The sequence below is a fragment of the Bidens hawaiensis genome, unplaced genomic scaffold (assembly GCF_021521415.1).
Source record: "Bidens hawaiensis isolate Kalapana, Puna unplaced genomic scaffold, B.hawaiensis_p1.1 tig00021689_1, whole genome shotgun sequence".
Lineage (NCBI taxonomy): Eukaryota > Viridiplantae > Streptophyta > Magnoliopsida > Asterales > Asteraceae > Bidens > Bidens hawaiensis.
Window position 1 is genome coordinate 213,606 of NW_027493373.1, and position 64,473 is coordinate 278,078.

Consider the following 64,473-nt stretch of genomic DNA (forward strand, 5'->3'; position numbering starts at 1 on the left):
TTCCAACTCTCTTTTCCATATCTCCACGAAGCCATCACTTACCTGAAAAACATATTAAAATAAACGTTAACACGAATGTTGGTGAGTTCTCTTTATTGATAATAATATATATACTTATATATATATATATATATATATATTGTAAGGCCCCGTTACCGGTAGCCCTACTTGGGTGTTGGATTTACTCATAAACACAGTTCAACAAATCAGGGTTAATTAAAACTTTACGCGGAATATAAAACGTCAACCATAAAATCTTACATAACCTTCAAATCTTGTCTTATAAAACTTTCATAGTCATTTAAAACAAAATATAATCTTTAAAACATCACAACATTTCTTCGAGATGCCAGTATCTTCGATTCCATGCCATGTGTTTTCAATCACGCGAGCTGCCTCAACCTATTTGCCTTCGTGCATACTAAAATTCAGCTACGCTGAGTGAGTTCTAGTTAATCACATAACTTACTTTACATACACATATACGTGCCCAAAGGTACGGATTACATACTTAACATGTCCATCGTTCTTACATATTCATTCATAACTAACCTTACGTTATAAAGAGCATCCGCCCTACATACCTCGGATATTATTTGGGTCCGCTACCCTCCATCCTCGGATATTATTAGGGTCCGGTACCCTCCATCCTAGGATATTATTAGGGTCCGGTCATCCTTCATCCTCTGATATTATTAGGGTCCGGTCACCCTTCCTTCCATACCTCCTTAACATACTTCCTATATACATAGTCGTAAGTTTCGCACATACATACCTCATTGATTTGTCATCTTACAACATACATATAACATCAACCGTCATGCAATATCCGAAGATCGTTCATGTACCGACAAGAAAGCATTCATACATTTCACATAATACATATATGGCATACACTTATCACTTAGGATAAGTGTATTAACTAATCACATCGAGTATGCACACTGCCCCGAAAACATAACAAGGAATGGGGCTAGAAACTCACCTGAATGCGGTTACGTTCACCGTTTATGGTTATTCCTTTCTTGAGTTGTGCACGACTAACTGTATAACAATTACACGTTTTAATTAACTATCACTACTTATATCGCGTTTCTAGTCTAATTATAACCCTCAACGGATGGGGGTCCGGGGGGCAGCGCCCCTGGCAGCGGTGTCTAGGGGCGGCAACCCCTAGCAGGGTCCAAGGGGCAGAGCCCCTAGCTAGGGTCGAGCTGCCAGGTTAGCTTGGAAAAAATTTATTTCTATTAACTGTTGTAACACATTTTCCATTAGGATTTTAAACTATTATTTAATTGGCTAACTCAAAAGTTCAAGGGCTTATTTGCAATTAATTCATTCTTTTATAAATCCAGGGACTTTTCTGTCATTTATCAAACTTCTAGTTCGTTACTTGGTTCTTAACGAATTGGATTATCTTAGCGAACTGGTCCTTGTAGCGAATTGAACCCTTTAACGAACTGGTTATTAAACGAACTGGACCTTATAACTAACTGGTCCTTTGACGAATCAGTTCATGTAGCGAATCAGTCCATGTAACGAATTGGACCTTCCAGTTCGTTATCTCCTTTTGACGAATGATTGTAACGAATCAAGGGTGATTCGTTATCTTTTCCCTTAACGAATTGAACGCGAACTGAAGCTAGTTCGTTATGCTCCCATAGACGAATTAGCTAGCGAATCACCTTTTAATTCGTTAAGTTCCCATTAGCGAACTAGGGTTAGGTCAGAGAATGTCAGAAACATTATCTGACATTCCTTTCCTCGTGCACGCCGCCTTTCCGGCGCCACCGCCGGAAAACCGCGAACACGCCGGAAAAACAAGTTTTAACTCGTTTTTCGTCCCGTTCGATCCAGATTTGAGCTAGGGTGACCCCTAAGCTCATCATAGGTTAGGTTTATACCCGATTCCACTCGAATCTCGTGACTTAAATGGTTTAACGGTGTCGGCTCGTCGTTTCGTGACTATATCTAATGGGTTAAGCTCATACAATATTAAACTATCATTACCTTGGGTCGGTAATCGGTTTCCTTCTTGGTCTCAGCTTAGGAAAGCAGAGAACTAGAGAGATATCTTAAGTGTGTTTTGGTGGTGTATGGAATATGTGAGAAATGAATGATTAAATGGGTAATCAAGGCTTATATAATTATGGATCATGGGCTTAAGCCCATGGTCTTTCCTTCTTTCCCGTATAACCCAAGTCCATAACCCATATCCATTTAACCCAACACTAGCCCGACTCATAATAACTCGTATTTTCATTTATTAACTGAAACTAGAAAACGGTACATATATATATATATATATATATATATATATATATATATATATACGTATTATAATGAAATTATGGCAACGAAACTTCAATACAATTCATCATAAAAATCATATTAAACAATATTATATCAATTTATCAAGAACTATAGTAAACAAGTACTTATAATTCTCACCATACAATGGTTCAACAACTATTCTTTTCATAATCTATTACTATAAGCAACAGTGGTAATATTTTCATATCGTTCTTTTAACATGGTAATTATATCTTTAAACTTTATAATAATCGAGTTTACCATAAAAACGAAGCATTTAATCTTTTAAACAAATCGTACTGTTGTCAACGAGCAAATAATACAACAAGTGTATTACTATCAGAATTAATAACTCGATACCTACCATACTCAAAATATTCCCACTTTTAACCCAACGTGATTGGAAATGGGGGGCGTCACCCTGATAGATCTACCAACATTTTTGTGCCCTTATTAATTCGGTAAACATTTATTTAACCAATTGTTGACTCATCCCATTTTTTACACGGTTTGTAAAATAAAATGTTTTATAAAAACTTCAATAAAATCGATGAAAGAATATGTTTTCCCCCAAAACACAATTAAAACATTTTGAAAACGAGGGGGTCAATAAAGAAGCTCGTTGTCGAAGCTTTTCGTCCCAAAAATTGCGTGTCCTATATTATTACACGTTTTGTTAATAAAACTTGGTTTGAGTTTTAGTTTGTAAAAGTCTTTTATTTGTTAACCTTAGTCTAATGATCACATAAGCACACTAGCAAATGATTTCCTATCTAACAAGTTAACAAGTAAGTATATTCCGGGCTTTGTTAACTATTGTCTTAATAGCTAAATTAATTAATAACTAAAGTAAATATATAAATATGATAAAATATTAAAGTTTCAGTTGCTGGAAAGTTTTAAAAAAATATTAATTTATTATTTTTAATGGATTTTTTCGGTTTCGCGTTTAAAAACGAACCAGTCAAATTTTCGTATATAAAATATAACTTTTAAATCTTGGAAAAAACTTGTTACATATTAGTTAAGTTTTAGGAGTGATTTTACAAAAATATGTTATTTTTTCATTTTAGTTAATATTTTCTTAAAATAGCAACTTTTATCGTTTTCGTGACACGAACAGGATCAAGTTTTGTTATCTTGTCCTCTTCTCATATATTAACTTATGTTATACATGAATATTTTACAACTTTAGGGCTGTTTCAAAAACAGTCCCTAACCATCGTGTCGGTTTCCGTTTCAAAGTCGATTTTTCGACCGTTAAAGTTATCGACATGTAAAATAAGTCAAATAAGTCAATACCAATTATCTTATGAACTAAATATACAAATTATAACCTATAATTTACTATTATTTCCATATTTGATCACATAATTTCATATAGCACTTTTCAATCAATTTAAGCTACTAATTCATAACTTATGTTTACTAATAATGACAATAATCAAACTTAGCAATTCATATATGAACAAGTATCATCATAACACTTAAAATTCTAGATTCAAATCATCATCATGGTCCTCATAACAAGCCAAATTTACACTTTTTCAACTATATTCTTTATGCCTATTTAGAATGTTCTAACATGCATGCTTAATCATGTATGTTCTTTTTAAATCAATTCAACAATCATATGATCATTCCTATCATCATCAAATCATCTCATCATCTATGCATAAATTCAAGGATTTCATTATTAACTAATCAACTTATGAATTTCCTAAGTTTTCAATCAACAAAGTTTCCTATTATAGTAACTTTTGTTTTTTAATAATTCTATCTATTCCAATCTTTTAATTATGATCAAGTATGAATCTTGTTTATCTCATTCAAATAGTTTGACATGGTTTCATGCAACCTAATGTTCTATTCAAATTTTGATCCTTCTATTATTCAAGTTACAAAGTTTCTATTTCTAGCAAGTAGGTGACAATTGATCCATATAATAATCTACTATTCTAACAGCACTTTCAATCAATCTTAACAATCCAAATATGGTTTTCAAGATGAATGTATGCATGTATGGGTGGGTTCAATACTTTCCCTTACACATACACACAACTCATACACACACAAGCATCCATAATTTCCAATCTCTAAGATCAATCTCAACCCAAGAACACATAATCTAACCTATTCAATCATAGAAATCAACTCATAATTATAACTTACTTGGGTTTTTAAAGATCTTAAGATGAATATTTGAATGAGATGAATGTGTGTGGTGTTCCTTGCTCTTTATCCTTCCTTCCTAAAGGCTAATCACCGTCTTTTTCTTGATCTAAGCTTAAATGTATGAGTGTGTGATGATTTGAATTTTGAATTTGTGGATGATTGTGATGTGTGTGTGTGTGTGCCGTAGATATAGAGAGAAAGAGGGAGGGATAGCTTTGGTGAATATGATAGTAGATGATTAAGTGGATGATCTAACTTGTTTACAACATATTAAGCCTAGCATTAGAGATAATTATTGGATGAGATGGTGGAAGGCTATTGGGAGAAAGAGAGGTGGAGAGGGTAAGGTGGCAAGGGGGTCGGCCGGGGGGGGGGGGGGTTAGGAGGTGAAGGGTTGGGTTAATATAATTAGTTTGGTAAATCGGTTTAACGTATTGCAAGTTTTGGATAATCAATCAGATCCCGTTTTTAGTAATTTTTGTCAGACTTTGAACGAAATCAAATTCCTGACAATATAGACTATAGAAAGTATTTTTCTGAAAATAGTTTGTTTCGGGTCCTTTCGGTGTCACGTACTGGCTTTCGTTTACTTATTTCTCAGTTTTTGCGATTCGAGCCTTCTAAAATTATGTTTATACATTATCTCCAATGTTTTAACATATATTCTAAATTTTTGGGGCCATTTAATCATATTTATGATGCATTTATTTTCTGGCCCGCTGCCCGAGGTTATTTCACAAAATGCTCGTTTTGTGGCGGAATTTGGACTTTTTGTTGACTTTGCAAGATTTGAATCTTAATAAAAAAAATTTTTATTCATAAGAGGATATTATATTGCTAATCATGATTACATTAGCTATAAATTTTTGCCAGGTGTTACACATATCATTTTAAAACGTCTAAAACTTTTTCATATGATATTTAAAAAAAAATTCACCATAATAACAAGCGTTTTATATTTTTAATATGTGTATAGTTTTGTAATATAAATATTAAAACAAAAATTACGTCATTGTGTCTTTTTGGTTACCATTTTGTTTTTTTTCGTCATTGTGTCTCTCTGTTTGTCATTGTGTTTTTCAACTCAACATTGTGTTTTTTAAGTACTAATAACACCGTTGTGTAAAAATAATACGTAAATATAATGAAAAATACCAGAAAATTATCTAATATATTACATAATGATGAATACATATTACACAATAACCGGAAACGTAAAACATAATGATAAATACATATAACACAATGACCAGAAACGTAAGACACAATGGCGAATACATATATCACGATGACCTGAAACGTAAAACACAATGGAAACTACATATTACACAATGACTTGAGCACAAAACACAATGAACATAATACTATTTTTCTCAAATTTAATTGAATGTCACATGGTAAATTCCGGACAAAAAACAATGAACGTATTACAGAATGACTAAAACAAAATGATAAGTAGATAGACAAATGTTGAGCACAAAGGCACAATGGCGAACAAAAAGACACAATGATGTAATCTTTATTTTACTTTTTATCTTTAATATGAGTATCAATTAAAAACACAATTACCAAAATTTATAACACAATGCATTGAAAAACCTAATTAAAAAACACAATAAACAACCAAATAACACAATATAAAAAACTCACATTTTTTTAATTTTATATAACAATATAATATTCATATTTAAGATAAAAAAACGCTTGTTAATATGGTGATTTTTTTTATTTAAAAAAATGTCGTATGAAAAGTTATGTACATTTTAAAATGTTGGGGAAATTGACATGTATCTTGCATGTAGAGAGAGATAGTCATTATAGGTGAGTTAATACATTAATGTTATTCTCATCAATTTTTATTCTTAAATTAATCTCCACAATCCAAATCTAAGATTAACGAATTAGATTTCTTATCACCCTTCTTATTTTTGTTGTACTTTGTATTTAACTTTACCTATAATTAATTTTTCATGAATTTACATGACTATTACCAACATGAAACTAGTGTAGTCGAAACTGGACTTGTGGAATATCAACTGAACACATTTTCCTATCTTGTTATGTCGCATCGGTAATTTGACAATATATTAGTAGTTAGTGTGAAATTTCCTATGGTGAAACGATCGGTACCTCCGAACAAGATCTTCCTAATCTGATGTCTGAGGTAAGTCAATCTCAACATACTGAACCACTTCAAACTAATCAAAATGGTGATCATTCGAGAGAACCAGACACTTCTGAATGTAATGGTCATGAAGTGCACTAGGATAGACAGGAGGTACAAGAAAATGAACTATGTGGGCATGAGGCACCTGAAAGATATACATTACCAGCAAGGACAACTAGAGGAGTTCCTCCAAAGCGGTACTCCCTGAAAAAAAATAAAGGCTAAAGGTATCATGTGGCAAACATAGCCAATGGAAACTTATCCAAAGAAGCTAAAGCTTTCACTACCTCCCTTCATAGAGGGAACTCCAAATACCGTGAAACAAGCCTTAGGGTTAAAGAAATGGAAAGAAGCCATGGAGAATGAAATGGAATCTCTGATTAAAAGTGACACGTGGGAAAAATGTTCTCTTCTGATAGGAAAGAAACCAGTGGGATGTCGTTGGGTGTTTACTATCAAACATAAACCAGATGGGACTATTGACATATATAATGCTCGCTTGGTTGCTAAGGGGCATACTCAAACGTATGGGGTTGATTACTCATAAACTTTTTCGCCAGTTGCCAAAATGAACACAATAAGGGTTCTCTTCTCAATTGCTGCTAACAAAGGATGACCCCTTCACCAATATGATGCAAAAATTCCTTCCTACATGGCGAATTAAAGGAGGAAGTCTATATGGAAGCTCTACCAGGATTCAAAGGAAACTTTAAAACCGGAGACATTTGTCGATTTAAAAGTCTATTAGTGGACTCAAACAATCTCCTCGAGCGTGGTTTGTCGGATTTACCATGGCTATGACATAATACGGTTTTAAACAGAGTAACTCAGATCACACTTTGTTCCTTAAACGAAGAGGTAATCATGTTACTTGTTTGATTATGCATGTTGAAGATATGATTATTAAAGGAAATGATGAGGAAGAAATGCATAAATAGAAAATAAACTGTTCACAAAAAAATCAAAATGAAAGACTTGGGAAGACTTAAGTACTTCCTTGGAATAGAATTTCTTAGATCCAACCACGACATCTTCATATGTCAGAAAAAAGATATTCTCGATCTATTGACAGAAACTGGAATGGAGGATTGCAAACCGGTCGATACTCCAATGATCGTTAACCATGCCTTCATATGATGGAGGGAGCAGAGCTAGCAGATAATGAAAGCTATCAAATAATGGTAGGGAAGCTAATATAGTTATCTCATACTCGTCCTAACATAGCCTATGAAGTAGGGGTAGTTAGCTAGTTCATGCATAAGCCTCAAGTTACTCATATGGAAGCTGCTATAAGGATTATCAGATATCTTAAAGGTACAATTCATGGTGTCCTCTTCAAACCAAATTTTCATCTTGAAGTTCAGGAATATACGGATGCTGATTGGGTAAGAGATAGAGGTGATGGGAGGTCAACATCATGATACTTTACTATGGTTGGCGGAAATTTAGTTACATGGAGAAACAAAAAACAAAAGGTAGTCGCTTTATCAAGCGCATAAGCAGAATTTTGAGGGATATCACGAGGCTTGACAGAAGTATTAAGGATACGAAAACTTCTTACAGAAATTGGTTTCCCTCCAACCAAAGCTAGCAGAATTACGTGTGATATCAAAGCAGTAATTCAAATATTAGAATATCCAGTACATCATGATAGAACAAAACACGTTGAAGTTTATAGAAACATCATCAAATAAAAACTAGAAGCATGTATAATTGAACTTCCGCACGTACAATCAAAAGACCAACTAGCAGGCATCCTAACAAAAGCAGTCAACGGGAGAATATTCAACGAGTGTCTAGCCAAGTTGAGTATTGGAGATCCCAGGACTCAACTTGAGGAGGGGTGTTAGAAAGGAAGGTCAAATGAAATGGAGCCAATCATAGGATCAGCTTTTTATCATCATATCCTAGCTCGTGCTTGACATATTTACCATGTTTACAGCTTGTTACAGCCCGGAAATTTAGCAACATATTATTTGTTTCCTTATTTTGTTTGTAATTGTAAAACACCTATAAATTATGGTGTCTTGTTCTTATGTAAAACATACAAATGTACAAAGCAATCTTTTCTTCTCAAATTATAATTATCAGTTTTAAGAAGACATGCTTAAGTGAGTAACAATAATTTAGAATGTTTGTGTTCAGAAAATAAAAAATAAATATATAAACTCCGAATCAATATTTTCAGACTCAGCTCGGATGTCGACACGGACGTCTTACCTGATTAAAGGTCAGACCAACCGGGAGGGCGGACCAGTGTTTGACCCGGATGACATACACGACTCGTATCCCCGTCGATTTCAAATAACACGCGGTGACAATACTGTAATTTTCATCAAATCTGATTCGCTGCTCCCATCGATTCTGTCCATCTTCATCCAACGATTCCGTCCACTATCCAACGATTCCGTCCATCGTACACCATCTTCCTCCATCACGACTTGTTCACAGGTCAGTTGATAAAATTAACCAATTGAAACTGAAATTGTTGAACTAATTGATCAATTAAACTTTGAAATTGGTCTAATTAATCATCAATTTGAAGTTTCAATTGATCAATTTTGAGTTTTGTGTGATAGGTTTTAACTAAACGTTTAAAGTTTTAAATGCCATCTGTAGAAACCTAGTTGCAGATGTTCCATATTTTGTTCTTATGATCGAATCGATGATCAAATTGATGGTCGATTGATAATTGTTTGATGATTAAGAGATTATATGAAGTGATTTCAGTGTTCAATTTCGTGTTACAGGTGTTTAATTTTTTTTTGTTAGTTTAGAAGTTCTGTTTAGAAATTCTGAACTTCTAAACCTTTTTGAACACCCAGAACTTCTTAGAACGTATTAGAACGTTTAAAGATGTTCTTTTTTTTTTGAACACCCAGAACTTCATTGAACGTATTAGAACGTTTAAAGATGTTCATTTTTTTTAACACCCAGAACTTCATTGACATATTAGAACGTTTAAAGATGTTCTTTTTTGGTCAGAACGTTTAAAGGTCTTCAGTTTTGTTTCAGAACGTTTAAACATAATATTTTGAACTCTAATCAGAGCTCTATTGAGTGCATTATTTATGCAATTCCATAATTGATTGATGAATTTAAATTCTTCTACACATCAATTCGATTAATTAAATGATCATTTTTTGATCAATTTTGAAGATTTATTGATATTCAACGTCGTTTGATTTTGATTTGGTTTTTGACTTTAGAGATTTCACACTTTAAGCTGTGATTAGAGTTTAGAAATTGGATTAGATTGAGCGACGATTTCCAAATTTGGATCAGAGTCGATTTGTAATCGATGAATTTTGATCGCGAACTACTGTTGGATTATTTACGAAATTGCCACCGCGTGCTTTTTAATCTAACGCTCTGGAAGGTCGCGTACGTAATGTATGATAAGCTATTATTGTACGTTAGCTCACCCTTATATATATATATTATTAATAAATAATATATTAAACCGTATATACACAAAACTAATACAATTAATAGGATCCGAAACAAAACAGTTACAGATAATAATAAATTAAAATAGGATGTTAGATAGAAACTTGTCCATACTCCATAGATATTTGAAACTGCAATTTTTTTAAATTATAGATAAATAAAAGATCGAAACAAACCTATAGGGGTAAAGGCTAAACTAACTACGCAAGTTGATTTTAACCTAAATCTGAACCAGCCGGTCTATTAGAAAACATGCTAATACCAAGAACTGGACCGGTGTTCGTAGCGGGTTCCGGTCCAGGTTTCAAAACACTGATCCTAATGGCAAATCAACCAATAATTAACTTATTAACGATTCCTAATTTAACCAATCCCATGTCCAAAACATTTAACTCTACACTTTTACTAGATCACATAAAGAAATAATAGTAATAAAAAAAGGGGGCATATATTGGCAAGGGAAAATTTTTTCAAAATAGAATAAAATAAATAGGTGAAATGGTTTCTAGAAGAGAGAAAACATGTATTAAGACAGAACATGAGATCTGTCAGTCTTGTTTCTGTTGATATGGACAACAACCAGGAGATCCACGAATATTGTTTAATATTTAAATTTTGTATTTTGTTAAATATTGATATTTAGAAATTACAAAATAATAAAAAGAAAAAGCGTTTTTTTTAAACCTTAATAATACACACTTTATTAAAAAAACGTTAATATATTAAAACAAAAAAGTAAATTAATAATATAAAGAAAAAGAGGGTGTGGTCAAATCAGTCAGATGTCACTATTCATATCCGTCATTTTAAATAACGGATGTCCAGCAAAATTTACTTTTACATATAAGGGTATCCTACGTTGGAAATTATGACCTGGCAGATCACCAAAGTTGACATCCGCCATTTCAAATGGCAGAACATGAATAAAATATTCGTGATCCGTCATTTGAAATAGCGGATCTCCTGGTTGTTGTCTACGTCATCAGACAAGATCTGACAGATCTCATGTTTTGTCTGAGATTCGTCATTTCAAATGACGGATCTCCTACTTTCCTAATACATGATTTCTCTCTCCTAAAAACCATTTCACCTCTTTGTTTTATCCACTTCAAATAATGGGGCTCCTACTTTCCTAATACATGATAGTTTAAAAGTATCGGTGTGTGACAACACAACACAAACCTCGGTATGAAGGAAAGAAGGTGGCTGCTGTATTGTACATATAACATAACATAAGAATAATAAGATAGGCCACTTGTCTGGCCCACGTGTCTCTGCTGCATCCGTTAGGCTGAGGGGTGTGGGGCTTCAGCGGGGGCGCGAGAGCCCCTCCGCTCGCGCCCCCAGGCGCGAGCACCACACCACCGAGGCGCGAGAGGGGCGCGAGAGGGGCGCGAGCACGGCTTTCAAAGCAGGCGCAAGCCTGTTCGCGTGAAGGAAGAGGCGTAAAGGGACATGGGAATGCGTGAAAGAGCCGTTGGGATGAGAAATGAGCCGTTGGGCTCTTTAATTTTATTAAAAAAAAATCTGTTTTTCCTATATATAAACCTAAACCAATTACCACACCCAAAATCACATACCACACCCAAAATCACATAAAACAATTACCACAACTTCAAAAAAAACCCAAAATCAACCCATCTTCCAAACCTTTTTTTAAAAACATGGCTGGAAATTGGTACCCAAACCTAGATTCAGGTTATAGTTACGACGATTTATGGTCGTCACCAGACCAATCGATGTTTTTTTCGGGGTCGCAAGAAACATCCGGCTTTCAACCATCCAACATACAACCGTCTCCTAACTTTGTTGTTCCGGAGACACAAGAATCACACGGTGATGCTACGGGAGCAAGGAGACGCGTCCACCGGAAAAAACAACTTGCAACGGACGGGTCGGGACCGGCTTCGACTCCGAGGATGAAACGGAAAACCACTCTGTGGTCATCGGATGAGAAGGAAGCCTTGTGTCGGGCTTGGATAGTCATTTCTGAGGATCGGCGTTGCGGTAATTGTTTTAACGTTTTTAAAAATGATTTTTAATAAAAAAGTTAAATAAAAAAGTTAACTGGAAATCTAATTTAATTATTCATTTTGCAGCCGACTACCAAAAAAGCAAGGTTTTTTGGACAAAGGTTAGGGAGACGTTCTATACGTTCGTTGGGAGTACAGAGCGAAACGCCGATATGATTTCGGGTCGGTGGTCCGAAATCAGAAAATTTGTCGGCTTGTTTACTAATCTTTTCAACAGGAACGCCGGTCGTATGAGACCAAGTGGCAGTGATGATTTGGCGGTTTACAATTTCACTGTCGAAGAGTGGAAGCAGGAGTGTTTGCGGAGGTATGGGACGGTGAAGACGTGGGACGATGTAAAGTTGTGGGAGAGGTTGAAAAGGTGTTCCAAGTGGGTTGAGCTGGTGGCGCCGGACCATGATGCGGAAGTAGGGCCGAAACGGACTAAAACTAGTTCGTCTGGAGCGTATAGCACTTCTGCCGCGTCGGATTGCCGCGTTGGATTCGACCTAAATATTGCGGGGGAGGAAACGTCTTCACCGCCGAGGAGGCGGCCATTGGGACGGGACGCCAAGGGGAAAAAACCGGCTGAGGGGGGAGCCGTAAACATCGTCGATCTTGTTGAATCCCTCAATAAATTCAACAAAACCATGGAGGTGGTCTCTAATGACAAAAAGGAAAAAAGTCGAATGAGAGATTTGGACTTCCTTACAAGAGACTTCAGTAACCTAAATCCGGTCGATCAAATGCTGATGGAAAGGCAAAAGGAACGTATCCGAAAGAGGTTGATCGAAGAAGACCAAGCCGAAGAATAAGAATAATGATTTTTTAGTACTTTAAATTTTTTTTTATTTTTAGATATTAATGTGTTTTTTTTTAATGTGTGTTTTTTTTAATAATTTATGAGTTTTTTTAATAATACGTTTTTTGAATATATTTATAAAAAAATAAAAAAAAATCCGCTGGAGCCCCTGCTGGAGCCCCTCCACACCAGGGCCAGGGGCTCCAGCGAGGGCTCCATCACCCATCTTATCCAGTTTCTCTCTCTGCCACACGTCACAATATTATTGGCTGGAGCCCCCACTCGCGCCCCCGTTAGAGCCCCCCACACCCCTCAGCCTTACCCAGTCGCCTACCACCTATACTAACGTGGCCTGTATTACACCGATACGTGTCACCACCTCATACCTTCCCCGTCGTCATGGCAGGACATGTGCCATCTTATAATGCCTACTTGCACCTCCTTCAATTACTTTATCATCTTTCTCTACCATCATATAATCTTCCCTCAACCCCATTATTATTATTATGGATGACCGCATGGTGAAGATTGAGTTGGAAGCCGCGGAGGCTTTGGCTGGATTAGCCAGTGTTCCGGCTGTTTCTCGTGGCAGTCAGTCGGTTGCTGAACGACTTAAGGACGACTCCAACGATCGGAACTCCTCTTCCGGCAATTCTTACAAGGTACTTTGTTAATTGTTAACAATAATATCTGTGAATTTATTGTTGATGTTTCTATTTGCAATTTGGATGTTATAAGTAGTTGAAAAGTAGGAAGATATAATTTGTGATTTAACGGTTATAGACATATTTGAGGTTCGTTAAATAAAGGTAGAATAATTTATAATGCTAGTAGTATTTTTAATACTTTGTTAGGTCACTATCAGCATATATAGATCCAGTTTTGGTGTTACTTTTGTTGTGTATGCATAGAATATGTTTGGTTAACTTGAAAGTACATCGGTAACTTTTACATCCCACCCGACCTGTTTACAACCCATTTGATTCATGGTTACACATGTCGTGTTCTGTTCTGGTTACAAGATTTTATTTGTAGGGCAATTTGAGTTCATTAATTCAAATGTAACGTGTTTTGGTTACATGATTTTAAGCGTTTAGGATTTAGATTTCAAATTTGTGTCCTTAAGGGTCACTTCAGAATAATAAACGAGTGAATCATTAATCAACTTGTGGATTTTTCTTGTTAACGAGCAGGTGGCGACTAATTTGACGGTGAACAAGTCAGAGAAACCGGTTGTCTTGACTGCAAAGTCGTTCAAAGATGAACACAACACTGACCTTAGATTGAATCCTGTTTGTCCCACGAATTGTGTGACAAGTGGGAGAAAATCTAGACATAACTTAACAGAGGTATTGAAATATGTTGTTATAAGTTGTCATTCTGCATCTGATTCGTAAGTTTATGCTAATGTTCAAACTTAACAGGCTGAAATGGAAGCCCGTAAAATACGCAGGGTGCTAGCAAACCGAGAGTCGGCTAGACAAACAATCCGTAGGAGACAGGTATGATTCATTTCGACTTTTGTTTGTCAAATGTTGAGATAACGCGGTTACTAAGGTTTTCTGATAAATTTGCCAGGCGGTTTTTGAGGAGCTATCAAGGAAGGCGGTCGATCTATCTTGGGAGAATGAGAATTTGAAAAGGGTTTGGATTGATTTATCTTTTCCGTAAATAATATTTTGCTTGCACTTATATACAACATACCAGTTAAACCGAATATGGTTTGTTTCTATGAATAGGAAAAGGAAACGGTTTCAAAACATTTTAATTCTTTGAAGGCGAAGAACGAATGTTTGAAAACACAGGTGAGAATGTAATGGTTTTCCATGATCGTTTAATTGTTTATAATAACAACTCGTTTAATCTTATATTCTCTATAGATGAAGATCGTGACTAGCGAAGCCAAGGAAACCCGAGAAGAGTCCATCACCACGAACGAACCGAGCATATCCGCATCTTCTACAAACTCCCCTTTTTACAATTGTATCCAACCGTCTTTTGTGCCAGTCGTATGGCCAAATTCTGTCCAATTACAGTGTGGCCCGCCAGCCCGAATAGTCTTACCATCTCATATCCCAATCTCACCATCCCATGCCAATAAGCCCGATTCATCATCTTGTGAAGCGAGTTCCATGACAGTCAACGGGCCAGGGTCAGGGACTCCACTGTACTTACTCCCGTACCCTTGGCTTTTTACTCTACCGCAAAATAACAATGAGAACCATCATCGCGTTAATTCTTTTAATCTAAATGATAAACCAAAGGAGTCTTGTGAATGCCAACAGTTTTTCCCTGTTAGCGATGGCTTCCCTCCAGATGGCGGTGGTCGGCCTACAACTAACCTTGTGAGTTGTGAAGAACTACTTATTGAACATGATGATACTAATAAAGTTGGTGATAGCAAACAGGTTGTAGGAGATATTCACAAAATTCACAAAGTTCCAGTTGTGTGCTCAGGTAAGAGATTAGGCGACATGGTGGCTGCAGCCGAGGCCCGGAGGAGGAGAAAACAGGTCACGAGGCTAAAGAACCATGCTCATTGTCGCCAACTAAGGATGCATTAAAGAAACTTGAATAAAGAAAACACACAGGAGAGCATATGCAGGCTTTTTTAACCACCATTTTACGAGTTGTTGCGTGAGTGGTGGTTTTGTTGCTTGTCATGTTATAATGTACATATATAGTATTGGAGAAAGTGGACTAATGGTATAGAGTAAGTGCTAGTTACATCACTCTTTGGTTTAATCAGCAGGTTGGTAGGTTGCGGTTCAGTGCTCAATGTTCATTCCTTACCATGAACATCTGGTGTCTTGTAAGCGTGGTCGATGTCCGTGAAAGTTGACAAAATTTCAAAAGGTTTTTGTTATATAAGGTACATGTCCGTGAACTTTCACGTTATTGACAAAATTTCAAAAGTTTCTTGTTATACAAATTACATCTCACAAAGGAAACAACTATAACTATCGTTTACATCCTCACTCATCCGATTAGGTAATTAGACTTCACGTACTTTGTCGTCAACACTTTTGGTTGTGACGGGTAATATGAGAGCTAACTTCAGTAAACGATATACTAATGCCAATAAAGTTGTCGAGCAACCAATGTGTATAAAAAGTTAGAAACAATTTCTTTTAAGATTAAAGCTCTTAATTCGTTGAACTCACTAGACATATAACTTGCGTTATATTGTGATATAAATTAACTGGGTGTTAAGTGTAAGACTTAAAAATTGGGTATAAATTAATTGGGTGTTAAGCGTAGACTTGTATTAAAATTGTTTGTGTAAATTTATTTTTTATACTGTGGTTTGTCTAAGTTTCATGAGGTTCTTGAAATTCACAAGAGTCGTTCCGTCGTTCTAGAAATTTTACAGGGTTAGTGAGAAAATTCATATTTTCCGTCATGATTTTAAGACTCAATACTACTAATTTTTTTTTTCTGAGAGGTCAGCTGACCCCCTTCCCCATATACAATAGGCCTGCAAGTGTACTATCAACATCACCTGTCTATTTTTACACTATTTTAACAAAGATTATCATATATATATATATATATATGGAAGGGTTATTTTGAGAACCATGGTGAGTTTTAAAAACTTTAAGAACTTAATTTTGAACCACACATTTAATTAAATGATATGAAATATGTGGCTGAGATTAAATTTAATTAAAAAATGAAGCAGAAGAGAGAATAAGTATTTTTGATAATTACACAAGTTTAAACGTTACTTACACATGTGTAAAAAGTTGATTCGGTGTGTAAAAAAATACCATAATTTTTTGTACATCACTTACACTTACGTATTATACATGTGTAAAAAAAATTCGAAAAAAAAAATTGTTACATTGAGTTCTTTCGAATTCTTAGAACTCAAAGTGGTTCTCAAAAGAAATCAATCATATATATATATATATATATATGAGAGAGATATTTTGAGAATCTTGATGAGTTGTAAGAACTTTAAGAACTCAATATGGACCACACATTTAATTAAATGAGTATGGAATATGTGGCTTAGAATAAATCTAATTAAAAAATTAATCAAGAGAGAGAGAGAATAAGTACCTTTGATGATTACATAAGTTTAAATGTTAGTTACACATGTGTAATAAGTCGATTCGGTGTGTAAAAAAATATTGTAACTTTTTGTACATTACTTACACTTACGTATTACACATGTGTAAAAAAAATTCCAAAAAAAATTGTTACGTTGAGTTCTTTCGAGTTCTTAAAACTCAAAGCGGTTCTCAAAAGAAATCAATCATATATATATATATATATATAGAAAGAGAGAGAGAGCAAGATTATAATAAGAAGTAGATTTTTCCTAAAAAATATAAGAAGTGTGTTTTCATCATTAGATTTAATAAAATACACCGCTCAATAAAACATCACAACTAAAATAAAACACACCGCACAATAAACATATTTTCTCAAAGCAATGTTTATACACTTTATCGAAGTGATAATTAAGAATGATACAACCAAACAGTATTAGAGTAGTCATGATGGTGCTTTAGTGGTAAAGAGGTTAGATCTTAAACCCTGCCAACATCCGATTTATTCTGTGACATGTGATTTATCTTCTCATGATTGTCGTGGGACCGGTCGACAGGGGACACCAATGGCATTAATATTATAGATAATAATGAAATCATCAAATTAGTCCGTTGACTAGTAAAAAAAGGAACATTGGGTTTAAAGAATCTCAATTATTGACTATTGGAAAATAACCGTCCCAACTTGCAAAATGTTTGTTGGCGGTCTCAGCTTTAACATATTTTCCACCAATATACCTTGACTAACAGAATCCCGAGCTGGAAACTTAACCTTTTCATCCAAAAGGTTTTTGTAACATTAGATTGGACCTTTAGAAAAATTTTTCTAGTAAAAGCCCTAGTTATTGAGGTGGTGCTCAAGTGGCGGTAGATGGTGGTGAGTCTAGTGTTCAGGTGGTGGGTGTCAATGATGGGGTGATAGTGGTCAACGAAGGTGTGCAAGTGGCGGTAAGTTTGTGGTAACGGTGTTTAGGTTGAGTTTTCCGGCCAAAACGTTTTTTCGGTGACCAGCGATTAATGACATTAGGATTCTATTAGATAGGATCTGCTGATGGAAAATATGTTAAAAGGTAGGACCACCAGCTAATATTGACAAATTGGATTTAAATAATTCCAAATACATGCTGTTGGTTGATAATAATCTCAACTTATTTTATTTCCACCAGCGGTCCCAAATTTTAAAAAGTTGGCTCCCTTGTAAAAATACTTAACGGCGTAAAGTTTTTTTTTCCGAATTTTAAACTGATTTTGTAGGTTTTTTGTTCGGAAGGAGAATACAAGTCGATTGATGTAAAACTTAGCTCGAAACGATGCTCCAAACGGCTTGAGTTGTGCTTCAAGTTGGGTGTTTGAACTTCAAATTAAGCTATTTGGAGTATCGTTTCAAGCTAAGTTTTACACAAATCGACTTGCTTCCGACCAAAAACCCTATAAATCAGTTTTAAATTCGGAAAAAACTTAAAGCCGATAGGTTTTTTTAATAGAGAACCATTGAGAGCCAATTTTTTTAAAATTTTGGACCACTTGTCGGAATAACCTAAGTTGAGATTATTGTTGTCCAATAAAAGATATCTGAGATGATTAAAATCCAATTTGCCGCTAATATTTCGTAAATTGGGACTGTTATTTGTCAATAATAGTTGGGATGTTATGAATATAGATATTATTATGTTTTTTATTATGATTATCAACCACCAAATATAGATTGGCTTGTTCCTTAAGTTTTCCTCCTCTTATAAATACCAATTGGTATTTCATTGTATGACACACCAATTAATAATATAAACTTTTTCTCTCCCTAATTCTCTTCTCATCTTCTTGCTAGTAGGATTGTTATAAAACACGTTATCAGCACGAATTGCTTTTGGAGTTGAATCATCATAAGGTATGCCACATTAATTAACTTGTATTTATTCCTGCTCCTATCTTCTAACATAATCTATATTGTAATTCATATAATATTGGGTGTGTTAGAGATTGGCTTAATTCTTCTTTTATACATCACAAAATAATTCATATGTTCATGTTGTCTGTTTACAAAAAAAATTATTGTTCAGTTTTTAAAATAAATATGGAATTTATAAATATGAAAGTTATTTCGGTAGAAAATATAATATACTTTCTATGTTGATTTCTTTAATATTGATTTCTAAATTATGAATACATATAAATTTTATAATATTAACAAAGATATATAAATCGTGTCTCAAATTTCATTCCATTAAAAACTAAATTATATTCACAGTTTATGAAATCTAATTTATGACAAGATTGAATTCATTAAAATACATCACCTAAAAACTAGTATCTATTATACAAGTATTTGTGTTGTCGTCTTATTTTCATAGTATTTAACTCAATTGTATTGCTATTATATAGTTCGCTATGACAAATCTTGTAAAGCTTGAGTTTTTAGCTCTTGACATTACCGGAAAAAATTATTTGTCATGGATATTGGATGCTGAAATCCACTTGGATGCTAATAATCTTGGTGATACAATTAAACAAGGAAATAAATCAACTATCCAAGATAAGGCAAAAGCCATGATTTTCTTACGCCATCATATCCATGAGGCTTTGAAAACTGAATACCTAACTATTAAGGATCCACTTGTCCTTTGGACAAATTTGAAAGAAAGGTATGACCACCATAAAACGGTAATATTACCGAGAGCTCTTTACGAGTGGATTCACTTAAGATTGCAAGACTTTAAGTCTATATCCGAGTATAACTCGACAATGTTTAGAATCACATCACAACTGATTCTGTGTGGTGAAAACATTACTGATAAGGAGATGTTGGAAAAAACATTCTCCACCTTTCATGCTTCAAATATGTTGTTGCAGCAACAATATCGTGAAAGGGGTTTCACCAAGTATTCAGAGCGTATATCTTGTTTGCTTGTGGCCAAGCAAAACAGTGAGCTTCTCATGAAAAATCATGAGACCCGTCCAGTTGGTACAGCCCCATTCCCAGAAGCGAATGTGGCAACATATAATGGCCAAAGTGGAAATCGTGGACGCGGTCATGGTCGCGATTACCAACGTGGTCGTGGTCATGGTCGTAACCAAGGGAATCATCATGGTGTTCAGTTTAGAAACCCAAAAGCCCACTAAAAGTGGCATGGTAATGAAAAGAAATCTAATGATGAAAATGGTAAAAAGAAATGCGAAACTACACCAAATGCATGCCATAGGTGTGGAAGTAATAACCATTGGGCTCGTGCATGTCGAACGCCCAAACACTTGGTGGAGCTTTACCAACAATCCATCAAAGGCAAAGGAAAAGAAATTGAGACACATTTCACATATGATGATGGAAGTGTTTATACTCCGGTGGTCAAAAAGACCTTAATGAAGATACTCACATGGATGATGATGACTTTACTAATGATGCAACTAAATTGGGTTATGATGATTTCCTTGCTGATCCAATTAATTTGGATTCTGGTGATATTTTAGCTGATACAACCCAGTTGGATGCTTCCAATTTTTTTACATATGAATGATTTGGTTTAAGTTATGTTATTTGCTTGATGTTTCTTTTAGACTTTATGTTTGAGATTATGTTTTGTTTTGAAGCACACTAGACATTATGTTTTGGGATTTTTTTATGCTTGTAGTATCTTAAATGTTTTATTTATGCAACTTTTATTTTATTTGAAGCATATGGAGTGGTTAACTAAACACCCTATTAATGGCGAAGATATATGTTTAATAGACAGTGCAACTACACATACAATTCTCAAGAAAACGAACTATTTTTCTAATTTAGTTATAAAATAGGCAAGCATTAGTACTATATCCGGTAGTACAAAATTAATTGAGGGTTTTGAAAAAGCTTGTATTGTGTTACCTGGTGGAACACAATTTAAATTTAACAATGCTTTATTTTCACCATTGTCTCAAAGAAATCTAATAAGCTTTAAAGATATTCGTCTAAATGGATATCATGTTGAGACAATAAGTGATGAGCATAATGAGTACCTTCAAATCACAAGTATGAAATCGGGTAAAAAGCATGTATTAGAAAAGCTACCCGCACTTGCCACCGGTTTGTATTGCACTAAAATTATTGCAATTGAATCTAATATGGTCATAAACAAGAAATTTATGGACAAAGAAAATTTTATGGTTTGGCATGACCGGTTAGGCCATCCTGGTTCAATAATGATGCGAAAAATTATAGAAGATTCATGTGGGCACTCTTTGAAGAACCAAAGGGTTCTTCAGACTAAGGACATTACATGTGTTGCATGCTCAAAAGGGAAGTTGATTACTCTCCCATCACCAATTAATGTGGGGACCGAATCCCTTACTTTCTTGGAAAGAATACACGGGGATGTATGTGAAGCCATACACCCTCCTAGTGGACCATTTAGATATTTTATGGTGCTAATTGATGCATCAACTAGATGGTCACATGTGTGTTTACTATCAAGTCGTAATATGACATTTGCACGACTACTTGCTCAGTTGATAAGACTAAGAGCACATTTTCCAGATCACCCCATTAAGAAAATTCGACTGGATAATGCTGGTGAATTTACATCCCAATCATTTAATGATTATTGCATGTCTATTGGGATAAGTGTAGAGCATCCTGTACCTCATGTACATACACAAAATGGGCTTGCCGAATCGCTTATCAAGCGACTTCAAATGGTTGCAAGACCGATGATTATGAAATCAAAACTACCAGTTACTTCTTGGGGGCATGCGATTTTACATGCAGCAACACTAATTCGCATCAGACCAACGAGTTATCATACTTCATCCCCATTAAAATTGGTTTTTGGTCAGGAACCAAATATTTCCCATCTAAGGATTTTTGGTTGTGCCGTATATGTTCCAATCGCTCCACCACAACGCACAAAGATGGGACCTCAAAGGAGGCTAGGAATATATATTGGGTATGAATTGTAAGGCCCCGAACCCGGTGACCCTACTTTAGCGTCGGATTTACTCATAAACACAGTTCTTCAAATCAGAGTTTATTAAAACTTTTCGCGGAATATAAAACATCAATCATTTGTTACAAAACATTAAATCTTTTCTTTGATACCATAACACAAAACTTTATATTTAAAACATCTTTACTTCTTTCTTCAGATGCCAGCCGTTCAATCCATGCCGTGTGTCATCCTCATGCTAACTCTATAATCAGCTCACCTGCGTGCATACTAAAAGTCAGCTACGCTGAGTGAGTTCTAGTTAATCGAACGCCATACAATACATACACATACATACATATCTGTAGATACATATCCATACTTCACTAGTTACCCTTCTGTTCTACATACATACTTGCTACCATACATACATACATATCTACAATCACTAACCTCAGTCTACCGAGAGTACGTTCATAGTTCACCGTCTATACCTGTACTCAAGGTCGTGAACACGTACAAGGTTCGCAGTCCTTACCTATGTTCACCATTTATGGTACGTACAAGGATCGCGGTCCTTCCCTATACCATAGTATATCCACAACACGTACAAGGTTCACAGTCCTTCCCTATGTTGCAACCTAATTCATAGCACGTACGAGGTTCGCAGTCCTCCCTATGCTACAAAATCAGCACGTATAAGGTTCACAGTCCTTTCCTATGCTGAAATACATCCACAACACGTACAAGGTTCGCAGTCCTTCCCTGTGTTGCAACCTAATTCATAGCACGTACGAGGTTCGCAGTCCTCCCCTATGCTACAAATACAGCACGTATAAGGTTCACAGTCCTTTCCTTTGCTGACGCCTATCTACATTACGTATAAGGTTCGCAGTCCTTATCTACGTTTACATATATCATCTACTTCACATATAAGGCTCGCAGTCCTTAACTACGCCATCACCAGCCGAGTCTATGTCCGACAGAAGCTAGAGGGATTTGCCATCCTAACTTACTATGTCGAACGTAGAACTCACATGCCATTCGTGTACCTATATACACATACTTACATTATAACATAAGAACACTCTAGGCATTCCTTACCTCATTCATTTAACAACCATACCCCTTGTCGTTACGTGCAATATCCGAAGATCGTTCACGCCCCGACAAGTATTCATTTGAAATATTCATACATCTTCGATATATAATATTCGTACCTTTATTTTTAACCTGACAGTACGCGCAATATCCGAAGATCGTTCGCGTACCGACAAACAATCATTCATATCTATCACACATATCACATATGACATACACTTATCACTTAGGATAAATGTATTAACAACACATCGAGTATGCACACAGCCCCGAAAACATAACAAGGAATGGGGCTAGAAACTCACCTGGACACGGTTACGTTCACCGTTAATCGTAATCCCTTTCTTCAGCTGTGCACGGCTGACTGTATAACAAGTACACGTATCAAACAACTATCACTACTCATGTCATCTTTCCAGTCTTAACTACTACCCACAACGAACGGGGGTCCGGGGGCAGCGCCCCTGGCAGCGGGGTCTAGGGGCGGCAGCCCCTAGCAGGGTCCAAGGGGCAGAGCCCCTGGCTGGGGTCTTAACACATTTTTCATTAGGTTTTTAATTTATTTTCTAATCGAACTTGACTTTAGGCGAAGTTAACCTTAAGCGAACTTAGCTTTAGGCGAAGTTACCAGCTAGGCGAACTTAGCTTTACAGCGAAGTTGCCATCAGGCGAACTTGGCTTCAGGCGAAGTTGTCATCAGGCGAACTTGGCCTCAGGCGAAGTTGTCATCAGGCGAACTTAACTTTACAGCGAAGTTGCCATCAGGCGAACTTAGCTTGCAGGCGAAGTTCATCAGGCGAACTTAGCTTGCAGGCGAAGTTCGTCACTTTGAAGGCGAAGTTGCCCAGATGAAGGCGAAGTTGCCCAGGCAGCCGCTGTTTTAGTTTCTGATCGGCATTTCGAGCGATTTTAACACCCTTGCTATGGTTCAATATCACCCACTACGCTACCCGACCATTTTTTGGTCGTTTATACACTAAAAGCTTGGATCTTTAAACTTCAAAGATCAAAAATCATACCTTTTTGGGCTTGTTTGGATCTCCTTTAACTTGTTAACGCAACTAGTCGCCCTCTCTCACTCTCGGATCAGTCCGATTCTTCCCTTGGCTCGGCCCGGTTCCGGCGAAGTTAGTGTATGTGTGTGTGGAGTGTGCTTGGATAAAGATAGAGTGAAGATATTTTGGGGTGTTAGGGTATTTATATCCCTGAGATCCCATGGACCTAAGGCCCATTCTCATTTAACCCATCCTAATTAATCCAAGTCCACAACCCACATCCATTACCCAACACTAGCCCGACCCATACCAACTCCTATTCTATTATTTATTTCCTGATAACCCGGGTAAACTTTCTCTCTATAATTAAGTAACATAATTAATATTACTTGGAAATTTCGGGATGTTACATGAATAAGCATCTATCATTAAGTATTTAGAGCCATCATCGGGATATTTATTTACGGCTCGATTTGGTGAGTGTCATTTTGATGAATCAAACTTCCCAACATTAGGGGGAGATGAAAAACAGCTGGAAAACAATATAATTTGGAATGAACTATCATTATCTCATCTTGATCCTCGAACTAAACAATGTGAAACAGAAGTTCAAAGGATAATTCATTTACAAGAATTAGCAAATCAATTACCAGACGCATTTACTGACCTGAAGAGAGTGACTAAGTCACACATACCAGCTGTTAATGCTCCAATAAAAATTGGTGTCCCTGATGGACAACCACGTATTGGTAATGAGTCTAATGCACGCCTAAAGCGTGGTAGACCAATCGGTTCTAAAGATAAAAATCCTTGAAAGAAAAAAGGAGCAAGTAATGTAGATGGTCTTGTCGAGGTAACTGCAATGCCTAAAAAGGAGTCTGTTGAAGAGACACTAGACATAATGGTTCCAGAAGAACCTCAGGTACCTGAAAACGAAGAGATCTCAATAAATTATATTATGTCTAGAAAGGTATGGAACCGAAATAAAGTCGACGTCGATGACAATTTTTCGTACAATGTAGCGCTAGAAGTAATGGAAAACAATGAGAATCAAGAACCAAATTCATTCAATGAATGTAAAAATAGAAATGATTGGCCAAAATGGAAAGACGCAATTGAGACAGAATTAAATTCCCTTGCGAAACGAGAAGTTTTTGGACCTGTAGTCCATATACCTAAAGGTGTAAAGCCCGTTGGATATAAATGGGTCTTTGTGCGAAAACGTAATGAGAAAAATGAGATTACGCGATATAAGGCACGACCGCATGATTGGTAGCACAAGGATTTTCTCAAAGACCTGGAATTGATTATGAGGAGACATATTCTCCAGTGATGGATGCGACGACGTTTCGTTATCTTATTAGTCCGGTAATACAAGAAGGGATTGATGTGCGTCTAATGGATGTTGTGACAGCCTACCTTTATGGCTCACTTGAAACTGATATTTACATGAAACTTCAGGAAGGATTCAAATTGCCAACATCATGTAAATCTAGTTCTCGAGAACATCTATCAATTAAGTTAAACAAATCTTTATATGGGCTAAAACAATCTGGACGTATGTGGTATAATCGCCTTAGTGAATATTTGTTGAAAGAAGGATATAAAAATGATTTTGTATGTCCATGTATTTTTATGAAGAGGTCAGAATCTGAATATGTCATAATTGCTGTATATGTCGATGACTTGAATATAATTGGACTCCGGGGGAGCTCCAAAAGGCGTTTGAATACTTGAAAAAAGAGTTTGAAATAAAAGATCTTGGAAAGATAAAGTTTTGTCTTGGATTACAAATTGAACATCTTAAAGATGGAATCCTTGTGCACCAAGAAAATTACACAGAAAAATTACTCAAAAGATTTTATATGGAGAATCGCATCCATTAAGTACTCCGATGGTTGTAAGGGCACTGGATGTTGAGAAAGACCCATTCCGACCTCCGGGATATGGAGAAGAAATTCTTGGTCCAGAAGTACCATATCTAAGTGCAATTGGTGCACTAATGTTTCTTGCTAGCCATACACGACCGGATATATCATTTTCTTTAAACTTATTGGCAAGATATAGTTCATGCCCGACAAGGAGACATTGGAATGGGGTCAAACAAATATTTCGATATCTCCAAGGTACTAAAGATACGGGTTTGTATTTCACTAACCAATCGAAAACAAGTTTGGTTGGTTTTGCAGATGCAGATTATTTTTCTGATCCTCATACAGGTCGATCTCAAACTGGATATTTGTTCACATATAGAGGTACTGCAATTTCATGGCGTTCATTAAAGCAGACAATCACCGCTACTTCATCTAATCGCGCGGAAATAATAGCAATATATGAAGCTAGTCGAGAATGTTTTTGGTTAAGGAAGGTAATACAATATATTCGTGGATCTTGTGGTATTTCTTCCGAAGACGAGGGGCCAACCGTTTTACACGAAGATAATGCAACATGCATTGCTCAACTTAAGGAGGGCTATATCAAAGGTGACAAAACCAAGCATATTTCGCCAAAGTTCTTTTTCACACATGATTTGCAAAAGAGTGGAGATGTTATCGTCCAACAAGTTCGTTCCAGTGACAATTTAGCAGATTTGTTTACCAAATCACTCCCGACCTCAACATTTAAGAAACTGGTTCATGGGATCGGGATGCGTAGACTCAAGGAGCTTAACTGATTCTCATCAGGCTGCACCCTTTTTCCCTTAGCTAAGGTTTTGTCCCACTGGGTTTTCCTGACAAGGTTTTTAATGAGGCAACATAAAACGTATGAAGTTGATAATCAAGGGGGAGTGTTATGAATATAGATATTATTATGTTTCTTATTATGATTATCAACCACCAAATATAGATTGACTTGTTCCTTAAGTTTTCCTCCTCTTATAAATACCAATTGGTATTTCATTGTATGACACACCAATTAATAATATAAACTTATTCTCTTCCTAATTCTCTTCTCATCTTCTTGCTAGTAGGCTTGTTATAAAACATGGGATTATTTAAATCCAAATTTTTGTTTTTTACTAGTCAACGGACTATGTTGATCATGATTCTAAAATTATTTGCAAATGACATGCACAAAATCAACCGACGGCCTCATATTACTTTTTTTTAAAAGTTGGACGTTAGTTTTTTCTTGAATAACAAGCACATTGACTATATTATAAAAGTGACAGAATTTGGTGACTTAAAATACAGTCAACTAAAACTAAAATGGTTTTTAGCATGTTTAGTTTTGGATATGTACCACTCGTATGGACATTCTCTGACATGTTTCCCAGAAAAACATTGCCGCTATGTTCACGTGGGAATAATTTTGTATCATAATGTTTTTCAGTTTTGGGTAACTAAAGTGAGAAGACCCATCTTATTAGACCGGTCGCTATGGGGCGATATAGGCAAGGATGGTGGGCGTCGTTGGGCGTCGACACCACCAAGGGACGCCCTTGGCGGTTGGGCGCGGACATGCCCAACGTTTCAACGGCCGACGTTGTTGTTCAAAATCTGGTCCCCCCCTAACGGCTAGTTCAACGGCTATTAAAACAAAAAAAAACTAATTATTTTCTATATAATACAAACAATTTTATCAATTTTTACTCAAACAAATATCAAATTTCACTCTTAAAAATCTCTCAACTCTCTACCACGGATCATTTCTCAAATTTCACAAGCTCGAGCTCAAACCTGAACCCAAATCCAAACCAGAACACGAGCTCGAGCTCAAACCCGAACCCAAACCCAAACTCGTGGGATCCTTCTCAAAGGTGGTGGGCTAATATGCTCGCAAACAACAACGACCCTACCAACCCATTCTATACCAACTAACATCTATCCGTAATGCCTCTAACCATACAACCGTTTCCCAACGATATGCTGTATCGAATGCCAATGCCGTTTATGCCTCCGCCAACCCAAACCCAAACACCCCGAACCCCAATACCCGAAACCCAAGTTACCGAAACCCAAGTAGACGAACTGCAAGTTCGTCGCAAACGAAGCCATAAAAAGAAGGTTGATGTCGATCAAATAACTACCGAAAAGGTGGAAAGGAAAAAGTGGGAAGACTATGAGGAAGCGGCGTTGGCGCAAGCGTTGATCGACTCATCCGAAGACTCAATCATAGGTGACGGTAAACGCAGCGCAGCATTTTGGGCAGAATTACTAGTAAGTTCTTTGAAATAATGGGTTGAGGTCGCTATCGCGGAGATGATTCCGTCTCCAACAAATGAAAGGAAATAATTTTAAAAATGAATAGCGTTGGTGTAATATTTAGAGGGTTTAGGAGGGTGTTATATGTTGTGTTATTGGGTCAATTAGCATCTTTTTCATTGGCCCTTATGAGCTTCTGTGCATCTCTATGTGCTAAACTAGGTTGCATAAATGCATAATATATAGATTCCCTTCAATGTTTATGATTCTAATTAATTAACTTGTTCTTAATTATTGAGTTTATCTGATTTGTTTTGGTAGGTGTTAATGAATAATCAACTCGCTATCGCGGAGATGATTCCGTCTCCAACAAATGAAAGGAAATAATTTTAAAAATGAATAGTGTTGGTGTAATATTTAGAGGGTTTAGGAGGGTGTTATATGTTGTGTTATTGGGTCAATTAGCATCTTTTTCATTGGCCCTTATGAGCTTCTGTGCATCTCTATGTGCTAAACTAGGTTGCATACATGCATAATATATAGATTCCCTTCAATGTTTATGATTCTAATTAATTAACTTGTTCTTAATTACTGAGTTTATCTGATTTTTTTTGGTAGGTGTTAATGAATAATCAACTCGCTATCGCGGAGATGATTCCGTCTCCAACAAATGAAAGGAAATAATTTTAAAAATGAATAGCGTTGGTGTAATATTTAGAGGGTTTAGGAGGGTGTTATATGTTGTGTTATTGGGTCAATTAGCATCTTTTTCATTGGCCCTTATGAGCTTCTGTGCGTGCATAAATGCATAATATATAGATTCCCTTCAATGTTTATGATTCTAATTAATTAACTTGTTCTTAATTATTGAGTTTATCTGATTTGTTTTGGTAGGTGTTAATGAATAATAAATGCATAATCAACTCGCTATCGCGGAGATGATTCCGTCACCAACAAATGAAAGGAAATAATTTTAAAAATGAATAGCGTTGGTGTAATATTTAGAGGGTTTAGGAGGGTGTTATATGTCGTGTTATTGGGTCAATTAGCATCTTTTTCATTTGCTCTTGCATTTTCAGCTGCTTTGGCTCTAACCTTGGTCTATGGAACCATCTTCTTGTATGCCCGTCAAAAGCTACATGTAATGGACTAATGGGTGTGCATGGTTCGGTTAAATAGTCTAAACCAAATTAACCAATCGATTTTTGGTTCAACTCAGTTAATTGAGGGTACAAAAATACATGAATTGAAAGTATAAATACATTTATGAGAATAAACACATGTAATAGAGGTATAAATACATATGTAAAAGCTAGAAATATATGAAAATATGAATGGTTCGGGTCGGTTAACTAAAGGTACGAAAAAGATTACCGATAACCGATTTTCGGTTAGTTCGTTTATCCGTTAATTTTGGTTCGGTTTCGTTGCTTTTCGGTTCGGTTATTGTTCACATATCTTTAACTTTGATGAGTGTTGGCATGTCTTCAAAATCTAATATTTTTTAATATTTTTGCAAATTTGCTGGTATTGGTACGTCCTCTTGGCATTTGTAGCTGTGCATGGAACTTATCTTGGTTGGTATTATTGCTAAAACCACAGTGATGAATAGTGTCTATTCTTGAATATGTTGGTTGATTAAATGGATATGTGAATGATATTGTTTTTGGCTGGCTACAGTTAATAAAGCATTCCAGTTTTCATCAATTACAAGCGCCGCAATACTCGAATGTAGGACGGTCGTTTAGGTCATAATTCTGACTAGGTTGTTTCTGGGCACTAAGTATTCTTTATGGCAGTTTGTATGGGCAGCTCTATGTGTTTCAGGGCTGTGTTTAGCGCTACTTTCCGATTCTGGTGTGGGAACAATCAAATTAGTTCATAGTAAAATGATCGGTTAAGATAAACTGGTTAAGATTACTGTTTTGGTGTTCGGGTGGCTCAAATCTTGTTCTTGGTGTGCCGGGGTGTAACGGATCGCCCATGAACACAAGACACTATTAAAGTGACAATATTTAATCAACTCATTAATTTCATTCAATCACAAAAGTAGCGCATCTAGTTCATACAAATAAATACCAAATACAAGAAATAAATATTGTTCATTCTTCTAATAACCAAACCTGTAACAATGCATAAAATAATATTTGTCAACACGTATGTTGGTGAGCAATTTTATAGATTTGAATATATATATATATATATATATATATATATATATATATAATATGAGTGAAATCCACAAACGTATATGAGACTATAAATAAAAGCATCGATTGTGGTATATAAAACATATGTAAATGAGGATCCTTTCTAATCGGTAATAACCCACATACTCGGATGATGATGCCATATGCTACTTTCACAAGGCTAAGTCAATTAGGGTTATGTATGATCATACTTATTGCGTTCCACAACAACATAAAATAAACACTCGTGCATGTAAAACATATGAAACATATAACACACAATAGAGCAAGTATTCTAAGTATCATACACCCTAAAGTTTGGGGTTTTAAGATAGAGTATTATAAACCGTTCTTGTTTTGGATAAGTATGCATCTTACCCCCAAAGTATAAAAGTGAAAACGGGAGGGGGGGGGGGGATGAAATGCACTCACGTAGAATAAGTAACTTGAAGGATAGTTTGCGATAAAACGGGGGAAGGGTAGGTTCAACGGGCAAGACCTAGATTAAAAAGGGTCTTGAGTTAGTAGATGGTTTTGGAAGCTTTAAAGTAAAATAAATAATTTAAGTTTGAAGGCTAAAATGTAAACACATAAGGAATTAAACTAATGATTTTTTAAAAGTAAGTTTACTCGAAGTCGGGTCTCGGTATCGTATTTATTAGTTCTTTTATTAACCTTTGTTAAGTAAATATTTGGGTATAATTGCAATATTGCAAAGTTAAATAGATACCAAAACGAGACATTACGAGCGTTCGGATTTGCCGGTTTGAGTCTTGATAATTGGTCAAGCTTGAAGCCGAGATTCCAAAATGTTATGAGATAACTCAATGAAATCAAAAGAAACTTAACCAAGTGTGTAGTTCTATTAAGAAGAACCTCGACGTCCGTTAAGCGAGTGTTTGGTTTTGTCGGTCCAAACATTTTATAAGATCAAGTTAGATCCAACATACCAAGTATTTTGAGAAAACAATTTAAAATTAATTTATAAAATAGTTTTGGAGAAAATATGAGATTCGGTGGCTCAAAACACACTAATGTGTCTTATGCATGTGAACTCGGTTTAGTTCGGTCTTGGTTTGGTCCTTGACTCGGGATAAAACCGAGGGTGGTTACCACATACCCAATACCATATAATTTATTAAAATGAACTTAGAAATTATAATACACAAATCTTGCTTGTAACATATTAATAAATCATTTTATATATAAAGCATTTAAACAAGAGTTCGGTTTTGGTTCGGTTCTTGATTCGGAATAAAACCTAAAATTATGGCTACATATCCTATGCCATAGAACTCATTAAAATAAACTTAAAAATAATAATACTCAAATCTTTCATACAATATGTTAACAATAAAGTATTTAAACAAAAGTTCGGTTTTGGTTTCGGCTCTTGACTCGGGATGAAACCGAAAATGGTGGCCACATACCCAATACCATTGAACTATTAAAAATGATTTAGAAACTAAAAGTAAGTAAGGACTAAACAATATTGATAAGCATAAACAAAATTAAAGCATAAGTTAAGTATATATCAAGGACTAAAATAGTCCTCCATGTAGCCTTGCCTTGTAGCACAACACTTCAACCGACCGTGACCGGAGAAGTGAAAGCCGAAGGAAACAAGGGGTGTATATTATATATATGTTGCAACTTCAAGCTTTAAGTAACAAGAATTAGTTAGAAATAAAGATTAGTATTAGATTGACCTTGAGAAGTCAAACTATTAAGAACTTGAAGAAAGAATACTAGGATCTTAGATTGAGAGAATCTGGAGAAGAAGGAGCAACCAAAATGGATGCATGAGGCTTGTTTTTATAGTGGGAAAAGTATGGTTTACACATAAGAGGTAACTTGCATTTCATTGGTTAAAAATGGTCAAACTAACAAGAGGTGTTTGACACAATTAGTCCTTTAAGTTTGTTTTAAGTCGTTTTTCATCATAAAGTGGTGTTTTAACGTACTGAAAAGGATGTTTTCTTGACCCGACATTTGTGAAACATAAAATCCAAAATTTTATTAATAACGACGAATCCGAAAGATCAAAATGGGTTGGGTTTTTGATACAAATACAAATGCAAGTTAAACCGAAAAATGACAAATGTTACAGTCTTCCTTACTTTAAAAAATTTCGTCCCAAAATTAAGATGAATCCGTAATAAGCAAATGCGGGTACTTTTCCTTCATCTTGTCTTCTCGTTCCCAAGTAAATTCAGCGCCACGCCGTGATTCCCAACGGACGTTAAAACGGATGTGGCTACGTTTGGTTCGTTTCTCATTGCGATCCACGATTTCAACTGGTTTTTCTATCATTTTCAAGGTTTCATTGATACGTACTTCGTTGAGAGGTATGTGAAGATTACCTTCGGCTAAGCACTTTTTAAGGTTTGAGACATGAAAGGTTGGATGAACACCGGTAAGTTCTTGCGGTAAATCGAGCTTATAAGCCACTTTTCCAATCCTTTCGAGGATTTTGAATGGGCCTACGAAACGATGGGCTAGTTTTCCTTTTTTTTCCAAAACGGACTACCCCCTTCCAAGGGGATACTTTGAGAAGGACAAGGTCGCCAACATTAAATTCGAGAGGCTTTCGCCGTTTGTCGGCATAGCTCTTTTGACGAATTCTAGCAGCAAGAAGATTTTTGCGTTTTTGATCGATACGATCGGTAGTGGCTTGTGATTTTGGGTTTCACCAATCTCGTTCCAACAAATTGGTGAAAGACACTTACAACCATAAAGAGATTGGAAATGAGCCATATCAATGCTAGAATGATAGCTATTGTTGTAAGAGAATTCAATAAGCGGGAGATGAGAATCCCAATTTCCACCAAAATCAAGAACACAAGATCGAAGCATATCTTTAAGGGTTTGGATTGTACATGTCACACCCCAACCTAAGGCGGAAATGTCGGGGCGTGAACTGATTGCTACAACTCTCAAGGTACTATCATGCAATATTTAAATGACAATATCTATTAATTTAATTCAATTATCAAATAAATCAATACAAACAAGTACATGATTCATACAACAATACAAATTTTATATTTCTTGATTAAACTATTCTTTTAACTAAATTCTTTTTTAATTCTTCGCCAACCTGCATTAAATTTCTACGATAACCTGCATATGCGTATAAAATAGAATATTTGTCAACAACACATGTATGTGAGTAAAACACCAGTTTAAGACACAACAATAATAATATGTAATAAATAAATAAAGAGGCAAACTGTTCATGTGAGAATAAACAGTTAAGCAAATAGCGAACATCACATAAACAATTAATCAACCCATAAAGAAATGGATCAACCAATCCATATAAATGGACATTGGTTACCAAGAAAGGACTAAACCGTTGCCATAAAAATGGACATCGGTTGCCGAAGTAAGCAAATAGTGCTCCAATAAAGCAAGTTAAGCATAAACTGATATACACACAAGGATTAACAGTTGCGGTTTTGAATATTAGATAATAGATAAATATATATAAGATACGCACATGTCACCAAAAAGGTTTAGAAATAAGTAAAATAGGGGAGTGATTACTCACCTGAGCAATTAAGCAAAGCGAGAAAGAATACGGCAAGAAGTTATGAATTACGCTATTCAGGGATTACCAACAAGAATCCTAATTACAATAATTGGGAAAATAAATCTGAAGTATAACAAAGCTAAAACTAGATAGAGGTTCAAGATTTGATGATTGAGTGTAATCTTACAAATCTATTTATTACTTTATTATTTTGGATCATTACCATTATTTATCAAAGTTTTAACATAAATAATACATACGAATACTTAAACCAATAATATAAAGATTTTTATAGTTTTTATTAAGAGATTTGCGTTAAGTAATTATTTTAAACCAAAATACATTTAATGTATATAATTATATATTTACTATTAATAACGATTCATTTTTAAATAGATATTGTAAATAATAGATAGTAAATACTAAGTAATAATATGATCTTTTATAAAATACTTAAACTATATTTTTAATACCTGATACATTATATATATAGATACATATATATATATATTAAATTAAACCCCTTTGTAAATATCAAACCCTTTATATATTTCTTTCAAAGATAATCTATTATATATACTTACACGTGTGTGTGTGTATAGTTTTAACAAATGTTCGGGAAAGTGGCTAGTTAAAATGTCGGTTTCTTAAAAAAATACCGATTAATATATTAATAATATATATTATATGGTTAAATGTATTTATATAGTTGTTAAATGGATAATTACAATAAGAAAACAACAAAAACGGGTCTGGAGAGACTCGAACCCGCGCCCTCCAGCCCAACAATCCATAACCCACAACCCAGCCAACTGCATTGAAGGATCATTTGAGAACAACCCAGAAACAGAAAAATATAACCAGGCAGAAAACAAAACAAAATCAAACTATGAACCCTAACAATCTTAATCAGCCATATTGTTAATCAATTGGCCGATTACCTTTAAGGGTTTTGCAGACGACACTAGTCTGACCATAATCCATATAATTAATTACCTTAACGATGAACGATGATGGTTTAATTGCGACAGATAGTGGACGGCCACATGTTGATCAAGAACGGCTGTTTAAAGGCTCCGATAACGAATTACTGTTAGGGGTTATGTTGGTGCAGTTGTATGGATTGTATATGAGGTTTTAATTAGATTATAATGTTTGTTATGATGCTTAATCATAAACGGGTTGAGACGGAGCAACACGTATAATTTATGATATTGTTTTCTTAATTAACTTAGTCGGTGAGGTCGTTTAAGGCAAGAAGATCAAGATACACAAATAAATTTCAAAGATTACAACGATAATTAAGCTTCAAGCAGCAAAACGGGTTACGAGTTGCGAACTGGGTCGGGCAAACGGGTTTGGGTTGAGGGTTTATGGGTTTTTTAAAATTATAAAATGCAGATTTTGCTGTTTGGTCCTTCAAATATAAAGGTGGGAACAAAAATGGGTTAAAGTTTGGTTTTGGGTTAAAATTGAATCTCTTTCAAAGTTAATTGTATATAATAATTAAATATAATAAACAATTAAATAAAATATTAGTTACTCGGTAAACGTGATAAAATTTCCGAATCTCGAATTGGGTCGGGCATATGCGATAACCTGACTTCGTTGCATGAGAACGCAACCGAGACCTTGGTTAGATGCATCGCAATATACCACAAAGTTGTCGTTTACATCGGGAAGGGTTAAAACGGGAGAATTGTAAAGCATATGCTTTAGAGTTTGGAAAGCTTCTTCTTGTTTCGGTCCCTATTCATAAGGTTTTCCTTTATTAGTTAGTGCGGTGAGGGGTAACGCTATTTTGGAGAAGTTTAGAATGAATCGCCGATAATACCCGGCCAAACCAAGGAAAGATCGGATTTTCGTGGGTGTGGACGGAGTTTTCCAATCTTTCACGACCTCGACATGAATACCTTTATCATTGACGACGTGGCCCAAAAATTGCACTTCTTTTAATCAAAATTCACATTTTGAGAACTTGGCATGAAGTTTTTCTTTTCTTAGGAGATCAAGAATGGAACGTAAATTATGTTCATGTTCGGCTTTGGTATTGGAGAAGATAAGGGTGTTATCGATAAAGACAATTACGAATTTGTCCAAGAATGGTTTGCAAACACGGTTCATAAGGTCCATGAATACCGCGGGCGCATTGGTTAATTTGAAAGGCATAACCAATAACTCGTAATGTCCATACCGAGTACGAAAAGTGGTTTAAGGAATGTTGTCTTCATGAACACGCAACTGATGATAACCCGATCGAAGATCGATTTTGGAAAAACAAGTTGCGCCTTGGAGTTGATCGAAGAGGTCGTCGATTCGGGGCAAAGGGTAAAGATTCTTGATGGTGAGTTTATTGAGTTCACGGTAATCGATACACATATGAAACGAGTCATCTTTCTTTTTCACGAAGAGAACGGGAGTGCCCCAAGGGGAAGAGCTTGGACGGATAAAGCCCTTATCGGAGAGTTATTGAAGTTGGTTCGATAACTCTTGCAATTCCGAAAGGGCTAAAAGGTAAGGATCCTTGGCTACGAGAGTCGCGCCGGGCACAAGGTTGATTCAAAATTCAACAAGACGAATGGGTGGGAGACCAGAGACGTCTTCGGGAAAACCGCCGGGAAATTTACAAACAACGGGAATGTCTTGAATTTTCTTTTCTTTGGGATCTTTTACCACCGCTTGGGCTAGGAATGGAACGTACTTTTGGCGCAAGTACTTATGAGATCGAGAGCAAGACATGAAGTTAAGTTTCTTGGGAATGTGAGGGTTTTGCCATTGACGAGCGGAATTCGAATGAATTTGTCATAACAAAAAACTTCGGCACGGTGCAAAGCTAACCAATCCATGCCTACTATGATGTCGAAGCTTCCCATTTGCATCGGGATGAGATTGATGGAGAATTCGCGCTTGCAAAGGGTAAGAGAACAATTTTGAATGACCGAATCGATGGTGATGGACCTACCATTGGCGACTTTGACAGAAAAAGGGCGAGAAAGTTTAGTACGAGGTACGACAAGAATAGCTTCAAATTTAAAAGAAACAAAACTCCTATAAGCCCCGGTATCAAATAAAATTGTAGCTAAATGCCAATTTACTAAAATGTACCGTTCACCACATCGTTGGAAACTTGAGCTTGGTTGGAATTCATCATAAAGGCACGCCCTTGGTTGCCGTGGTTGACTTTTTGAGCTGGAGGAGGAGGGAGGGCTTGCATGGCTTGGATTGGTTGAGCCGGAGGAGCCAAGAGTTGTGGGATTTGAGGTTGATAGGTTTGAACTTGGTAGGATTGGGTTTGGTAGTACGGTGAGGGCATGACTTAGGCTTGGTTATCAAAGGCAAGTTGAGGAAAAGCATTGTGGAAATGATTCGGGTCTCCAAAATTAAAACAAGCCCTAGGTTGGGGAGGAGGGTTTTGAGCAAACGGTGCGGGTCGATTTTGGTTAGTTGAAGCAAATTTTGGTGGAGCGGGTTGTCCACGAGAGGCTCCTCGACACATATTGCTAGTGTGACCATAGCGGTTACACTTGGTGAATTGACGACAAGCGAAGTAAGCAGGATGATGGTGTTGGCAAGTGTTACACAAAAGGTGACAGCCATAGTATGGTTTTCAGTTTTGGGGTGCTTGGGATTGTGTTTGAGGTTGTGATGGGTGTGTGACGGCATAGTTTCGATAGTTGGGTTTGCTTTTCTTTTTGGCGTGGTGGGATGAGTTATAGTAGTTTATGGATTGTGTGTTGGGTTTCGTAGGCCTTTCGGTGTAGGCCCGGTTTATTATTTGAAGTCCAAACGGCAGGCCTGGCCCGGTTTGGATTTCTTGTTTAATAAGATACTAACCCTAGTCTCATCTCTATATATATGATTGTTATGTAATTGTAATCGTTGTCATTTAATAAAGAATATCTAGTTGCCACCCGTGGACGTAGGTCAGTTTAGACTGAACCATGTTAAAACCTCGTGTTCGTTTACTGCTTTCGTGTTTGTGTTCGGTTCGTGTGTGCGTTGAATCCTAACAAGTGGTATCAAAGCTTAGGTTCAGGATCACATGAAGAACACCTTGAATCAGCCAAGTCGTCGCGAAACCTTCCAGCCGCCGCCACCCTACTGCGTTAGGGTTCCGCCGCCGCCTACGGTTTTCCGATCGCCGTTAGGGTTTCAGCCGTGGTTTCGCCGCTACTAAACCCAGCCCGAAGATCTGAGTTTTGTTGGTTGTTGGTTCTGTTAGAAAGCTATAACCACCGCATTGCTTTTCGATCACGTGTTAGTTATAAGTTGTTAAAGTGTTTTACCAGAGAGAAGAAAGAAGCAAGAATTGTTATCTTCTTGGAGTTCACACTGTTCCAAAAGAAAGCACGTGAAGAAAAAAAATTTGGTAGACCAATTATTCTTCTTTTGGGCCTCGTGGAATCAAAGGGCAGTAGCCCATATTGTTTTTCTTTTAACTTAGTGGGCTAGATACAAGGGCAGTAAACCCAATTTGGTTGAACTTGTGTGGCCCAATTCTTGAGGCAGTTTGGCCCATAAATAAATTTGGGTTGAGATCCTATTTTGCAAAGTAAGAAAGAAAAGAAAAGTGTTCTTTTTATTTTATTTGGTGTTTGACCAAAGTGAATCAATTGACCAAAGTATTATTCTAAGTTTCATTGTCATTAATTTAGTGGGCTGCCATCAGCTTGTTTAATTTGAGTGGGCTAATTAGGCTAAGATATAATTATTGGGTGTCAAAGTACGAGTCAAGAACGCGTTGAATCAATATCATATTTTTTTGTTGAAGAACCGTCAGAAGAAGCGTTTAAGAAACGAAGAGTCAGTGCCAACAACGTTTGTCAGGTTTTATCGTTTCAGTTAAAGTTTCAGTTTTCTGATTAATAGTTCGTTATTCCGTTGAGTTTTAAAATAGGTTGATTATTTAACAGAGTTCAGTAGAACAGTTGTTAAGTTCAGGCTCGTGCGATTGTTGTGTCTGTCTTTGTTTTATCCAGTTTTTTGTTTTAGTCATTGTCATGGAAGAAGACGGAAAGATTTCGATACAGAAGTTTGACGAACAGAAGTTTGGTTGGTGGAAGATGCAGATTGAGGCACTACTTTGTCAGAAAGACTTGGATGTAGTGTTTGAGGATGAAAAACCAGAAAAGTTGTCAGAAGCAGATTGGAAGAAGTTAGACAGGAAAGCTAGGGCTTGTATTACTTTGTCGTTGTCGGACGATGTGGCGTTTAACGTCATGAAAGAAACCACAGCCCGTGGTATGATGGAGGCACTATCCAACATGTATGAGAAGCCTTCGGCAGCGAATAAGGTCTATCTTATCAGAGAGCTAGTGACAACGAGAATGAAAGAGGGTGGGTCAATTACAACGCATATTAATAATCTTAATTCGAACCTCTCCCGCTTAGTGTCAGTCGGCATTAAGTTTGATGATGAAGTTGAAGGTCTTTTGTTGTTATCCTCTTTACCTAACAGTTGGTCGCAAACAGTGACTGTGGTTTGTAGTTCGTCTACAAAAATTACTTTTGATGGGATTCGGGATTTGATTCTTGGAGAAGATTCAAGACGCAGAAGTTCAGGTGAATCATCAAGTAATATATTTGTCACAGAAGGTAGAGGTAGGGATAAACAACGAGGCAGTGGGAGCAGGAAGAGGAGTCAGTCTAGGACTCGCAAAGATATTGAATGCTGGGGTTGTAAAGAGAAGGGACACTTCAGGAATCAGTGTCCGAATGGTAAGAAAGAGGTGAACGTTACAGAAGTCAACACTGCAGAAGAATGTCCAGAGGATGAGTTTTACGTTCTTAGTGTTGAGGATAACGTTGATTCTTGGGTGATGGATTCTGGTGCATCGTTTCATGCCGCTCACTGTAGTGAAACGATGAAGAATCTAAAGTTTGGGGATTTTGGAAAGGTTCGGCTTGTGAACGATGATATTCTAGAGGTTACGGGTATGGGAGATGTTGATTTGATAACTTCAGCCGGTACTTCTTGGACTTTGAAAGATGTTAGGGTTATTCCAAGTTTGAAGAAATCTTTGATTTCAGTTGGGCAGTTGGATGACCAGGGTTACGATGTTTAGTTCGGGAATGGGCAGTGGAAAGTAGTCAAAGGGAATCTCGTTTTTGCTCGTGGCAAGAAAATGGGTTCGTTGTATATGGTCGATATGTCACCGAGAGGAGTAGATCCAATTTTGGTGAAAGACAAAGTCCGGTTCACAGAATCTCGTGGGCAGAAGAAGGTTCGTTTTGCAAGTAACAAACCCAGAGCCAAAGTGAAGATTCAGGATGAACGAGCTAGGAAGGTTAAATCAGTCAAAGGACATCGTGACAGTGGGAGCACAAGTCGTGTTTCAGTTACAGTTCCAGGTCGACAGTGGATTAAGAAAACCAGTATTCCAGCTGTAAAAGTCTCTCTAGTGAATTACTTGCTGAATATGGAGAGTGTTTGTTCTCAGGGTATCTCACGATCCGGTAGTTTGTTTCAGTGGGAGCCGGTAGGGACAGAGAACGGGTCAGGGGCAGTTTTAGCCGTGACTGACGTGTTGGAGCTCCGGGGAGCTTCAACGTGCCTTCAGGTTAATTGATGAGAAGGCGGTGGCAACTAGAAGTTAAATGTTTAGATTACATAAGTACAATTAGGAGTGCAGACGAGAGTACTCAAGGCCTCCAAGTGGGAGTTTGTTGGGTTTCGTAGGCCTTTTGGTGTAGGCCCGGTTTATTATTTGAAGTCCAAACGGCAGGCCCGGCCCGGTTTGGATTTCTTGTTTAATAAGATACTAACCCTAGTCGCATCTCTATATATATGATTGTTATGTAATTGTAATCGTTGTCACTCAATAAAGAATATCTAGTTGCCACCCGTGAACGTAGGTCAGTTTAGACCGAACCACGTTAAAACCTTGTGTTCGTTTACTGCTTTCGTGTTTGTGTTCGGTTCGTGTGTGTGTTTAATCCTAACATTGTAGTTGCAGGTCAACTTTGGTGAGTGTTGATGGTTCGGGTGTACTCTTGTCATTGGGTTTCTTGGAGCTTTAGATGGTGAGGGTACCGGCTTTGACATGGTTTTCGGAAAGAGCACCAGCTAAGGTAATTTCATCATAGAGTGTTTGTGGTTTACTACTCATCACCAAGTCTCGGATTTGCATAGGCAAACCGCCGACATACTTGTCAATCGCCCGTTCGAGGGGAGTGACCGAGTGAGGAACCAAGAGACTAAGCTCATGAAAGTGGTCGGAGTAGGCGGAGTTGTCACCACTCTCTTTCTTTAGTTCCGAAAATTCGGATTCGAGTTTTTGATTTCATGTTTTGGGCAAAATTTATTCATCATTACTTCCTTGAGCTTGGTCCATGAGTAGGCCATAGCTACTTCCGCCCCATTGCCGAACATTACGCCATTCCACCAAGCGTGGGCGGTTCTCTCGAACATGGTTGAGGCGTATGTGGTTTTCTTGGGTTCGGGGTATTCACAAAGAGTAAAGAGGCTTTCCATTTTTTTGAACCATTGCAACAAGGTAGTGGCACAATTCTTGCCATGAAACTGAGATGGGTTGGCACCGGTGAAATTTTTCAAGGCGCAAGGTGCGGGGTTAGGTGTGGTTTGATTAATGGTGGGTTGGGTGGCTTGAATTTGAGTTATAAGTCCGGTAATCACAACGGAGATTTCTTTAGCAACCATAGCGGCCATCCGACGACTGGAGCTCGGCTTGCGAGTTTGGCGACGAAGTGGAGGCATTCTAAAATAATAAAAGAGAAATGATATAAGTTTGGGGTAATTGATTTAAGTATGAGGGAAATGATTTAAACATGGGGTTTTTATGATTGTGAGTCCTAGAGCTATGAGGATGAGAATGTTAGTAAAAAACTATTTTATACTTGAATCAAAAGATAAAATGTATGTATATATGTAAGTTTCAAACTTTTGACATTCGAAAATTTGAAGGTATTGTGATATTGAAATTTATATATAGTCAGGAAAATCGTACATGAACCACCAAAATTTGACATCCCGACTAATAAAACTTGTATCAAATAATAGATGGATGCGAACATGTGACACGTATCACCGCGTCTTTCATGTTGTTGACTCAAATCTTGATAATAATATATAATAAAAACGGAGATACAACGAGATATTAAAAACACTTGTCCACGTATCACCATGGCTTTTATGTTTCCAACACCAAAATATAAGGAGGCAACTGGAACGCTTGCATTCGACAACTTAAAGTATTGACATGGATAACACGGTTCGTTGGCCTAGAAGACGAACACTACAATTCAACCATCCCAGGTAAGTAAATCACCTTCGATTCTTGGAATCTTTTTGTCAAATGATTGTTTCATAGTGTTTCGCCCTCTATGAAGGCTACAAACCCGATATAAATACAACCATTAAGGGATTTTAAATAACGAGATCCAAATTAATTTTGTGATCCATAAAACAAAATATAAAAACTAATGTTTTTTTGCGTTTAAGGCAAGGATACCTTGGAATACTATGAGAGTGTGTGCATGTGTATATTTTTGTATATTACATGAAATAAATAAGGAAATAAGTATATAAGTGTAATGAACAATCAAGTAGGGTAACACGTATAAGCATCACGTATAAGGAACCTAAAGCAAAACTATACTAGGCCATTGTCTTTAGAGTATCTCTACACTCCCTTAGCGCCGTGCTAAGGGTGTCTATTTTGCATCGGAAATCTTGACAATCATTATAAGTCTTCTACATCTTCGTTCCAAGCCCGTAATTCAACCCGATAGGTGTCCTTAATGTCAAGTATCCTGAAACACATAAACACGTTTGAAGTACCAAAGTTCATATAATATTTAAACTAGAATTAGACAAATAATATAATAATATACACGACTTTTGCCTGGCCATCAAATATGCATGAATATTGTGTGAAAAAGGGGGCCTGGTTGAAGTAATAGCGATGATGGGCTTATTTGGAATGCCTATGAGCTTAATTGAGATGTATCCTTTTTCATACTACTAGGATTCTTCGTCAATGTACGTAGTTAATAGTTATGAATCAATAACACAATTTGTCAAATTTCACTAACCCAATCGTTCGGGTGATATTTGAGTTGAAGAATCTTGAATCGATATCTTGGTCTCCAGAAGTTGTAAGCGAATCCCATTTTTGCAATGTATTGTTTTAGTCTTTCTTGTATATTGTTGTAAAACTGAAAAAACCAGACACAATACATATGGATTAGCCTTCGGTTTCATGTTTAAGATATTAGCCTTTGTTGGTTTCGGGATATCAGTCTTTGCGTTCCGTTCTTTGACTCATATTGTTTTGCAGGTTCGTGTCACGTGCCATATAAATAAAATAGTAAGAAGAGTAATAAAAGGATATTTATAAATCTCACAAGCTATCAATCGGATTTTTATAGGCAAGTGGATCCACGCTATTCAGTCTCTCATTGCTCACAGCCGTTTTGTGGGCCGTGGTCATTCATGTGTTTTTATATCAACAAAAGGTAATCGTTGGCACAACCCAGTGTTATTATGTTTTGGTCTTAAGATGCCTATCAAGTTGATCTAAAAATTTATTGGGATTGGTTCTATTCAGGTCAAATAATTTCACACTAAAATAACTAATTACTAGAATAATATCTACAACTAAACATGATATTAAAAGTAACAAAAAAAGAAGAAAAAAACCTCGTGTATTCAATTATTGGTAACTTTGTTCCTTTTACATGTCTCTTGTCAATATCATGGTTGCAGGTGAGCTAGTTATGCTATGTGTCGTTCTTATCTGTTGGAATCGGTCTCATCATATATTCGAAAACGTAAGTCTTGTCACATCGATTTCTATTATTTTGTTTGATCACATCTATACTCAAGAATGCCAATATGGAACTTTAATTGTAATTTCTAAAGGGAGAAGCATACCAATGAGCTACCAGAACTCGAAAATGATAACCCCGACCAACCATACCAGTTTCTACAAGAGGAAGCTGTTCGAGTGTAGACTTTAGGCGGCAGTACATCAATATTTGTTTTATGTAACATATATAATAAACATTACTGTTGGTCACATTACTGTAACATGTATAATAAATGTTACTTTAGGCGGCAGTACATCTATATTTGTTTCATGAGCTTCTTGGTAATAAGGTAGCGATAATCTCTTCACACCTTACTATATGATAGTGTTAGATACCAAATCTTCTCATTAACAATGGTAGTGGTCGTATAAATTATATATTGAGCTAACCGATGTTCAATATATATTTGGTTTAAATGGAAATGAGTTATAATTGTCTTGCAAATATGTTGCAAATATGATGTAACGGCAGAGGGGATGTAACAAGCATCAACAGAAAAGTCAATGACCAACACTCAATTTGCATTAATGACACCAAAACCCGACTACCATTGATGGAACTTGAACTACAAGAAATAAGACCTATGGTGACGACTCAAATCGTCACTACATACCCCAAATGGTGTCGCCCACAAGTTTTTCCGACGCATTGTCGTCGCCATTTGTAGCAAAGCTGTAGCTTGAATACTGCGATGCGACAACTTTTCGTTGCTATATCTCTAATAGAAAATTCTATTATAATTATTTCTGTTATAAGATAAAAAGGATTTATTATACTTGTAATTGCAACTATATATTAAAAGACACGGCTTGGCGATGCAACCACATAATTGGTCCACGTGGCCTCACATCTTTCATGATCCTTTGGCTTTTTTTTCGTTTATTTTAATTTGCCCCGGTTTGCGGCTGCAAAGCGTGCATTTTTTTTTACCGTTAAATGATTTCGACCGAATTTATATCAGCTCGCGGTTGCAAGGCGTGATTTATTTTTTGGTTGTCACGAGTTTTTGTGTTTGTGTGTGTGTGCTGATTCAGGACGAATGCGCGTGTATGTGTTGTTTTCCTCCACGTTCTTTTAATATAAGTATGTTAACTTGTTGTATATGAGTGTGGACGAATTTATATTTTAACCTAATATCGACCGAATCCGCGTCAATCCACCACAACAGCACGCGGTTTTTATTATGTTAATTTGTTGTATTTGTGCGTTAATGATGGGTTTATTTTGGGTTTTGTAACCCGCACGATCGAATTCATCTCGACTTGCAACCGTGCCACACGAGTTAGTAAGTTATACGACTATCAATACTATCAGCTCGGCGCAACGCGCTGGGTGTGCCACTTAGTTAATATTATTTTACACTTAAGATGACGAATTATCGTTGCTATACATATATCAAATAAGTAAAAAGGTTTTATTGAAATAATTTGATATCTATAGAAACAATACGTTATAGCTGTATCCCAAATAAAAAAGCCTTATTAAACTAATTTTTATCTATGGCTACGGTGTGTCATCGCTAAGTAATATCTATCTATACCTATATCTATATCTATCTATAATCGATAATATATATAAACGAAAGCTCAAGAATTCTACGTGTCGTGATATGTCGTTCCTTTTATTTTTGGAGTCACCAGATTTGCTTGATTTTTTAAATAGTGACTTCTCATTAATTTATCCCGATTTTGACCCATTTAAGGTTTAAATTTCGCGAGTCATGATTCTTACCAAACCCGGATACAGTTAAATGGGTCAGATGACCTCCATAATCCTTTCTTCTTTCTTTGTTCTCTCTGGTACCGCCCTCACTCTCAGCCACCCTCTTATCCACCCCCTTCGAATAGTATGCCGTCATCTTTCTTAATCGAAGCCTCCACCACCCATCACCCCAAATTCACAAAACCCTAGACCTCAATTCCCGCCAAAACTACTACTCTTATCAATTTGGTGATAATCGAAACTGTGATACGGATCCGATGGCCACCAGTTTACAATCAACACTTGTAATTAAGATTACAACAATTATCATAATTCTTTGTTAATTGTGTTTATTTACCGTATATGTTGTGTATTTGTGTCTTACTCATGTAGTCATGAACCCTAATTTCTGGTTTTTGATTGCGTTTCATGTAGACATGTTTCTAATTGTGTAAGTTTATAACTTTTAGATGATTTCCTATTGCTATTTTATGGTGGTGAGAAGCGTGTCACAGCAGATGTTTCACCACCTAGGCATGCAGGTCAACAAGAGCAATAGAAGCATGATGCCCCAGGTTGATACACCAGATGTATCTTTAGCTTCCGGAGACAAGTTCCTTACTAGATTGGTCCTGAGGAAAGTTGGTCATATTCAAAAACGTGATGATGTCGTGTCCATGGATCGCGCCTCTGATGCCACTGCAACCCATCGGTATGTTGGTTTTTTTTATCACCCGTTGTCATGTTCGTTGGTGTTAAGAAAATGTATTTGTTATGTACACTGCTAGAAAATTGACTTTCACCGGTGAGAAAATCATCAACTGGTGCTTCGTGTCAACAATCATTTATGGATATGTCAAAATCCATAAAGAAAGTAGTTTATGTAAAAGGCGTTGTTATGACGGTTATGAGCAATCACGGTCAAACACTAAAGAAGATATAAAAAAACAGATTTTCTAAAACTCATTTTTCTGGTTGTTTGTGATTGTGGACGGATTTTAAAGATTAGATTCATATAAGATTTTGTCTTAGGCATTGTCGATAAGCTAGACACTGTCAGTGATTCGTTAGTGGCACGTTATAAGTAATTACACTCGATGGACAGACTCATCTTTCTGATGATAGCGTATTCACTGTTATGTTGGATGTTAAAAAGTCATGGAGCAATATAGCTGATACAGATTCAGAAAGTTATGTCTTTTTACATGGTATTGATATGTAAGGTTATATTTAATTCATAAAAAGAAATTAAATATGTTTTCTTGGATACATTGTTACATAATAGAATGTTGATAATGCTAACTAGTTTTATCAATCTTTTACATGCACTTTCTTCTCCAATCCTCCAAAACAGTGGAATCAATGGAAGCAAATTCCTCACCATCTCCGTCGTCTTCTTCCATACCAATACGTGAATCTAGCTATTGTTGCCGCCACTACCACCCCAGCAGTCGCATGCCACGGATACATCGGTTTCTCTAAAACAACTGTGGACATCGAGCCATCGACATTCACTACTGGTGCCACAGGCAGTTTCTGGCTCAATGCTACCACAAACCCGAGCCCCTGCCGCTCAAGCTCACTTAAATCATCAATTTCTGGTTTAAGCCTCGTCACTTTAGCTATAGCTTCGTACTCTTCTTTACTCCCGCCTTCAAGAAACGACCCGATTAGATGACCTTTGTGCACCCAATATGCACCGAAACTAGGTCCTGAGAAATCACCAAAGTAAACTTCTTCTCCTAAATTGTCTCCATAAAACTGCCATGAAAATTGAAAACCATCATAAGGTTCAAGTTATAAAATATGTAAAGCTAATAATGGAACATAAGAATTAAAACATAGTGCATTTGAGGATAGAGACGATAACTAAAAGAAACTGGTAAATACCACTGGTGCGTTGCAGTCATCACGGGTAAAATGGGTTGTCTAGAATCTGAATCTATATTTTATCACCTTATTTAGCTAAGTTTTAATGTTGTTATAGTTCAGTTAATTGGTGCTTCTATATTAGAAATATTTTTTAATTGCAAAAAGGACTTCATTTTGTTTAATAGCACAAAAAGGTAGACCGCAACACATTATTCTTTCATAGTTGTAATTTTTATTTATTTATTTTTTTGATGTTTTTTGTTAACTAAAGTTAATTAATGATGTTACTTAAAAGTTGTATAATCATATATATTTATATCTCATATTCTGATTAATCTTAACTATTTCAAAAGAATGTTGATTGTTTGAAAACGGGAGTCATAACTAAATTGTATAGACAGCGTATGAATTGTTAATTAACTAAAACGGGAAGATCTTATATGGCGTATGATTTATGATATATAGATAGTTACACGTTTTTTTTATAATAATTAAATTCAAATTCCTATTTAATCTAGGAACAAAAGCTCTAAAATCATACGTGTCGCGCTCTAATTGTTCCCCATCCCTTATGGAGTCACCAGACTGTTTTGTTTGTAAATAATGAGCTCTCATTGATTTAACCCGTTTTTAGGGTCACGGGTCTCAATGGAAAGGTGTCGTTCCTTTTGGTAAGAAAGGAAATTTAAATCCCCGTTTTATGGGACCATTTGAAATACTCGAACGGATCGGCACTGTCGCTTATCACCAGCGTCTACCCGAGGAAATGAAAGGAATACACAACGTGTTCCATGTTTCCAACCTACATAAGTGTCTGGCTGACGAGAATTTAGCTATGCCTTTAAAAGATGTTGAAATCAACGAAAATCTAAAATTTGTAGAACAACCTCTACAAGTTGCAGAGTTTAATGTTAAGAAGCTTAAAAGGCGAAAATTAAAGTTAGTCAAAATAAGATGGAATTTCCGAAGGTGTAACATCCTGTTTCCAGTTTTGGTTAATAAAATAATAATACTAGTTATTACGAGTTGGGCTTGTGTTGGGTTAAATAAACGTAGGTAATGTACTTGCATTAATAAGGAATGAAGAAAGACCATGGGCTTAAGCCCATGACCCAAATATATAAACCATAATTATTCATTAATCCATTCATTTCCACTCATTTCTTACACCACCCAAAACACACACATAAGCTTCTCTCATCTTTCTCTCTTTCTCTAATTGAAACCAAGAAGGAAAACCGAGCATTTATCCGAGGTACGAATAGTGTGACCTTGTATGGATCCGAATCCGCTAGATCTAGTCGCGAAACGATAAACCGACACCCTCAACCGTTAAAGTCACGAAGTTCGGATGAAATCGGGTATAAGCCGATCGAATGACGAGCTTAGGGGTCACCCTAGCTCGGATCTCGAACGATCGGGACGAAAAACGGTGTAGAAACACGTTTTTCTGGCCACCACCCGTTTTTCCAGCGTGGCGGCGTGTAACATCCTAAATATTCTAATAAATAAAGAAAGTTGCGTTAAATTGTCGTGCGTTTAATAATATTAACTAACGTCTAATATGGAAAAAAAAGAATTGGATTTAATTAAGATGGATTAAGGGTAATGGGCCTTAGGTCCATGAGCCTTAAGGGGTATAAATACCTCCTTAAAGCACCCTTAAACCCTAAACCATCATTCATTTCCATCTTATTCTCTATACATTCAAAACACACACACATACACCACCACATACGGCCGGCGGCCGAGAGAGAGAAACGAGCAAGATCCGAGAGAGATTAAACGTTAGTTGGTATTAGATCTTTATTACACGAGATCTAGAGTTCCCAAACAAGCTAACCAAGATCGAACGAGCACAAAAGGTATGTTCTTGACCTTTAAAATTTACGTTTTATTGAACGTTTAGCCTTGAAACTTGAAACGATAATAGATCGGATCTAAACGAAGCGTAAAGTAGCGAACTTGATGCTAGGACGAACCTAATAAACCCATAAACATGTACGGTTCGTTTAAGATAAACCGTAGATCTTGTATTGAACGTCCTTAAGCTTAAAGGTCCAAGCTTTATAGTATATACGGGATATATATACGAACGAAAACGGTTAGGGAACGTTAGTGGGTGATGTCGAACCATAACAAGGATATTAAAATCGCCAAAATGCTTGATAAAAACCAAACCCATAGCTGAACTGAATAACTTCGCCTGCAAAGCTTAACTTCGCCTGCAAGCTCAACTTCGCCTGCAAGCTTAACTTCGCTTGCAAGCAAGTTCGCCTAAAGCCAAGTTCGCCTAACTGTAACTTCGCCTGGTGATAAGTTCGCCAATGATAACTTCGCCTAAAGCTAAGTTCGTCGAGCCTTAACTTCGCCTGGTGATAAGTTCGCTCAATGCTTAACTTCGCTTAATGTTAAGTTCGCTTAACACTAAATTTGCTTACAGTAAGTTCGCTTAATGTTAAGTTCGCTTAACACTGATTTCGCCTACAGTAAGTTCGCTTATTGTTAAGTTCGCTTAATGATAAGTTCGCTGGAGTTAGCAAATTAGAAAATAAATTAAAAACCTAATGAAAAGTGTGTTAAGACAGTTAATGGAAATAAAATTTTTCCAAGCTAACCTGGCAGCTCGACCCAGCCAGGGGCTCTGCCCCTTGGACCCTGCTAGGGGCTGCCGCCCCTAGACCCCGCTGCCAGGGGCGCTGCCCCCGGACCCCCGTTCGTTGTGGGTTATAAAGATAGGAATACAATGTGAGTAGTAGTAGTTAATTGATACGTGTAAATATTATACAGTTAGCCGTGCACAGCTCAAGAAGGGAATAACGATTAATGGAGAGCGTAACAGGATTCAGGTGAGTTTCTAGCCCCATTTATGTGTTATGTTTTCGTGGCTGTGTGCATACTCAATATGTTTGTTAATACGCTTATCCTAAGAGATAAGTGTATGCCTTATGTGAATAATGTGAAATGTATGAATGATTGCCTGATGGTACGTGAACGATCTTCGGATATTGCACGTACTGTCAGGTTGTAACGCTACGTATAAGGTAAGTATGATATGTATGCTTATGTGTATGAATGTGATAAAGTTAATGAAAGAAGAAAATGATGGTTGTATGGTTGTATGGTTACGAAGAGGGTACCGGGCCCTAATAATACTCGAGGTATGATGTATGGTTGTATGGTAACGAAGAGGGAATCGAACCCTACTAATATTCGAGAACTAGGGAACCGAACCCTACTAATATTCAAGGAAAGAGGGTACCGAACCCTACTAATATTCGAGGAAAGAGGGTACCGAGCCCTAATAATACTCGAGGAAAGAGGGTATCGAGCCCTAATAATACTCGAGGGAGGAGGGTACCGAGCACTAATAATACTCGAGGAAGGAGGGTACCGAGCCCTAATAATACTCGAGGAATGTAGGGCGTAATGCTCTTTATAACGTAAGATATGAAAGCAAGTTAATACAAAAGAAAGTATGAAAGTATGAATGAAAGAATATAAGTTTGTGTATATTGTATAATGTATGATTAACTAGAACTCACTCAGCGTAGCTGACTTTTAGTATGCACGCAGGTGAGTAGGATGAGGCAGCTCGCTTGAGGAGACACGTGCCACTGAATAAGAGGCTGGCATCGGAAGACTCAAGACGTTTAAGTTTAACGTTTTGTTTATTTTGAAAGACAAGATGTTGTTTTAAGACAAGATGTGTTTTGTTATGAAATGTTTTATGAAAGCTTTTATATTCCGCGAATGTTTTAATTAACTCTGATATTAGAACTGCGTTTATGAGTAAATCCAACGCGAAAGTAGGGCTACCGGTAACGGAGCCTTACACGGCGTATGAGGTAACGATTCCAGGGAATGTTTTGACATTTTGTGCCCTAACCCTAGGCGCGCGTATGCTCATTCGTTAGGGAAGAATTATGAATGAACCCCGTTCGTTAAGCCATTCGTTATGTCATTTGTTACGGAGAAATGATGAATGAACCCTCATTCGTTATGAAGGTCCATTCGCTATGAAGCTTCATTCGTTATAAAGGTTCATTTGTTAAAAGAGTTCATTCGTTATAAAGGTTCGTTCGTTATAAAAGTTCATTCGTCAAGAAGGTCCATTCGTCATAGGTGGCTATTGTTATGAAGTAACAAATGAGTCCATTTTTTATGAAAGAACGCACTCGTTAAGAAGTACCTAATGAGCCCCATTCGTTAAGAAGCAACGGATGAGCCCCATTCGTTAAGGAACTGATAACGAATGAAGTTTGATAAAATGACAAAAAGGTCCATGGACTTAGAATAAAATGGATTAATAACAAAGAAGCCCACAAACTTTACAAATTAAACAAAGGTACCTTTAAAGGTAAATGAGTAACGAATAAGATAATCATTTAAGAAATGTTAATGAAAATTTTGCTAAGAACCCTTAATGTAAATTTTTTCCAAGCTGACCTGGCAGCTTAACCCCAGCCAGGGGCTCTGCTCCTTGGACCCCGTTAGGGGCTGCTACCCCTAAAACCTCGCTGCCAGGGGAGCTGCCACCGGACCCCCGTTCGTTGAGGGTTATAATAAACTAGAAATACGATATGGGTAGCGATAGTTAAGTGATACGTGTAATTATTATACGGTTAGCCGTGCCCAGCTAAAGATAGGAGTTACGATTAACTCTGAGAGGAATTGAGTTCAAGTGAGTTTCTAGCCTCATTTCCTTGTTATGTTTTCTGGTCTGTGTGCATACTCAATGTGATTAGTTAAAACACTTACCTTGAGTGGTAAGTGTATGCATGGATGATATATGTGACAAATATTATATTGTGAATATGAATGAAAGCTTGTCGGTACGTGAATGATCTTCGGACATTGCACGTATCGCCAAGGATGGTAAGTGTTAGAACATATATAATTGTGTATGTACGAACGATAAAGCAGGGTATGTACAAAATTGTATGAATGTTTGTATAAAAGTATGGTAGAGTGAAGGTAGCGAACAGACCCTGTTAATATCTGCGAATGAAGGGAACAGACCCTAGTAATATACCCTAGTAATATCTGTTAGTGTAGGGAACAGACCCTAATAATATATGCGAATGTAGGGAACAAACCCTAATATTTGCGAAGGTTATAGGACGAAATGTATGTATATATGTATGTATGAAAGTAAGAATGAAAGTATGAAAGTATGAACATATGAAGAAAGGCAAAATGCTAAGTATGTTATACATATCTTCGGATGCGTATATAAGTGAGTATATGAATGTATTGTATGTTACCTGTATTAACTAGAACTCACTCAGCGTAGTTGACTTTTAGTATGCATGCAAGTTAATAGACTGAGGCAACTCGCTTGATTGAAGACACGTGGCGGGATCTGAAGAAGCTAGAATCTGCAGAAAGATTTGTCATGATGTTAAATAAGATATTTTATGTTATGTTTTCAAGGACAAGTTGAATGTTTGTAATAAATGAACGAAGTTTCATTATTCCGTGAAAGTTTTAATTAACTCTGATATTTAGAACTGTGTTTATGAGTAAATCTAACGCAAAAGTACGGCACTGGGGTCGGGGCCTTACAAGTTGGTATCAAAGCATAAGTTCGAGAGAATTAAACATCCTACATGCTTAGACTCGAACAGAGAATGGGATTTAAGTAAGAAAAGAAAGAAGATGCACGTTCAGGAAAGCCTTGTGTCACTCAAGCAAGCTAAGTAAAGGTAAAGTATGTGATTAATTTCACATGTAATGTGAGAATGCGTAAGGAAGTTAGCTTAAATACTAGAGATAGTAGTGTATGATTATATGACCTGTTTGATTGTCTAACTGTTAAAAGTAGAACTAGCACAAGTGGACTCACAAAGGGAAGTGTATAGGACACGGAAAGTAACGCGATCAGTTGGCCACTGTTATTACCTGTTAGCCATACTATCCTTGTACTAAATAGTTCCTTGAGTGATAACGTTTATGTTTCCTTATAAAATACGAATGGCTGGAGAAAGAAGGGTCGTTGGTCAAGGAGGCCGTACTGGACGTCGTGGTAGGCCGCGTATTGTCTAAGGACCTTCTGTAGAGTCAGTTACTAATACAGGGGAAGAAGGAAGTGCAGATGGACAGAATCCGAGCAACAATGAAGGCTATCAGCTTGCCCCTGCTGTTCAAGCAGCCATTGCTCAAGCTGTAGCTGCTGCAGTGAAGAACCTGCAACCTGAAAATTCTGCTGGAAGCCATGTGAGGACCGCTGAGAGGGCGGGGAATGACGGTAAGAAAGCTGATGATGGGGAAGGTGATTTGAGTGAAGTTCGATCTTTGAAAGTTGATGAGAGAAAGAGAGGCCGAGGTGGGTGTAACTATAAGTCGTTCAAAGGTTGTGACCCGCCAAAGCTGACTGGTTTAGGGGTTGCAATCGCTACTCTCCAATGGATAACCGCCGTGGACAAGGTTATCCGAATTAGCGAGTGTCGTCCCGACCAAGCCGTGGGTTATGCTACCAAGTCGTTCGGAGATGAAGCTATGTACTAGTGGGAGTCGGTAGAGCAGAGGAAGACTCGAGACGAAATTAAGGCCATGAGGTGGGATGACCTGAAGGATATGGCTGTGAAACGTTTTTGTGGTGATGTTGAGGTCGAAAGGGCTGAGATGAAGTTTCTAAACTTGAAGGAGGGAAAGATGACACACCGCGAGTACACTACTGAATTTCAACCGCATGTCTAGGTTGGTGCCTGACATGGTGAACACTGAAGTGAAAAGGATCAAGTGCTACATAAGAAGACTTCCACAGAACGTCTGCACTTTGGTCAAGACAAGCAAACCTCCCACTTTCGACTCTGTGGTTGAACTCGCAGAGATGGTTTACAATGACCTGGATGTGGATGATGTGGTGTTAGAAGAGAATAGAGAGAAGAAATGGATTGTTCCTGTTAAGCAACCCAGTACCCAATCATGGAACCGCAGAGATAAGAGACAGAAAGTGTGGGAGAAGAGGTCGTGCAAGACTTGTGGTAAGATGCACGCTAGTGATTGCAAATGGGGTACTGGTTCTGACGTGTGTCACAAGTGTGGAAAGTCCCATGGTGGGGAATGCAAGTTAGGGTCAAATGCCTGTTACAAATGTGGAAAGATGGGGCATTTTGCTCAGGATTGCCATGCAAAGCCCGCATGTTATAGGTGCGGTCAGACCGGTCACCTAGCAAGGGCTTGCACTGGTGGTGAACCTGGAGTAAGTGAGAAGAAAGATGCCGAACAAGTGAGGCCAAGGACTAGGTCCTATATGATGACTCAGGAGCAAGACAAGCAGATTCCAGATGTTGTCAAAGGAACGTTTCTGGTAAACGGTATTTCTGCTTCAGTATTGTTTGATTCAGGTGCAAATCGAGGTTTCGTAGCTACACCGTTTAGCTAGTTAGCAAAAATGAAATGTTGTCGTGTGCCTGAAACCTTTATAGTCGAAACTGCTAGTGGGTCCTCGGTTAAGATAATGAGAATGGTTAAGGATTGTAAGATAGAGTTAGAGGGATGTGAGTTTCCTGTTACCCTGTATGGTATGACCTTTGGAGGGTTCTATGTGGTATTGGGGATGGATTGGCTATCTGAGTTTGAGGCTCAGATAGTGTATAAGAATCGAATGATAAGGTTAAAGTCCTTGGATGGTGGTACAGTGACGTTTTAAGGTGATAAAGAAAGATCAGGGATTAACGTCATTTCGATGATAAAGGCCGAATGTTTGTTAAGGCGAGGGTGTGGTGCCTACCTGGCGTATGTTGTCAAAGCTACGGACGATACGAAAGAAGTGAAAGATGTTCTTATTGTTTGCGACTACCCAGAAGTGTTCCCTGAGGACCTTCCGGGGTTGCCACCGGAGCGAGAGATAGAATTTCAGATAAGCTTAATACCAAAAGCGCAGCCCGTCGCGAAAGCACCTTATTGTCTGGCGCCATTTGAGATGAAAGAATTGATGTCCCAATGACAAGAATTCCTCGATAAAGGTTTTGTAAGACCGAGTGTTTTCCCGAGGGGTGCACCGGTGTTGTTTGTTAAGAAGAATGATGGAAGTATGAGAATGTGTATAGACTATCGTGAGTTGAATAAGCTTATGGTAAAGAACAGATATTTGTTGCCACGAATTGACGATTTGTTTGATCAACTATAAGGTTCTAGTTGGTTCTCACGAATAGACCTTAGATCAGGCTATCATCAGCTGAAGGTGAAAGAGGCAGACATCCATAAGACAGCGTTTCGGACACCGGTATGGACACTACGAGTTCCTTGTGATGTCGTTAGGTTTAACAAATGCTCCTGCAGCATTTATGGATATGATGAATAGGGTATCTCGGCCGATGTTAGATAAGTCAGTCATCATTTCCATTGACGATATATTTATTTATTCTAAGAGCGAGTCTGATCACACTGAGTATATAAGAGAAGTATTAGAGAAGCTGAAGGAAGAGAAACTGTATGCAAAGTTCTCGAAGTGCGCATTTTGGTTGCGTGAGGTACAGTTTCTAGGTCACGTAATCAATCCTGAAGGGATTACCGTGGACCTGTCTAATATTGAAGCGATAATGAATTGGAAGACTCCATAGCACCCGACTGATATACGCAACTTCTTAGGGTTGGCTGGCTATTATAGGAGATTCATTGTAGGCTTCTCCAAGATAGCCGCACCGTTGACCGGAATGACCCGGAAGTCTGTAGTATTATATTGGGGTAAGTTTCAGGAGGGGGCTTTTGAGGAGTTGAAGAAAATACTCACACAAGCTCCAATCATTCCTCTAGCCGATGGTGACGAGGATTTGGTTGTTTGTACTGATGCCTTGCATCATGGGTTAGGTTGCGTGTTGATGCAACGAGGAAAAGTGATAGCTTATGCATCCAGAAAGTTCAAGGTTCATGGGAGTACCTACCCGACGCATGATTAGAGCTAGTAGCAGTAGTGCATGCTCTTAAAATATGGAGACATTATCTGTATGGTACTAAGTGTACTATTTATATGGATCATAAGAGTTTGAAGTACTTCTTTGAGTAGAAAGAATTGAACATGAGACAAAGAAGGTGGTTAGAATTAATAAAGGACTATGACAGTGATATCAAATACTATTTTGGTAAGGCTAATGTGGTCACCGTCGCGTTAAGCCGTAAGAATGAATAAGTCATTGCAATAGTGAAGTCTTATAATTTAATTATCAACTCAGACCTCTTTGGAGTAATCACCGAGGTACAGTCTGAGGTACTCGTAGATGAAGATTAATGAAGAAAGAAAGAATTTTCGGACAGAAACACGAGCTGGTGGAAATCTTAGAAGTCAAATTCTAGATGAAGCTCATAAGTCAAGATACTCGATTCATCCGGGATCCACCAAAATGTATCAAGATCTTAAGAAGGACTACTGGTGGCCAAGTATGAAGAATGATGTAGTAGATTATATTAGTAAGTGCTTAACTTGCTTGCAAGTCAAAGCTGAACACCAGAAGGCTTATGGAAAGATGCAGCCACTAGAAATACCTGAATGGAAATGGGAACACATCACCATGGATTTCATAACTAAGCTACCCCGTACAGCTAAACATCATGATACCATCTGGATGATATTGGATCGTTTGACTAAAAGTGCTCACTTTCTGCCTATACGAAAGGCTATCTCGTCAGAAACGTTAGCAAATGTGTTCATAAAATAGGTTGTGGCTAAACATGGAGTGCCGTTATCGATCGTGTCTGATAGAGATAATCACTTTACTTCAAGATTTTGGAAGAAGTTCCACGAAGCTATGGGAACAAGACTGAACATCAGTACAGCGTATCATTACAAATGGGCAGTCTGAAAGGACGATCCAAACCCTTGAGGATATGCTACGTGCTTTTATTTTAGACGTTGGAGGAAGTTGGGATGATCATATGCATCTGGCAGAGTTCTCTTATAACAACAGCTACCATTCGAGTATTGGTATGCCACCGTTTGAGATGTTGTATGGTAAACGTTGTAGAACTCCTGTATGTTAGGAAGAGATTGGTCAGAAGGAGATCGGAAGCCTATAGTTTGTGCAAGAAACTTCGTCAAGGTCAGATCAAGGCAAGAATGGAAGCTGCTCATGATCGTCAAAAATCCTATGCTGATAAGCGGCGACAACGGATTGAGTTTAGCATTGGTGACAATGTGATGCTAAAGTGTCACACCCCCATTCTAGGCCTAGGAGTGTGATCCATAGTTGGTACCATATTTGTAAGTAAATCAGAGTAACGGGTTATAGCGGAAGTCGTTATAAAAACATAAGGATCGATTATATAAAATATTTACATTACAAAAGACGAACAAAAGTCTCGTTTAGTATTTACTTGTTTATAATTTACAAAAACCACCATGTTTTAATATTTACACAAAATTATCCGAGCCATCGGATTCTAGAGCTTCTTCGTCATTTAAGCTCTAATCTTGATTACCTGCAAAATGTTATTAAAATATGTCAGCAACGAATGCTGGTGAATATGCTGACGCTAAAATATTTTCTTTACTTAATTACCCCTCGAGACCACGTAAGTCTCGGCCCATCTTGGCTTAGGAATAATCAAGTTAAAACAATCATCATAAACTCGAGTCTCTGCACTAGGTCACCTCAGCGAAACACCGCAGCGTTTATGACATAACTTAGGTACCATAAATATACACATGGCCATTCCCCACTCGGACGTAACTTAGGTCCGGCCCATCGTGGCTGGAGGTCGTGACCAAGCGTGGTGCGATGTGCCCACCGCGTTCCACATATGTAAGGATCCAGACAAACGTATACCATAGCCTGAGGGCTGGCTTATACTCTTATTTATAATGTTTTTAGAGACACGAAGCCTCATGTAAAGTTTTACACATAACACGTTTGTTTGTTTAAAAACAAGTTTGTAAAAGTGGGACGTATTCACCTTTTCAATGGGATCGGCTTTCAACACCGTCCGTTAGTCCTTCCTTCGCTATCTCGCACCTATAGTATGAGTATAACATTCATAGTCGGATACACGATCCGGCTTAAGACCTTTAGTCTTACCATCTAGATGAACCTTTAGTTCATTATTTCTTTTACTTTAAAACCTTTAGTTATAAAGTAATCTTTATAAATCTTTAGTTTATATTTAAAAACCTGACGTTTCTTCTTCTTTAAGAAACGTATTTATTTTATTATTTAAGCATATTCATAATACTTAAATAATATATTCTATATAAAGAATTATTATTTACTTACATATATATATATACTCATATATATATATATATATATATATATATATATATATATATTCTTTTCTTTCTTTTCTTTGTTATTTATTTTCTCTTTTTTTATTCATCGAGTATAATTCTGACTTAGGCATTAAGCCTTTATAATATTTTAATATTATTTTGGTTGGGAATTATGTCTACCTTGCTTGACTTGGAAACACCCTAGTCACTTGGGCAGCACTTCGACGCCGCTCAATCGATACTCTTTTCTTTTCAACTCCTTCTCCTCACTTGGCACTTGGTCCCTGGAGTTTAGAAATTGGCAGAATTGGTCCCTTGACTTTGAAAAATTGACATTTTTGGCCCGAATTTTACGTGATGTTACATCCTCCCCACCTTGAAATAAATCTCGTCCTCGAGATTGCTTACGAAAACAAGTGGGGGTATTTCTTTCTCATTTCGGACTCGAGTTCCCAAGTATATTTGGGTCCTCGTCGGGAATCCCATCTTACTTTTACGATTTTCAAAGTTCGTCTTTTAAGTTTCTTTGTTTTCGAATCTTCAATTTGAATTGGTCTCTCGATAAATTTTAAATTCTCGTTAATTTGTACATCTTTTAGGGGCATCGAAAGAGATTCATCAGCTAGACATTTCCGTAGATTCGAGACGTGGAATACGTCGTAGATTCAAACGATATGCGACGGTACCAATTCGTTCGAGTACCTCAAAGGGTCCAACGAATCGAGGACTTAGTTTGTCTTTCTTGCCGAAGCGGACTACGCCTTTCCATGGCGAGACTTTCAAGAGAACCTTGTCACTGACACTAAATTCCAACGGCTTACGACGGAAATCGGCGTAACTCTTTTGGCGATCACGTGCCGTCTTAAGTCGTTCACGGATTTGAAGAACTTTTTCGGTGGTTTCTTGGACTTTTTCGGGTCCAGATAATTGATTATCTCCAGTTTCAGACCAGCACACGGGCGTTCTACATTTTCGACCATATAACGCCTCGAATGGTGCGGCTTGAATGCTCGAGTGATAACTATTATTATACGAGAATTCCATTAGGGGTAAGTGGTCGTCCCAACTTCCATCTAAGTCTATCACACAAGCGCGGAGCATATCTTCCAACGTTTGAATTGTTCTTTCGCTTTGCCCATCGGTTTGTGGATGATAGGCAGTGCTAAGGTTTAATTTTGTACCAAGAGCTTGTTGGAAGCTTTTCCAAAAGTGAGATGTAAAACGGCTGTCTCGATCAGAGATTATAGACAACGGTACTTCATGCAAAGCAACAATGCTGTTTACATAAATACGCGCTAGTCTATCATTTGAGTACGACTCGTTGATAGGAATGAAGTGTGCGGATTTTGTTAAACGATCCACAATTCGGGAGTTTAGTTATAAAATCCATAGTGATTAACTCCCACTTCCATACGGGAAGTTCGGGTTGCTGAAGCAATCCCGAAGGCTTTTGGTGTTCAGCCTTGACTTTCAAGCATGTTAGACATTTCGCAACATGCGAAGTGATATCCTTTTTCATTCCATTCCATCAGCAGTTCGATTTAAGGTTTTGATACATTTTGTCACTACCGGGGTGCATCATGTACTTGGTCTTGTGGGCTTCGTTTAGAATTTTCTCACGCAAGTCCCCAATGTTTGGTACCCAAATCCGGTTTTCCATTCTAAGGATACCATCGTCACCTTTGACTAACGAGTCAATGGTGCCGTTACGTTTTTCATCGGAGATCTTGTTTTCATTGATTGCTTGAATTTGAGCGGATTTGATTTGGTCGATAAGATCGATTTGAAGTTCTAGCCTTAACGCTCGGACTCTTTTTGGCTTTTCGTGCTCTTTACGACTTAAGGCTTCAGCCACAACGTTGGGTTTGCCTTCATGATAAATGATCTCGCAGTCGTAGTCGTTAAGAGTTTCCATCCAACGTCGTTGGCGCATATTAAGCTCTTTTTGCTCAAAGATATGTTTCAAACTTTTGTGATCGGTGTACACGATAAATCTTACTCTATAGAGATAGTGCCTCCATATCTTATGTGAAAAGATTATGGCACCTAACTCTAGATCATGAGTTGTATAGTTCTTCTCGTGCACCTTGAGTTGACGAGAGGCGTAAGCGATTACCTTCTTTCGTTGCATTAGTACACATCCCAAGCCGGAATGAGATGTATCACTAAAGACAACAAAGTCTTCGGTACCTTCTGGCAAGGCCAGTATAGGAGCTTGGGTAAGCTTTTGTTTAAGTATAGCCTCTTGTTGTTTTGTTCCCCATTCATACTTGATGTTTTTACGAGTTAGGGAAGTTAGAGGAACAGCGATTCGGGAAAATTTCTCGATGAACCTACGGTAATAGCCGGCCAATCCTAAGAAACTTCAATCTTAGCGGGGTCCACTTGAATACCGTTGACATTAATGATGTGACCAACAAATTGCACCTCGTGCAACCAGAACTCGCATTTCGAGAACTTGGCGTACAACTTCTCGGTTCTAAGGATTTCGAGTAAGGTTCGAAGATGACTTTCATGATCGTCCTTAGACTTAGAGTAAATAAGTATGTCGTTGATGAAAACGATAACAAATTTATCTAAGTAGGGCTGATAAATACGGTTCGTCATATCCATAAACGCGTCTGGCGCATTAGTTAGTACAAATGGCATAACGGTGAACTCATAATGGCCATACCTTGTTCGGAAAGAGGTTTTTGGAATATCTTCGGTTTGAACTTTAAGTTGGTGATAGCCGGAACGAAGATCGATTTTTGAAAAGAAGCTAGCACTTTGAAGTTGATCGAAAAGGTCATCGATTCGGGGAAGTGGATATCGATTCTTGATTGTAACTTTGTTGAGAGCTCGGTAGTCGATGCACATGCGCATGGATCCATCTTTCTTCTTGACGAATAGTATTGGTGCTCCCCATTGTGATGAACTTGGTCGTATAAAACCTTTCTCCAGAAGTTCGTCCAATTGTTTCTTTAGTTCTTTCATCTCGGTTGGCGCAAGGCGATATGAAGCTTTGGTGATCGGAGAAGTACCAGGAATAAGATCGATCCTAAACTCTACTTCACGATCGGGAGGAATGCCGCGGAGTTCGTCAGGAAATACATCGGCATAGTCAGAAACAACATGAACGTCTTTGATTTCTTTGGTTTGATTCTTCGGTAACGTAGGCCATGAATGCTAAGCATCCTTGATTTAAACACTTGTTAGCCTTTATCACGGAGATTAGGGTAACTTGGCCAGCGTCCTTATCCCCTTCAATTCGAATAGTTCGTTTATCTAGGGCTTGAAGTTCAACAGTCTTGCTATTGCAAAGGATACGAGCATGGTTGTCGGATAACCAATCCATACCCAATACAATATCAAAACCATCAAGAGTCATGGGTAGCAATGAAATAGGTAAAACATAATCGGCTAACAAGATTTTTCCGTTTTCTAAAGCTTCGGTAATTTTAACAGTTTCGCCGTTAGCGGTCTCAACGCTTAGAGTTTTATTGAGTTTGATTAAATGTTCGTTTAATAGACTACAAAACTTATAATCTATAAAACTTAAGTTGGCACCCGAATCAAACAAGACTCTAGCATAAGCGTTGTTAACAAGAAATGTACCGGTAATTGTTTCCGGCATGTCGGCCGCTTTCTTTGTGTCTAAGACAAAGACCCTTGCATTGCCCTTCTTGGGCTCATTCTTCTGACTGCTACCACCCACACCACCAGTGGCGGGCTTATTCTTGGGACACTCAAAACTAAGATGCCCCATCTCCTTGCAATTGTAGCGGGTCATCTTCTTCTTCCAACAATCAGCCGTGGCATGGCCGGTTCTGTTACATGATTCACAGACTCGAGATGCAAAGTTGCATCTACCTCTATGGTATTTCTTACAAATTTTACATTGAGGGACGCCAAGATTGGAATTAGACCTTCGTTGATCAATTCCTTTACCCTTGAAGCGGGTATCTCCACCTTTCTTCGAGTCATGTGTTGTTACCACCTTTTTGTCTTCCTCTTTATTACGGATCATTCCGCCTATCAAGTACCCAGCCAACTCCATCGCGGAGTCAGCGGTTTGTGGTAAGTGAGATCTCACCATATCACGAATTTCCCGAGGTAGTCCCCATATATAACGTGTAACCTTGCTGGACTCTGGGGTAACCAGCTGGGGAACTAAGCGACAATACTCGCGAAACTTCGTCTTATAATCACGAAGGTTTGTTCCAACAACCTTGTGAGCCAGGAACTTGGTTTGGATCTGGTCCGTCTCGTGCATCAGACAGAACTTTGACAATATCAATTCTTTAAACTCGCTCCAGGAAAAACTATACATCACCTCCCTTCCTCTACTCATAATCAACGTGTTCCACCACTCTAACGCTTCGCCTTTGAACATCAAAGCAGAATATTGAATATTTTCCTCCTCCGTACATTTTCTCGTGATAACAATCGTCTCCATCTCTTCAAGCCACCTTACGGTATTGATGGCTTCCTTGTCACCGTGAAATTCTTTTGTTCCGTAGTACTTAGGTGGATCTCTTCTTCATCGAAAGAAATGAGATTGTCGCGGATACAAAACATTCAATTCAAAAAATTAACCAAATTTCCCTGATGTAGAGGCAATCAAGAAAGCTGCATAAGTAAATATATAACCTACAAAAAATTGGGCTAATCCCACCAATCTTGCTTGTACAATGGAAAGTGCCACCGGTTTATCTCTCCAACGAATCAAATTGGCCAAAGGTGTGCGTTCAGGAGCCCATGCTAAAGTTTCAATCAATTCCTGCTAAAAAGTCTTTAAAGGAACATCCTCCTATCTTTAGTTTCTTAAATTCTTTACGAACCCCTACATCAGCGTTTGATTCATACACACTCTCTTCCTCACGTGAAGGTCGAGTACGGGGTTTAGAAACAGATTTACGGGAAGAATTTTCAGATTGTGAGCGTTTTGTTTGAGAATGTCTTGTTTGAGATCTAGACATTGATTCTTCTCTAACCGCATTTTTAACCATTTGTTGGATTTGTTTCAGATATTTGTCGGGAATTGGTTCCTCTTTCTCGGGACCTTTTCCTTTCACTTCGCGTCTCTCGGCTTCCTTTCGGAAGGCCTCTCGAATATCACTTTGTCGAGACATATTTTATCTTTTATTCTTTTTATCTGAAATTTTAACACATTTCTTTTCTCAATATACAAATTTATTTATTTCACATTTATATACATATCATAAATGATATGTATATTATTGTTACGACAAACTTATAGATCCTATCCTTATTATATATGATACACATATCATACAAACTATATTACACACATAACTTCATCTCTTAAACACACCATCTTCATTTTCTCAATCTTTCATAAACTTCTTCACAACTTTGGTGAGCTTGTTGCATTTGCGAAGAAGCTTGTCTCCCATCTTTTTATTTTTCTTCTCATCCACAGCAATCTTTTTCCTAAGGTCATCAGTTTCGTGCAAGGTTCGATCCAAATGCTCCTCCTGGGACTGAGGCATGTCAGTCGGATACCCATATTTTGGAGGTGGGTCGCGGTAACCCATCATCACAATGTCGTAGTGGTTCTTGGGATCAGGGTATGGAGTTGTCGTCTCATCAGATTGGTAATTGAAGAAAGCATTGGCAGCCTCATTTTGTTCTTGAATTTCTTTTGCTTGCTCTTCAAGGGATGGAATCTCACCTTGGTATGGTGGGAAGCTTGATGACGCCTTACCCTTGAGTTCCTGGAGAAATTTCATGTATGGATCCACAGAACCATAGCTTGGAGCTGAGTCTTGTTCTTCCTCCGGTGTGGTTACTTCATTTGGGTTGTCGGGAAATTCTTCTTCCTCAGGATCTGTCTCCTCCTCGGATTCCTCTTCTGATTCTTCCTCGGGGTCGGTTTCTTCTTCCGGTTCCTCTTCTTGTTTCTCTTCTAGTTCCTCCTCGGTCATTGCGGGCATGTGAATCTTCTCGTATGGCATAATCGCCCTCATCTTGGGTTTGCTAGATGATCCTTCCTTGTTGATGTGAGAATTGGCAGTATCCAT

General features: G+C 37.4%; 2 protein-coding genes and 3 pseudogenes across 4 annotated transcripts; 4 read left to right on the forward strand and 1 right to left on the reverse strand.

The window, feature by feature from the left end:
- The first annotated feature begins 13,428 nt into the window (after window positions 1-13,428).
- LOC143564020 (uncharacterized) lies at window positions 13,429-15,779 on the forward strand. 3 transcript variants are annotated; one of them, XM_077051422.1, is made up of 7 exons: window positions 13,429-13,581; window positions 14,113-14,268; window positions 14,344-14,421; window positions 14,498-14,563; window positions 14,659-14,724; window positions 14,800-15,264; window positions 15,365-15,779. In XM_077051422.1, the coding sequence occupies exons 1-7, from the start codon at window positions 13,438-13,440 to the stop codon at window positions 15,386-15,388; spliced, it is 999 nt and encodes a 332-aa protein (XP_076907537.1). In that variant the 5' UTR covers window positions 13,429-13,437; the 3' UTR covers window positions 15,389-15,779. The 3 variants fall into 3 exon arrangements, with proteins under 3 accessions (XP_076907537.1, XP_076907538.1, XP_076907536.1); XM_077051423.1 differs by having other exon boundaries at window positions 15,377-15,779; XM_077051421.1 differs by having other exon boundaries at window positions 14,800-15,779.
- A 3,583-nt stretch (window positions 15,780-19,362) lies between these two features.
- On the forward strand, window positions 19,363-20,094 carry LOC143564029 (uncharacterized). The gene has a single exon (XM_077051429.1). The coding sequence runs from the start codon at window positions 19,363-19,365 to the stop codon at window positions 20,092-20,094; it is 732 nt and encodes a 243-aa protein (XP_076907544.1).
- A 5,765-nt stretch (window positions 20,095-25,859) lies between these two features.
- LOC143564030 (secreted RxLR effector protein 161 pseudogene) lies at window positions 25,860-26,639 on the forward strand (annotated as a pseudogene).
- Window positions 26,640-28,208: 1,569 nt separating this feature from the next.
- LOC143564031 (uncharacterized) lies at window positions 28,209-43,839 on the forward strand (annotated as a pseudogene).
- A 2,904-nt stretch (window positions 43,840-46,743) lies between these two features.
- On the reverse strand, window positions 46,744-47,276 carry LOC143564032 (monodehydroascorbate reductase 4, peroxisomal pseudogene; annotated as a pseudogene).
- Between the last annotated feature and the right edge of the window lie 17,197 nt (window positions 47,277-64,473).

Coding starts and splice junctions, on each gene's coding strand:
- LOC143564020 (XM_077051421.1), top strand. CDS start 13,438: ATGGTGAAGATTGAGTTGGAAGCCGCGGAGGCTTTGGCTGGATTAGCC. Junction 13,582..14,112: donor CTTCCGGCAATTCTTACAAG/GTACTTTGTTAA, acceptor GTTAACGAGCAG/GTGGCGACTAATTTGACGGT. Junction 14,564..14,658: donor AGAATGAGAATTTGAAAAGG/GTTTGGATTGAT, acceptor TTCTATGAATAG/GAAAAGGAAACGGTTTCAAA.
- LOC143564029 (XM_077051429.1), top strand. CDS start 19,363: ATGACAAATCTTGTAAAGCTTGAGTTTTTAGCTCTTGACATTACCGGA.